At 44.9% G+C, this 67,662-nt stretch overlaps 1 protein-coding gene across 1 annotated transcript; it reads left to right on the forward strand.

Annotated features, from left to right (window-relative positions):
- The first annotated feature begins 12,676 nt into the window (after positions 1-12,676).
- On the forward strand, positions 12,677-36,879 carry RNF181 (ring finger protein 181). The gene is made up of 6 exons (XM_077469569.1): positions 12,677-12,815; positions 14,699-14,786; positions 23,047-23,180; positions 24,235-24,350; positions 24,433-24,507; positions 34,814-36,879. The coding sequence occupies exons 2-6, from the start codon at positions 14,701-14,703 to the stop codon at positions 34,871-34,873; spliced, it is 471 nt and encodes a 156-aa protein (XP_077325695.1). The 5' UTR covers positions 12,677-12,815; positions 14,699-14,700; the 3' UTR covers positions 34,874-36,879.
- Positions 36,880-67,662: the final 30,783 nt, after the last annotated feature.

Genomic DNA, 67,662 nt, shown 5'->3' on the forward strand with positions numbered 1-67,662 from the left:
GACAGGAATGCATGAGGAAGTTGAATAGTAAAAAAGGTTACAGAATAAAAATCGACTGTATAAAAGACAAAATGTACCCTACGTTCACATCTATCTGTTTTTTGGTGAAAAAAATGCACTACAGTCCATTTAGCATAGTTTCCTATTCATGTAGTTCACATCTCTGCGTTTCAGTGGTGCTGTGTGGTGGTGCTGCGTCAGGGACTCTTTTCCCCGCAGCAGATTGTGTTTTGCGTGTAATAGACTTCAAACACAAAAACTGTGTGTGTGGGTTTGACACTTTTTTGGTAAATTAGTAACAATGTACCCCATACTCATTCACAGGGCGGCGTGAGGGGTGGGGTCTGGGGGACCCCTTGCTAAAGATTCTAGATTCCGATAAGCCCCCCACCTGCAGACCCCCACCACCACCCCCAGGCACCACTTCCCTACCACTGTATTGTCATATGACGCCCGCAGGAACCCTTTGTCTCTCTCCGGGCGGGTGTCATATGACGTCCTGGGATTCCCTGTATCGTGGAGAGCACGCGCATGCCCGCCGCATCGCTGGGGACCCGATGCGTGTGTCCGGTGGCCGCGATGTCCGCTGGCCGTCCCGCGATTGCCGTTAACCAAGCAGGACCATGGATCTGTGTGTGTAAACACACAGCCTAAACTGAGGGAAAAAATTTTTTTTTTTTTTTTTTTAATTGGGATATTTATTATAGCAAAAAGTAATAAAAATTGTGTTTTTTGTCAAAATTGTTGCTCTTTTTTTGTTTATAGTGCAAAAAATAAAAAGCGCAGATACCACCAAAAAAAAAGCTCTACTTGTGAGGAAAAAAATGGTCAAAAAAATGGTCAAAATTCATTTGGGTACAACGTTGCATGACCACACAATTCTCATTCAAATTGTGAGAGCGCTGAAAGCTGAAAATTGGCCTGGGCAGGAAGGGGGTCAAAATGGCCTATATGGAAGTGGTTAAAGAGAAAAAAAACGCATCAAAAACGCAACACTTGCATTTTTGGTGAGGCTACATTGAAGTCTATTACACCCAAAATGCAATCTGCTGCGGGAAAAAAGTCCCTGACCCTTTTCAAAAAATGCAGTGCAGCAAAAGAGATGTGAACTACATCTATAGGAAACCTTTTTAAATGTACTGTAATGGGAAACGCACCAAATAACATATAGGTGTGAACGCATTACCACCTTTTCAAGGAAGATTGCTGATTTCCTGCGGTGTGTAATTAACTGTAATCATTTACAGATCAGGAAAATATCAGACAGGTGGCAGTCCAAGTTATTACATGTAATAGTCAATCATGTGTGTCTTTTCATTTCTAAACTGCACTGTAAAGATAATATATGTTTTATCTCCAGGCAATGGATCCATATCCATTACAAGAATATTCATACAGGTTTGCACTTGCATCCCACCGTGGCCAATGCCACAGATTGACATAACTTATTAAAAAAAAAAAATAGAAAATAGAAAAAAAAACTTTTTTGACATGTTATATGACCCACTTAAAGGCAGATATCTTGCAGTGTGTGACGTATGGCATACAAAGGCAGGAATAGGAGAAGACTGAAGCTAAAAAGAACAAAGGAGGCAACATTGTAAAAGGAAGTGGTGAGGAAGTGATGGCCACAAGTGCACAGTAAAGGTAATACAATAGCTGATTTCATTTGTACCTAATTACATGTAATGACAAGCAGTCCTGTGTCGCACCCTGTTATGGGCAAAGCACAGGGCAGGGCATCTGGGAATTGGGCTTTATACAAAATTATAGGTTTTAAACTTTTAACTATGACAGTTTATAAAGGTGAGATATTAATTAAAAGGTATCATACACGTGACAGGAAAAGTTTGCTTGGAAACTGGCCATATATCCTGACAAACTGCTTTTAAAAGGATTCATGTGTAGAGTGCTAGCTGTACATAGTTTGTAGTGTAGAAAAGTTTTGCCTGGCTGAGAGCCAGGCTGGGTTACATCTGGGTCATGGTGAGTGACTCAGGAAAGTTGGATGACTCATCAGGCAGCACCTCTGGTACCCCCCCCCCCCTACTTGCTGGAACCTTGGAGAAGCTTCCAGAAGAATGAGAGGGAGGTTAGGAGGAGTTGCCAGGAGTATTGAGGAGGGCCCCAGCCAATCTCCAGCAAGTGGGCTGGCAGGGGGCAGGCACCTCTTAAATACTCTTGGGTCATGCCAACACAGGGCTGTCGGGCAGAAGCTGGAGATGGAGTGCTGAGTAGGCTGTCAGTGGCCCTTGAGGGTGCCATCTAGTCTGGGGGAGGAGGGATGACCTCGGGCCTAGAGGGATCCTCGTACAACACACAGAGGATTCCTGTCCTGGATGCACGGAAGCAGGTGTGAGGACAGTGGGATAGAGTCAGTAAGTCACAGAGATCCCCAGGGAGAAGTCAGGCGGATGGCTGGTGGGTGTGCAGTCTGGGAGGACTGTCGTGCAGTCAAGGAGGATGGTGGAAAAGTACCCAGGCGGGCTAGTGAAAGGGGCAGCTGCAGCCAGGCGGGCAAGCAGTTCCCAAAGAGGTGGTGCTGGGATCAGTAGCTACAGGGAAGCAAGCTGGACACTGTATTTACTATACAACCAAAGGGACCAGGGGTCCCTGCCTGTAAAGGTCCTTTTGCTACAAGATCTGGCGGTTGCTCTTTTTTCCAGGATCATAAAAGTGTCCCAGCTGATTCTGAAGTTCTGCAAGCAAGTGTGCTGGAGGCAGTGAGGAGTGTTTATAGCTGTATATAGGAAGCGTTGTCCCTGAAAAACTGTTCTAAGTCAAGTGGGCATCTCATCATTTCCCTATTCCCTATCCAAGTAATTAGTCCCTCAATAAATAACAAAAATAAGCACTGGTCTGTTTCTTGACTCTGGGAGCCTGTGAAGATTTGGTGTGCCTGGCTGTGCAGGGTGGGGGATCCCTATTCACCAGCTGCTCCTAAGTGGGGGATACTATACTCAGTTAAAGAGGAAGTAAACCCTGATGGGTTTACTTCCTCTTTGTTTCCCTGTAAAGGTAAAGCATAATGGGCTACTATGCATCGCATAGTAACCCATTATGTGTCACTTACCTGACACAGAAGCCTGCGATGTCACCGCTGTCCCCTCTTCCACGAAGCGTCCATCTTCCTTCCGGGTATCGCTGCTCTGGCGCTGTCAGTGGCCGGAGCAGTGATGATGCCACTCCGGCTTATCCGCGTGGGAGCTGTCAGTGACGGCATGTTAGCCTTCACTAACTAACTAGACATCGGTGCCCGGTTTTTGTAAAATATCTCCTTAAGTGTGTAGGTTTAAGAGATATTTCTTGGACCTACAGGTAAGCCTTAATCTAGGCTTACCTGTAGGTTAAAGTGGTCCCAGAGGGTTTACAACCACTTTAACATGTTTTTTGCCACCTATGTTCCTATAGGTAGCAAAGGCAAAGAAAAGGATTATCCCCAAAATGATTATGGGCACACGATTTTTACGATTTTTTAATAGGAACATAGTCATGTCATACAAGTCTATTCACACATTGTAGGAATAATCTAAGCCAGTGTACCTTTGTGCATCAAAGGTTGCATGCCTCTGGGTTCCAGTGATCATATTCCTGAGCCATGGAGTGGTTGTTGTGTCTTTAGTAGTTGGACAACCATATGTAAGGCCCTTAAAGGGATGGTCCTCACCATTGGAGTGCTTTGCCACACTGCAGGCCTAGACTGGAATATACAGTATATTGAAGGTGTAGGAGGGGCATAGGTAGTTGCACAGTGGTTTAGGAAGAAATCTTCTTGTTGAGACTGCAAAATGTGAGTTTTATGGACTTTGGCTCACTATTGTCAGAGTGGGGTCACCCCTAGCTGGGACAGAGAAGAAGAATATTTTCTCTAAGTAAGGAACAGATTGATAGTGGAAGAGACTGTGGCAGAACCCATTTTCTTTGATAGAGAAACAACTTAACATTTCATGTTGAATGTATTAACAAGATTCTGCAAAGTAAAGGTTTTAACTTAAATGACTAAGTTTGACTTATCCTTTATACAGGGCACTGAAGCTATGATGACAATATCATATCAACTCTGCAGGTCTCTAATAGTATCGACCAGGAAAAGGACTTGAGAGGGTTGGCCTCTGGCACTTCCCAATGTCAGTTCCTACACCCACTGGGGGGCTGTTGGTGTCCTGGGACAATCAGCCCCATTGTCTGGAGAAAAGACCTGGGTTGGTCTTTTTTTTACAAAAGCAGAGCTTGGGGAAAGAGAGGTGTCAACAAAAAAATAGGCAGCCAGGGATGGCCTGGCAAGGTTCAGGCTCCCACTGTCAGGAAGTAGCCGATAAGCCCTATGAAACATGGCAAGTTTCTGAAACCATGGTTCTGGGGGTAAGAGGAAACATGCTGCCAACTGTCAAGCAGCCTGCCACATACTATGGAAGAAATAATAGGAAATGCTACATCAAAGATAAAAAGGGCACATATTTATTTTTCCTACTGTTGATTCCTCATGATGTTGGCTCTACCCATTTAGAGCTTAGAAGCTGCTCTTTTAGGGTCTAAATAAAACTCATCAGTTATACTTCATGCAGATATACTGTACTACTCATACAGTGTATCTCATAGCCTTTGTCATTGACCTTAGATTGCGCAACAGCATAGAGTCCTAGCTCCAACTAAAGTTTTGAGGCTTTAATAATTTTCCACCTAGAAATAGATTGCAATAGCCTTCAAATATACTTAGCTACAGCCTTAGTGTAGACCACTATTCTTTAATGGGTCTTAAACTGAGCGGTATTAATATCTCTAGAACTAACTCGACACCTGCCATAGAGGCCTTTGTTGTAATTCTAACATTTGGTTCTGTTGCAGAATGGTTCTCAATAAGAGGGCAGTTACAGGGGGACCCTTGTTTCTCAACTTTTTTTATACTCTTTTATGCATCTTCTTCCAATCCCCCGTCCCATACTCAGGTATGGGAAGGGGACCTTCATCATACTATTTCTCTTTCAGACTGATAAAGGTGCTTTATCCTGAACCACAAAATCTCTCTAGCCACGAGAACCAAGAAAAAGGGTTTAAATGAACAAGCAGTTGGTAAACATGCCCATCTGTTCTTCATAGTTTCAACCCATCCATATCCGACACGTGCTGGTGTTGCCATGTCTTCAATCGTATTATGATACATATTTGGTGGGACTGCCCCTCCATCCAGAGATTTTGGCAATTTATTTTCAATTTGTACTGTAAACTGATGACGACTTCTATTCAACCCTCTTCTGAAGTAGCCCTACTATCTATGCTATCTGTACCCTTCAAATTTGTCAAAAGTGATGCCTTGCAGCATTTTCTGGACACGGCCAGGGCAGTAATCCCCTGGCACTGGAAGTCAACCACTGTACCTTCACTGGGGGAATGGGCCAAAAGAGCTGGACCCTACTAAGGCCCGTACACACGATCTGACTTTTTGACAACAAACATGCAAATTAGCTGTTTTGGAGCAACCAACATCCGACCGTGTGTACGCTCCATCGGACAAACTTTTTCTGTTTTCATTGGACTTTTGTTGGCTGTGCGAACGGACAAACTTTCTGGCAACAAAAGTCCGATGGAGCAAAGTCCGATCATGTGTACGCAAAACCATCAGACTTTTGTACAAGGTACAAACACGCATGCTCAGAACCAATGCAAAAGATCAGACTACAATACAGAAGTTGACCAAAGGTGGCGCTGGAGTAATTGAACGTCCTCTTTTGAAGTGTCATCAGTACGTTGAAACGTCACTACGTTTGTGATTGTTGCCTAAAAAGTCCTGCCGTGTGTATGCAATACAAACTTGTGGACTACGCCCTTTATACAAAAGTCCACGGGAAAGTTTGTACAAAGTCTGATCGTGTGTATGAGGCTTTAGAGACCTTAAACAACTGTTGGAGCAGGAAGCAGGAAAGGAAGACCAGTTTTCTCTCACCTAGACCACACAGTCCATGTTCCGCTACTCCTCCAAGTATTTATCATGGGCCAAGAGTGACTCTGATTCCATCTCTAGGCAGCCGTGATGTAGTGTATCTTTACCCTGCTCTTATCTTGCTTTCCTTCCCTTGTCCTGATCTGCACCTTTCTCATTTTCTTTGTTATGCCCCCTTCCATTCTATTCCATCCATTCAACAAAGCATCAGGTCTTGAATTAAAATTTATGGAGGCCCCATCAGTAAAATTCTCTTTCAGCAGAGGTCTGAATCTCATGTTTGCACTATAACACATTACAGTCCCCTTTTACATTAGCCCCCCCCCCCTCGGACATCAGTGTCTATATTCCCCCTTTAAATCAGTCTCATAGTGTCCCACCTTAAAGTCGTTTGTACCTTTGGCAAAGATGGTGTTATACACTCTCTCTTCTTTTGTTTTTTTTTCTCCTTTATGTATTGTGTTTATATTTTAATGTAATGTGAGTCTGCTTGCATTGTTTTCTTAGAGACCTTTGAACACTTCTCGATCTCCATATTGCCCTCATGTATCTTCATGTATGTACTTTTGTTAGTGTTACAATAAACTCATACTGAACAAATAAAGGGACAGATAGAGAATCCAACACCCACTGGGTCACAGGATATTCAAGAAAAATGTAGTTTTATTGCAGGAAATGCCTATACAAATATTTAATAACTTGAAAGTTTTAATAGTTAAGGCCTCCTCCTCATCCCCAACAAATCCAAAACAATGCTGGATGCCTGATGGACTACAAAACTCCACCTATCCCCACCCTCTCTGTCCTACTCCACATGCATGCATTGATTTATTTCCCAGCAAAACAGCACTGCTGCCTTGGCTCATATGAGCTTGCCCACATTAGCAGTGAGCAAAATGGCCTAGGTTTGGTTCCCGAGAGGAGCCACAAACCCAGCTTGAAATCTACAAACCCTGAACATAGCGCCCAAAGCTCACTGAAGTTTATCAATCTTGTATATTTTTTTCTGCCCTTTTTCAAGACCAATTTGCAAGCTTTTCACTAAAAATGGCATGGCTAACTGGGCACTGTCATGGGTGCCAATGCAAAAAAAGAGTAAAATTCGACTATTCAGTGGGGAAAGGGTCTTTTATTAAGGCTTTAAATGACAACATTAACCACTTAAGCTCCAGAAGATTTCAACCCCTTTGTGACCAGGCCATTTTTAGCTATTGGGCACTGCGCTACTTTAAATGGTAATTTCGTGGTCATGCAACAGCTTTACCCAAACTAAATTGTATCATTTTTTTCACACAAATAGAGCTTTCTTTTACATGTATGTATGTACCGTATTTCCCCGAAAGTAAGACATCCTCCAAAAGTAAGACCTACCACCAGGTTTCCCTCTCGCAGAAATATAAGGCATCCCCGATAATAAGGCCTCCCTGATAATAAGGCATACCCGATAATAAGGCCTCCCCGATAATAAGGCCTCCCCGATAATAAGGCATCCCCCGATAATAAGGCCTCCCCGATAATAAGGCCTCCACCGAACATAAGGCCTCCCCGATAATAAGTCCTCCACTGAACATAAGGCCTCCCGATAATAAGGCCTCCTGAAGCTATGGTACTGTAAGGAGTCTGACTCCTCTGGACCGTAGCGGTGGCAAGTGACGTCACCGTCATCAGAGAGCCCGCGCCGCGGCCATGACATGCTGACGCCCTCTGCCACCTGATGCTCTGCCCTGACGGAGTCTGCTTCACAAGACAGTGAGTGAGTCGTGCGGGGCAGGAGTCGGGCACATTGAAGGGGAGAGGGTAAATAATCCACACAGGGGTGGGGGGCACAGGTGGATCAGAAGGGGGGAATCAAAATGGCACAGGTGGATTAGAAGGGGGGGTCAAGATGGCACAGGTGGATTAGAAGGGGGGGATCAAGATGGCACAGGTGGATTAGAAGGGGGGGATCAAAATGGCACAGGAGGATCAGAAGGGGGGAATCAAAATGGCACAGGTGGATTAGGGGGGGGGTCAAGATGGCACAGGTGGATTAGAAAGGGGGGATCAAGATGGCACAGGAGGATCAGAAGGGGGGAATCAAAATGGCACAGGTGGATTAGAAGGGGGGATCAAGATGGCACAGGTGGATTAGAAAGGGGGGATCAAGATGGCACAGGTGGATTAGAAGGGTGGATCAAAATGGCACAGGAGGATCAGAAGGGGGGAATCAAAATGGCACAGGTGGATCAGAAGGGGGGAATCAAGATGGCACAGGTGGATTAGAAGGGGGGATCAAAATGGCACAGGAGGATCAGAAGGGGGGAATCAAAATAGCACAGGAGGGTCAGAAGGGGGGATCAAAATGGGGGGGAATCAAAATGGCACAGGTGGATTAGAAGGGGGGAATCAAGATGGTACAGGTGGATTAGAAGGGGGGGGGGGGGTCAAAATGTCACAGGAGGATCAGAAGGGGGGAGGAATCAAAATGGCACAGGAGGATCAGAAGGGTTACTAAAATGGTAATCTGGTAACTGGCAAACAGTGCTGGTATATTTTTACCCATAGACCTGAGCGCAAAAAGAAAGAGCTACTCTATGGAGTACAAGAAAGGAATCGTGGAAGACTCTCGGGGGCCAAAATCTTAATGCTTTCTGCAAAGAGAAGATGTTGAATATCCGATTGGTCCAAAAATGGCGAGCAGAGTATGGTAACCTTATTGAACAAGTGGACAAGGGAAATGCTAAAAAGCGCAAGTGTGGATCAGGTCAGCAACCATTATTTTCCGAGCTGGAAGACCTGATCTGTGAATGGGTTGTTGACAGGAGAACAGGTTGTGAATAGGGCTCAGATTCAAGAAATTGCCCTTGCAATAGCACCACAGTTTGACATAGCCCCCGAAGACTTCAAGGCATCACAACACTGGCTGGATAATTTATTTCAGTGAAGTGAACTGTCTTTAAGAAGATCCACAACACTGTTTAGGCTGAAAGATGCTCAAGTTATTAAGCGAGCACTTGCATTTAAGTCCTTTATTGATGATGCTGACTTCTCTAAATACAATCTTTCCAACATGATTGCTATGGATGAAACTGCAGTGTTTATGGGCCAATCATCTCAAACAACAATTGAACAGCGGGGTGCCTCCTCAGTGTACATTCCTTCCACTGCTTACGAAAGTGCACGTGTTACCTGTATTTTGGCAATTCGTCTGGATGGCACTAAAATACCACGTTTAATCATTTCTAAGGGCAAGAAGGAAAAGATAGAACGTGTTTCGGGCATTTTTATTCTTGAAACTGAAAAGGCCTGGGCCACACAAGCAGTTATAAGGAAGTGGGTCGATTTAATGCTGCCGCTTGTTATGCGAGGGAGCCAAAGAGGTCTGCTAGTCTGGGATGCAGCAAGCACTCACCGCGCTAAAGACATGAAGAAATTTCTTCACTAAAGAAGAATAGATCAAATAATGGTTCCCTGCAGGAATGATGGCCTATCTCCAGACTCTTGACATTGCAATAAACCAGCCTTTCAAGGACAATTTGCACATGGAAATGAATGACTACATTGAAAATAGAATGGAGAGAAATCAGAGTGGCAACTTTGTGAAACCTAAACTGCGAGAGGTTGTGACTTGGATGAAGAATTCATGGGAGAAAATCACTGACAGTTGCATTACAAATGCACTACGAGCAGGCTACCTTGACAAGAAGTACTCATTTAAGGACAGTGCTATTGCTAAACATGAGAGATTTGGTCCACTGATTCTGAAAGAAATGGAGTCACAAGACATTCACCAGGAAATTCAGGGTTTGGATTGTTATGATGATGTTCCAGAAGATGATGACATGATTGTCATTAAATAAATCTTAACTTGTGTTCATACCGGTAAATACGGTATCAGTGAATGTACCATAGATTGTTGTACATGGAAATAATGGTCTGGTTATGCTGGTTTGTGATGACAACTACTGGTACTACCATACTGTATACAGGTAATAAATTAAAAAAACATGTTTTCTTCATGGAAAAATAAGACATCCCCTGAAAATAAGACCTAGCACATCTTTGGGAGCAAAAAATAATGTAAGACACTGTCTCATTTTCAGGGAAACAGGGTATGTATGTGATCACTTGTGAAATTTTTTTATTTTTTGCGATATAAACAATAAAAGACCCAAAAATTTGAAAAAAAAAAAATTTATAAATGTTTTACTTTCTGCTTTAAAACATATCCAATTAATTATTTTATTTTTTTTATAAATTTTGGCCAAAATGTATTCTGCTACATGTTTTTGATAAAAAAAAATCCCAATAAATGTATAGTGATTGATTTGCGTGAAACTTAGCATCTACAAACTATGGTATATACAGTAATTTTGATCAGCAACTTATAATAGGACTGCGACAGTGTGGTGACACTAATGCCGCGTACACACGTATCAGACTATCCGGTGGACTTAGTCTGGTGCACAAACTGCCGGACTGTCCGCCAGACTTTCGGAACGAGCTACCTGCCCACACACGGTACTTTTGCGGTGGACTTATCGCTGTACTTTTGAAATGAACTCGCCCACACACACGGAGGAAAGTTCATTAATTTTGAGCGTGGCTCCAGGTAGCCGGGACCAGCGAAGGAAGCGTCACTGGCCCCGTCACCTGGTAAGGGGAATCCCTACGCCGAAAAAATGGCATGGGGGGGGGCGCCCTCTGGGTCCATATCAGACCCTTATCCGAACAGGCTACCCGGCCGGTCAGAAAAGGGGGTGGGGACGAGCGAGCACCCGACCCCCCCCCCCCCCCCCGGAGCCGTACCTGGCCGCGTACCCTCAACATGGGGAGGTACTTTGGGGAAGGGGTTAACATCTAGACCAATCAGTGGGTTAAAAGTTTGCCTAACTGTAATGTGTGCTGATTTTACTAACTGATCTCTAAATTTCTCATCTCTGCTTTGCTTATTGGGATTTTTTTTTTTACCAAAAACATGTAGCAGAAAACATATTAGCCTACATTGATCAAGAAATTTGATTTTAATTTTTTTTTATTGGGTGTGTTTTATAGCAGAAAAGAAAAAAATATGTATTTTTTTCAAAATTGTCAGTCTTTTTTTGTTTATAGAGCAAAAAAATAAAAACCGCAGAGGAGATCAAATACCACCAAAAGAAAGATCTATTTGTGGGAGAAAGCACATAAATACAGCACAGTGGCTAAGCGCCTAGCAGAAAAAGTGTCTCTGGTTCATATCCCAACCAGGACACTACCTGCCTGGAGTTTGCATGTTCTCCCTGTGACTTTGTGGGTTTCCTCCGGGCACTCCGGTTTCCTCCCACAGACCAAAGACATGCTGGTAGGTTAATTGGTGCCTGTCTAAATTGGCCCTAGTATGTGTATGTGTGAATGAGAGTTCGGGACCTTACATTGTAAGCTCCCTGAGGGCAGGGACTAATGTGATTGTACAATGTATATGTAAAGCTCTGCGCAAAATTGGCGCTGATATATATATATATATATATATATATATATATATTTAAATATATATCTCCCTCCCTCCCTTTAGAATGTAAGCTCTACGAGCAGGGCCCTCCTGTACCTTTTGTATTGTACTGCAATTGTGTTGTCCCCCCTATACATTGTAAAGCTCTGCGTAAACTGTTGGAGCTATATAAATCGTGTATAATAATAATAATAATAAATAAATAAATATAAATATATATATATATAAGGTAATGCAGTGCTGGATTGCAAAAAATGGCTTGATTAGGAAATGGGGTAAATATTCCAGAGGTCAAGTTTTAAAATGAATAAATGTGATTTTATTGGATGTGCGACCGACCATATTCTTCTCTTCTACTGTCAAGTCTGTGGCAAACTGGAGGTGATACAGCTGGAAACCAACCTAGAGCGGGGATTATCTTCTATTCTTCCACACCTGCCAGTATTTATTGCTGTCTCTGTTTTCGTTAGAGAGATTCACCATATGTGTCCTGGTGACCATTATTATAAAAAGTGAAGGAAAATCCTACATTTTGCCCTGGTTCACATTGATGTGATTTGACAGGCCAAATCGCCAGCAATGACACCGTCCCAAACGGTGAAATGCCGCACCGATTCCCAAAATGAGTTCCTGTACTACTTTTGGCAACTGCAAAGTGTGATTTCCATTGACATCTGTGCAGCAACCCCCACAGATGTTTCTGAAATCACCCTCGAAGTCAGGACTGACATGCGGGAATGAAATTGTGCGAGTTCAGCTGAACGCACGCTGTCAGTGTGAACCTGGACTTTGGGTCGTTTCCTGAACAGTAAGTGAGGTGAAATCCTGCAATGGGGAAATTGGTTCTGGCGACATCCCGGGATCCTCTCACTTCCAGTTTTGGCTATGGAGCAGGAAGTGAAGGGAAATCTTTCCAAGACACAGATGGCAAAAACAAAAACCTGTCAGGGGTTCTAACCCTCCCCATTACTCTAAAATGGAGAGAAAAAAGTTAGCTTTAGTTCTCCTCTCCCTCCACAACTTAGACAGATTTGGCTTTACACGTATCTGGGTGGAAATTGGAAGCCTCCTCCCTCCCATGTACAGCTCAGTCACACAGGAAATCACTGCAGTGGGACGTTATTTATGTACACAGTACAGTATCTAGACAGATAAGAGACCTCAACACTCATCCCTCCTCCCTATCCTCTACAATCACGTGATCAGCTAGATCACGTGATTATTATATGGCTTCTTCCGGACTTTAATTCCTGTGTATCGAAGGATCCCGCCTCCTTTAGACGCCTATTGGTGCGAAGGGAAATTCAGCCTCCCTGATTGGCTGAAACGTGAGTCAGTCCGCTCCTGCTGTGTCACCTGGGAAACTTCCGGGAGTCTGTGTAAGTGGAGGAATACCTGCTGGGGGGAAAGGTAATGTGTGTTTACTAAATGTTTTTTTTCGTTCTGTGACAGTCCCTGTGTGTGTGGAGGAGGTAGGGATTAGGTATTGGGGGGAGGGGGGAATTTATCAAAACTGGGGCATCCGTCCAGGGCAACCAATCCGCTGCTAGCTTTCATTTTCAAAGCTTAACTGAACAAGCTGAAGATAGAAGCTGATTGGTTGCTCTGCACAGATGTCCAGTTTTGATAAATGTTGTGCTATGTGTGTAATCCTTTGTGTCTATCTATGAGCAGAGCTGTCATCCTGTGATGTGTCTGGGTAAAGGGGGATCCTCCTTACTGATCTGCCAGAGATGTCTGGATGCTCATTGTCCCTTCATTGTAAACCTGCATACACTACCATCCATGACACTGATGATCCAACCAAAAAAACTTATCTCATAGCAAGACCACTGATTTGCAACTGTCTGATGTCTTCACTCCAGTCTGATGATCCAGGCTGGGTGGGATTATATGGGCACTGAACACTGGGCAGTGTGTGCCCCAGCACCTTCCCCCGCATCTTAGGCTTGGTTCAAGATGTGCAGTGAAAGAACCAGTGCATTATAACATGCGTCCCTGACCAGCAGCAAAAAACCCTTACAAAGCACTTTGACCTACAGGTAAGCCTAGATCAAGGCTTACCTGTATGTCCAAGAAATATCTCCTAAACCGTGTAGGTTTAGGAGATATTTGCCGAAAGACAGGCACCGCTGTCTACGGCGCATGAGCGCGCCGCTGTCAACGGCGATATGCCGCGAGTGGTGGCTCCCGCGCGCATGCACGGGAGTGACTTCATCGCGGTTTCGTCGAATGACAGCGAAGGAGCAGCGAGACCCACTGAGAAGATGGATGCTCCGGACTACAGGGGACAGCGGTGACTTCGCTGGCTCCTGTGTCAGGTAAGTGACACATAATGGGCTACTGTGCGATGCATAGTAATCCATTATGCTTCACTTTTGCAGGGAATCAAAGAGGAAGTAAACCCACCAGGGTTTACTTCCTCTTTAAAGCAGCAATCAGCACTCCCATTAGGATTTGTGTTTTAACAGTTACAAACTGGAGTGGAATGGTACAACAAAGCTTGCCGAAAGCTCTGCACATGTTTTGTTAAAGCTTGCTGTTCACACTGCTCTTGTACAAGCCGAAGTCCATGTAACACAGGCCTTAGGGCCAGTTCACACTAGAACATGGTGCAGGAAAGGCACATTCTGTATGCATTTCTGGCACCACATATGAACACACTGCTCTTGCAAGAGTCTTGTGGGTGCCATTAATTTTTAGGACACCCCAAACACAGCTTGCAAACGCAGCCCTCGTGTGGCCACCAAATCAATGGTACCACAATAACATCTGGTTTGTTGTGGTGCGATTTGCAGAAGTAGCGCCTGCCATATATTTTGCATCTTCCTGTGCGTTTGGAGGCCCATTGAAATCAATAGGCCTATAAAAACATGCATGTTCTAGTGTGAATCAGTCCTTCCATAGGAGAAGCCTGGCATGTCATATGAAAAATATGGGGCTGCTGCTACTTGCCTCCTCTGACAATGCTAGTTGCCTGGCTGTATCTCATGATAGTACTTCTAAGCCAATAAGCAGGCAGCAGAAAAGTCTGATTTTATATCTCCAGGCTAGTGACTAAGTATTGCCCTGTCAGCCAGGCAATTAGCATTTTCGAAAGGGGGGCTGCACAGTGGCAACCTTCATATTTCACTTGTGACTGGCTTCCTTCCTCCTCTGTGGTCACACATCAGGACAGAAGCCATCCTTGGCATGTTGTAGATGTACATCGGATCCTTGGCTCCTGTCTTTCTGTATGTATGTATTATATAAATGTATATTTGGGACGTCACCTTTTGTTTGGTTATTTGTAGGTATGGCGTCGTACTTTGATGAACATAACTGTGAGCCCACAGTGCCGGAGGAGCAGTATCGCCAGAATGCCTTGTTAGAGCTGGCAAGGTGAGCAACCTTATTCTGGATGAGCGCGGGTTTCGACCACCCCTGGAAGCATGTTATCTCCTGGCCAGGGCTTTTCCTGCCTCACAACTGTACATAATAAAGGGGTGGGGATGCTTGCAACATCAATAACCTAACACGGATATAATGAGGTTGATTTACTAAACCTGGCGAGTGCAAAATCTGGTGCAGCTCTGCATAGAAGCCAATTTTTTTTTTTTTTTTTCAAAGCTTAATGAAACAATTTGAAGTTAGAAGCTGATTGGTTACCTTGCACAGCTGCACCAGATTTTGCACTTTACAGTTTTAGTAAATCAACCCCAATAAGTCAACAACATTGTCCAAAGGTGACCATATAAGGTCAAAGATTTCACAAGCAGTAGGGTAGGCCCTTTGTTATGTATGGCTGCAAGGTGGGAATGGCCATGGTCTGAGTGCTGATTTAGTGGTAGTGACAGCTTGCTTCGATGCTCATCCCTAATCAACACAGATGTCCTAGTCTGTTCATGTTTTGCTGGTGAAAGGATTTTTTTTTATAACATGAACCTAAGTTTTGTTATTGTGAATTTCAAGCTGAACCTTTTTTCCATACTTTCAGCAAGTTCTCTCCTGTGTTTAGACCAGGAGTCTCCAAACTGTGGCATGTGAGCCAAATGTGGCACTTTGCTAGCCTTTTCCGGCCCCTGCGGGGACTATTCCTCCCACTGATATGAGGTGCTAGTCCTCCCACTGATACCAACAATGGGGCCCAATTTCTTCCACCGATACCAATTATGGGATACTATTCCTCCTTCTATTGACCACCAACCCCGCGGCCATATTTATTCTCACTGATGCTGGGCCCAGGACATTTTGAGCCCATCTTCATTTCCTGTCTGAACAACTTCAGTCGTCATCAATCCCCTCACCTCCTGATCCATACTGTTGTCTGCTTCTCACAGCTTTGTCTGCTATCAATCATTTTATTCCCAGTCATATGAAAGAACAGACCCCCCAACATCCCTTTTAGACATGCATGCCCAAGCAACTAATCAGCAGATTGCACAGCTAAAACTGGGTACATACGTAAAGTTTTTTGGTTTGTTCAACTTAGTGGGCTGAACAAACAACTGCTGGAAGATCGTCGTACTGACACAAGAAGTGTTGGTGGAGCGATCTCCCCCGCTGTTTCTTTGTGTTCTGACAGGGAGACTCAAACCCCCCGGGCTGCCTTAATGAGCGGGCACACTTGGGCACTCCCCAGGGGCCCCGGCACTTCCCCTGTCCCCTTGCAGCTTAGTTTGTAACATGTACTGCTTTGTCAAGCCGATCGGGTTAGCGGTGCGGGGGAGGCTGCCTGTAACACCCCCTCTCATTTAATCAAGTTAGGCTGTTCCTCGGACATCTTCAGCATCTCCAGAGGCAGCCAAAGTTTGTAGGCGGAGCCAGGGGTGTGGCTGCCTCCTCCACTCCTCCCAAAGACTCATTCACTCAAGCTCAGGAGGAGAGACCAAAACAGCCTGGGAGTCTTTGCATCCAGCAATGCTGTAAGTGACTAAGCACATGTCACGGCATACTGCACTAACCTTCCAATATTTCACCCTATACAACGACCTACGACTATACCTCCCTATACTATCCAGACCTACCACTGTACCCCCCTATACTATCCAAACCTACCACTATACCGACCCAATACTACCTTAGCCTGCCACTATATATTACTACACCCTATTCTGTTACACTCCTGACCTCCCCTCTACTGTGTCCTCTAACATCCCTGTACTGTGCCTTCCTGCCCCCCTGGTTTTCTGTATTTTTTTGTTTCTGATCAGACTAAAAAGCCACATGTATGTATCATTATTTAGTCACTCCTTGCACACCGCAACTCACTTTCTCCCTGGTAGTGGCCCTAGTGCATTACTTTGCCCAGGGGCCCATGGTGTTAATTTTTTTTTTCCTACATAGAGTGAAGCTTGAATCTTCTTGTATTTTTTTTTTTTCTAAGTTAATTCTAAGTTAATTCTTCTTTCAAGATATCGACTGCACCATAGCCACTGTGGCTTTTCATGCAATTTCAAATCAGTTGACTCCTCTGCAGAGCCTTGAGGAACTGTACATGGACCCCCCAGATGGAAGATGTGCGGCCTACCTGTAATGTTGCTGCCATGCACTGAAACTTGCTTGGGGTCCTCCCCTCAGCACATAGTGCAACATGTGTTGTAGCTGCAAGTTGCTTTACAGGTCTAGAACCTGGTGCAAAGCCCTTTCTCTGAAGACCCCTATAAGGGTTTGTCCATTGTGAAAGGTGAGGCCAGGAGGGAGTTAATCCCCCTTATATCCTGCCCCTGTGGAAGCCCTCTAAACATTTACATCCCAGGGCACCCTTATGCTGATATCCCATTTGTAGTATAGGGAAGTTGCCAACGGATTGCCAGTTCTTGCAGTGGAGACCAGTTAGTTTACTTTCATTTTAAAACTGATGTCACTGGTTTCCTTAGGAGTGCCTGTGGGATGATTTAGCACTTGTGTGTGCTCCCCTAATGCCGCATAGTGCATTTGCAGAGACCTGTGGTTTGCAGGCCCAGAGTGCTCACTGTGCCACATTTGTTTCTTAGGACTTGGTGTGCCTGCCAGCCCCACATTGAATGTGGTCTCTGAGCTGGCAACTTCTTCTGGTCTCCTTTAAAATGCTGCGGCCTACAATTGACTGACACTGAGGCGTTTTCCTCCTGTTGCTGCAGCAAAGTTGTGAGCACACCCCTGAGGATAAAATTCACGAGCATGGCAGATCAGTGAATCGTTCCCCCGCTGAGCAAAGCAGAGTCTGCCAGGCAGACTGCCCATGTGAAAGGACCCTAGAGGTCTCTGAAACAGAATATCCAAAGACAAGATTTTTTCCTTTGTTGGTACTCATGGACTGAACCTGTCCCAGACTAAACTGGAGGAAAGAGACAATGTCCCATTGAGCAGGCGGATGACAGGTCCATCTCCACTCGCTGTGCTGAGACGGACCTGTCAGAGCCCCGCTGTCCTCTATAGGGAGATCAGATGAAAACAGACCGCCTGTCCTTTTTCATCTGATCCCATCCGATCTGATAGACTGATGGAAAATAGGGTCACCACCCATCTGGTTTTGTCGGATCGGATCAGATAGCAGTGGGTGTCAGCGGCTGACATCCGCCGTTCCATAGGGCTGAATGGAGTGTCTGATCAGTTCCCCCCTGATAAACGGACAGATGGACCTGATCGGAAAGCTTGTGTGAAAGGGGCCCTAGCCTCTCAATCTCTAGTTGAAGCCTTTGTTCAGGGTGTAGCCCACATATCTTCTATTATTTGATCTTTTAAGTCCCCTTGGGACTTAAATCTGGTTTTCTTGACTCTGCAGAAGCCCCCCTTCAAACCTATTAGGAATATTCTTTTGTCTGACCTTGCTTATAAGGTGTCCTTTCTTGATGCTATCTTATCTCCCGAGAGAGTCTCTGAATTAGTGGCCATATCCTGTAAGAAACCCTGCTTAATACTGCATATGGACAAAGTTCTTACAAGGCCACAATGTCTCCTTTCTGTCCAAGGTGGTCTCTGCTTTCTACCCCAATTGGGATATGGTCCATCCCTCCTTCCTTCCTTCCTCATGTCCTGCTCTGAAGCACCCTAGGGAAATTTCCCTTCACTGTCTAGATGCAGTGAATGCTTTGAAAGTTGACTCTAGGTGCTCCTGCACTCCACTATTACTAGTTGGATCAGACAAGTTATCGTTAAAGCCTATAGTCTGAAGGATAGAGTTTTTCCCTTCCCTGTTTAAGGTGCAGCCTACCAGATACAGTGCCTTGCGAAAGTATTCGGCCCCCTTGAACTTTTCAACCTTTTGCCACATTTCAGGCTTCAAATATAAAGATATAAAATTTACATTTTTTGTGAAGAATCACCAACAAGTGGGACACAATTGTGAAGTGGAACGAAATCTATTGGATATTTTAAACTTTTTTAGCAAATAAAAAACTGAAAAGTGGTGCGTGCAAAATTATTCGGCCCCTTTACTTTCAGTGCAGCAAACTTACTCCAGAAGTTCAGCGAGGATCTCTGAATGATCCAATGTTGTCCTAAATGACTGATGGTGATAAATAGAATCCACCTGTGTGTAATCAAGTCTCTGTATAAATGCACCTGCTCTGTGATAGTCTCAGGGTTCTGTTGAAAGCGCAGAGAGCATCATGAAGACCAAGGAACACACCAGGCAAGTCCGTAATACTGTTGTGGAGAAGTTTAAAGCCGGATTTGTATACAAAAAGATTTCCCAAGCTTTAAACATCCCAAGGAGCACTGTGCAAGTGATCATTTTGAAATGGAAGGAGTATCAGACCACTGCAAATCTACCAAGACCTGGCCGTCCCTCTAAACTTTCAGCTCAGACAAGGAGAAGACTGATCAGAGATGCAGCCAAGAGGCCCATGATCACTCTGGATGAACTGCAGAGAACTACAGCTGAGGTGGGAGAGTCTGTCCATAGGACAACAATCAGTCGTACACTGCACAAATCTGGCCTTTATGGAAGAGTGGCAAGAAGAAAGCCATTTCTCAAAGATATCCATAAAAAGTCTCGTCTGAAGTTTGCCACAAGCCACCTGGGAGACACACCAAACATGTGGAAGAAGGTGCTCTGGTCAGATGAAACCACATCAAACTTTTTGCCCACAATGCAAAACGATATGTTTGACGTAAAAGCAACACAGCTCATCACCCTCAACACACCATCCCCACTGTCAAACATGGTGGTGGCAGAATCATGGTTTGGGCCTGCTTTTCTTCAGCAGGGACAGGGAAGATGGTTAAAATTGAGGGGAAGATGGATGCAGCTAAATACAGGACCATTCTGGATGAAAACCTGTTGGAGTCTGCAAAAGACCTGAAACTGGGACGGAGATTTATCTTCCAACAAGACAATGATCCCAAACATACAGCAAAATCTACAAAGGAATGGTTCACAAATAAACGTATCGAGGTGTTAGAATGGCCAAGTCAAAGTCCAGACCTGAATCCAATCGAGAATCTGTGGAAAGAGCTGAAAACTGCTGTTCACAAACGCTCTCCATCCAACCTCACTGAGCTCGAGCTGTTTTGCAAGGAAGAATGGGCAAGAATTTCAGTCTCTCAATGTGCAAAACTGATAGAGACATACCCCAAGCGACTTGCAGCTGTAATCGCAGCAAAAGGTGGCTCTACAAAGTATTAACGCAAGGGGGCCGAATAATTTTGCACACTTTTCATTTTTTTATTAGTTAAAAAAGTTTCAAAAATCCAATAGATTTCGTTCCACTTCACAATTGTGTCCCACTTGGTGATTCTTCACAAAAAATAAAAATGTTATATCTTTGTTTGAAGTCTGAAATGTGGCAAAAGGTTGAAAAGTTCAAGGGGACCGAATACTTTCGCAAGGCACTGTATGTTAGGGCTACAGTATCAGGCCTTCTTCAGTTTCAGACGTAAAGTGTTAAAAGCTGAGTCTGTTGGGCCTTCCAGTCATAAAGATTTAAAGAAGTCTCATTTACTGTATGATCAGAAAAATTGGACTTTTTGACTTGGCAGTAAAATCTGCTTTCTGGAGTACAGCACAGGACATGGACTCTAACCTCTGTTCCTATGATCTCCCTATTGATCGCTACACAACTGATGCTTGTATAGGGGATTTTCCAGCAGATTTTCTTGCTGGTGTCCAGCCTCTGAAAGATGGCTGCATATAACCCAGCAGTAATGATTTAAAGGAGCCTGTGTTCTGTACTCCAAGAAATGGATTTTAATGGTAAGTCATAAATTCTATTTTGTTTTATCTGCTGGGTTACAAATAGTTCCTCTTGGAAGTTGTATGCCACCTCCTGAATCACTGCTGAGTTGTGGCTCCCCTACACATCAGTAAACCATTCAGCATAGATGGGGGGGATCTAGTAAATTCTCATGTTCAGTCTGCGGTGCTGAAAGAGAGAAATGTAAACATGTATGGCTAGCTTTACTTTCCAAAGCATTGCACTGATTCTCCATCTTGCTGGCCTGCCAGTATTAGACTTATGAGGGTGAATTGGGTCAGAAACCCACCAAAGCAAGAAGCTGAGAATCTGGTTAGCCGTCTTCATTATAACTGAAGTCTCGCACAATTTTTCAGACTCTTCATACTTGGTGCCTTGATAAACTTTTAGCTCTGTCAGTGATAAACATTGTTTTTCCTTTTTTCTAGGAAGGTAAACATTTTAATATGTCAACTCTGGGATTTTCCTATTTCTTGTGCGTTTTTCCAGCAGCTTCCTCTCTCCTAACCTCTAGTTCTAAATCATGCAATCAGCCATTCAGCTGCATTGTTAAGACACGGTCTGGCTTGATGTACTTCCTTTTCCTGTACAGTTCGTTATTCAGGGGACTTCTAATTATTCTCGGTTGTGTATTTATATCATAGAATTCTCTCTGGGGGAATTGTGCTTCATTTGCAGTTTGTAGTAATGCCAGTTTGCTTTTGCCCTCCTATATCCGTTACTTTACTTGGAATGTGTTTTCAAGCCTCCGCTTGTCATAAACCACATTTATTTATATGGAGCTTTCTTCCCAAGGGATTAGAGCTAGGTTTACATGGCTGGAGTCTGGAGCTACACAAAATTTAGCACCTTAAAGTGGAACTGAAGGCAGAAATACTCAGATATGGTCTAACGCCTGCAACATTCCTTTTCTGGCACCAGCATCTTCTGTCTGACTTCAGCTGTCATGATTGGCTGGTGCGGGATGTTGTCATTCATTCTGGAACACTACCACTGTGCTAGAAATGTAAATGGAGGTGTACGTGCACGGCTCCATGTACGTTCTGTAGAGAATTGCAAACATGCAGGTACGTGCATTTTAAGAGCCTGCCTGTTGTAAATTTTTTGTTCTTAGCCTTTAGTTCCACTTTAACGCCAAACTCCAGGCAGCTAATAAAACATTACCATTAAGGCCCAGTTCACATTGACGCAGTGCGGGATTTGCAGCAATTCCTGTACGGTTCCCATACTGCATCACAATCGCACTCTGTTCATGCGAATCATTTCAATCTTAAGATAGCTACCCCCAACAACAGTTAGCAAAACACAGTGTGATTGGCTGAATTGGATTTCAGGGGTGTTCACACTGATTCCAGTGTGGGTGCAGTGCGATTTGAACCATACAAAATGAATGGGCTTGAATCGCATGTATTTTGAACAGGAATGCATTGCGATTCCTGTCTGAATCATCACATGCCGTTCCCCACACTGCATCAATGTGAACCTAGGCTTAAGCCCAGGTTCACACTGCTGCAGGTTTACAAATTATGCGAGTTCAGCTGAACTCGCACAGTTTCTAACCGGCAATGCAGTCCGACTTTGGGGGTGATTTAACAGACATCTGTGCAGGTTCATGCACAGATGTCTATTCAGATCTCCCCTGAAGTCGCCAAAAGTAGTACAGGAACTACTTTTGTGAATCAGTGCAGTGCCACACTTGGACGATGCTATTGCTGGCAATAACCACCTATTTGGCATGCAATTTGACATGCCAAATCGGCTCAGTGTGAACATGGGTTGAGGCCGGGTTCACACTGGTATGATACGACAACCGTATGACTGTGTATCAGACTTTGCCCTGGGACTTGAAGCCCGACTTTAATCGCCAGCAATACAAGGCACTGTGTCTGGTATGAATGCCACCATGCCGAAAAATAGTGTGGTGGGGGGGGTCCCCCAAAACCTATACCAGACCTTTTATCAGAGCACACAGCCTGGCTGGTCAGGAAAGGGGTTGGGGACAACCAAGTGCCCCCCCCCCCCCCGGAACCATACCAGGTCGCATGCCCTCAGCATGGGTGGCGGGGGTCCCCTCACCCCAAAGCACCTTGTCCCCATGTTACTGGGGACAAGGGCCTCTTTCCTTCAACCCTGGCCTTTGGTTGTCGAGGTCTGGGGGTGGGGAGCTAATCGGAATCTGGAAGCCCCCTTTAACAAGGAGGCCCCCAGATCCTGGCCCCCCACCCTATGTAAATGAGTATGGGGTACATTGTTCCCATTCACCTGTTCTTATTCCAATGACAACTGAAAATTTTAGATTTTCTCACACTTTCAGCCCCAGAGACAACGGGCCACCAGGACAAATAGAAAGGCATGACTTACCCATTGGGGACATGGCAATAAAATAAACCTGACAAAGATTAAAAGAGGTTCTTTATTTTATGTTTGTCCTGTTTTTTGTAGAAATATTATTTGCTGTAACTCCTTGTCAATGTCTCTATTAGGAGTCTCCTCAGTGGGATGGATATTGATCTTGGGCCCATGGACCTTACAGACTGGGACCACAGACTTCCACCTGCAGCTTCCAAAAAAGTTGTAGAAAATTTGCCAAAAGTCATCGTGACAGCGAAGCAGGCAGGTAAGAATCAGAATTCTGTTTTAAAGAGCACCTGTTGCTTACAATCAACTTTCTGGTTATTTCACAGACTCCTAATAATATGTGCCTGTCAAGTGCAAGCTTGGGAGGCAGCCAGTTTGCAGGCTGATCAGCAGCACAGAGAAACCACTTGACAAAACTTAGAGGTGTACCGAGAAAAAAAAAAAATGGAAAGTCAGCAGCTACAAATAATGTAGCTGCTGACTTTTAATATTAGGACACTTGCCTGTCCAGGGTTTCCACGATGTCGTCACCTCAGCCGATTTTCGGATTGGTTGTCTGGTGCTGCCGTCGTAATTCCTGGTAAGAGAAACCGGCAGTGAAGCTTTTTATCCGGTTCACAGCCGGTTCCCTACTGTGCATGTGCGAAGCGCACTGCGATTTCTAATTGGCCTGATGGCGGAAGGAGGAGGAGGGGGACTGAGTTTCAGAGGGATGGCACCATCTCTGTAAGTGGGGAAGGGGGACCCGAAAATGTCAAATGTGGCACCGAGGGGGGGAACCGTTAAGCGGAAGTTCCACTTTTGAGTGGCACTCCGCTTTTAAAGGTCTTGTATAGTTTTATTCCTCATCATTGTATAAAATGGTTCCAAAGCCCGGCTCAAAGAATAAGAAAAAAACATCCTTGCAGTGACACCCCCATCCCCTGTGCTGCAGGGGTTACATACTTGTTATGTTTAGGGGTGCTCAGTGCAGGCTCAATCACTTATCCCATTCCGGTGCTCTCTGTGGGCAGATTCTAGTCGGTGTCATCATGAACAATACAAGGATATTAACCCTGTGTTGTATGCTTGGGACCATAGATGGTCACAGTTTACAGAGCAGGCTGCAGGCGGCAGTTTTCTCTTTTCTGTGCAACCCTGGACAAAACAAGCATTTAACCCGTGTGTGTGTGTTGCTGTCAAGGGTGAATTTGTTAAATTCCTAAATTCCTGGAGCTGGGCAGAAAATAGCGACTTATGCTGTGTATCAGTGACAGGTGCACTTTGAAGCAGAATGGGGGTTGGTTCCTATAATGTGGTGTTCTTCCTTACAGATGCTGCCCTCAAATGTCCGGTGTGCTTGTTGGAGTTTGAGGAGGGAGAAACGGTTCGGCAGCTACCTTGTGAACATCTTTTTCATTCAGCCTGCATACTGCCATGGCTAGGGAAGGTAAGAGAACCTGTTTCCTTATGTGTGTGGGTTTTGGAGATCTATGTTATGAACTAATGATTTGTTCCCTCTCTGTCTACAGACTAATTCCTGCCCCCTCTGCAGAGATGAGCTACCCACTGACAGCCCAGACTACGAGGAGTACAAACAGGAAAAGGTAATTCATATATCAATTCCAGGAAGATAGCTGGTGCTTAAAGATATCATAGATTAGATGGTATGCGTCAAGCACCTTGAAATATATTCCTCTTGAAGGATAAGTCCACCCAAAGTTTTGTTTTAAATAAACTAAGGAAAAGTTATCATTCTGACAGTGTTTTTTTTTTTTTCTTTTTTTCTTCTTCTTCTTCTAATGCCTCGTACACACGATCGGAAATTCGGCCAACAAAAGACCGATGAGAGCTTTTTGGTCGGAAAATACGATTGTATGTTTGTGTATGCTCTGTCGGACTTTTGCTGGCCGAACTTCGGCCAGCAAAAGATTGAGCGCATGTTCTCAATTTTTCGGTTGGAAAAAGTTCCTACCTGAGAATCTGTTTGTGTATATGCAATTCCGACACGCAAAAACTCACGCATGCTCAGATTCACCTACGAGACGGAAGCTATTGGCTACTGGCTATTGAACTTCCTTTTTCTAGTCCCGTCGTACGTCACCACTTTCTTGGCGGTCGGAATTTGGTGTGACCGTGTGTATGCAAGACAGCTTGAGCAAAATCCCGTCGGAATTCCATTGGGAAAACCATCAGAGCTTTTTCCGACCAAAATTCCGATCGTGTGTACGCGGCATAAGTCTAATAGGTCAATAGGCCAAAGAGAGCTCCAAATGGGGGGAAAAAAGTATTTATTCTTCAGCTGGTTACAGCAAGCAGGGCAAAACCAAAACTATATGGCAGCCCTTGAAACTTTGACTTATTTTATAATAAGTATTTAGAACAACCTCTGCCTGGAGATCAGTCCGCTTAGGAGTACTTTTGAGTTTATTTAAATCCAAACATTTCACCCAGCCCTGATAAGGAAGGATTGTGTGGACCCCAAAAGCCTGCATGTCTTTTTCTGCCCTGCTTGTAACCAGTTGAACAATAAAGAATTTGAACTCCTAAGGATCTTTCATTTGGCGCTCTCTTTGACCTATTACAGTTGGATTATTTTCTTCTCCTTGGGGTGCCTGTGCTTTGTGCTGAGCTGCCAAATACTGGCCAGTTGGGCTCTAGTAATGACTTTGTCAGCATTCTGATAACCTGTGAAAATCCGTGTCCAGCATCCCTCTACCACTACCTCTTAGGTTTTTTTTTAAGCATGAGTTTTTTATTGAAAAAAAGAGTTATGGTACATACAGAAAAAATAAAGATTGTCCACATCAAAACTTATGGTAGTCTCAAGTTCACTCATCATACGTAATGTATATACATGCCTCGCATAGATATTCAAGTCCGTACATAATTTTAGAATTATTACCGGAGGCATACAATCCCCTCCAGAAATCCACCCCCGCCCATACCCGACTCTTCTGCATTGTCCTATCAAATAGTACCAAACAATACACATCTACAGACAGACTAAGCTATGCATGTTGCAGAGTTTTTAAGCCACCTGTCCCAGATCTTCTCGTATTTGGAGGGGCATCCCCTATGAATGTATATAAGTTTCGTAAACGGCAAGACACCATTAATTTCCCCAAGCCATTGGGAGACCGTTGGAGGGTCAGGTCTCATCCAGACTCTGGCAATCATTTTCCGTGCAGAAAACAGGGTTTAGTGTAGAAATATTTTAGTGTATTTATTCAAAGCAGGGTCCGGGAATATACCCAGAAGACACAGCTTTGGCTGGAGTGTGACGGGGGAACCCATCGTATCATGTAGAAACCTCACTACCTGGGACCGATACGCTTGAATTTTAGAGCATTCCCAGAGAAGATGAAAAAAGGTGCCAGATGCATGCGCACACATGGGGCAAGTGCTGGAACATGTGCGCCTGTACCTAGAGACCATAAGCGGCGTGAGATACGCCTTGTGTGTTATGAAAATTTGAGTCAGCCGGTCAGAAAGTTTGGGCGAAACTAGTTTACAGGTGTCCAATGCATCACTCCATTCGTCATCTGTGATAGGCCCCAACTCCCCCACCCACCTATTTTTAAGTGTATAGGCAGCCACAGTCATGGAAGGAAGTGATAGCATAGTATAAGACTGTGAGATAAATTTTTTGGGGTCTGGGTTTTTAATTGCTGCCATCAATGGGTTGGGGGGTACAGATGGGTCATCTAGGGGGAATTGGGCACGGTATGCATGACGAAGCTGCAGGTATCTGTAATAAAAGTGATTCGGGAGCCCGTATTCCGCCTGTAGGGCAGGAAAGGATTTTAGTTTGCCACCAGAAAGCATGTGGGATAAATAAAATATACCCTTCCCGCACCATAATCCGCTATCCACAATCCGTCTAAATTCTGGGATATTACAATTCTTCCATATGGGGGTGTATTCATGCAGGGGTGGAAGGCACAGCTTCAAAGAGGCAATATGCCATACCTTCCTATACTGATAAAGAAGAGATGTGTTAGACGCCCTCCTCCCTTCCCCCTCCGCCCCCCCCAACAATCGCCACCATCGGGTCTAAAGTAGGCCTGATCCATGGCGAGCACAAAAAATGTAAGAACCTGTCTTTGTCTGTTTTATCTATATGGAACATTTGCGACAACTGAGATGCTAAATAATAGACATTAAAGTCCGGCATTGCCAGTCCCGCTAGGTCAGTGGGTTGTTGTTATTTTGGCAATGCAAGTTTGTGCCTGCTATTACCCCACACAAAGGGTTTCAAAAGAGCTTCCATTACCTTAAAATGTTTGAGGACCAGGTAGACGGGGGAGTGCCAAAGCATGTACAAAATTTTAGGAAGAAAGACCATCTTAATCAGATTTGTATGCCCCATTACCCCCAAGGGGAGGCGTGCCCAAAGCTGCGTCTTCCGTTTAATCTTGTCAATCAGAGGAGTTATGTTAAGTTTAATATAATCTGACGGGGATCTGGATGTCATGATTCCAAGATATTTAACAGTGTCCACCCTCTGTAGGGGAAGCAGGGCCCTGTCTCTGGGGGGCGGAAAACTGTCCAGGGGTAGAATCTGTGACTTGTCCCAGTTAATTTTAAGACCAGAGAACTTGCCAAATTCTTTTATTAGTGCCAAAGCAAGGGGGAGTGATTGATTCCGAATAATTTAGGTACAGTAGAGTATCATCGGCATAGGTGCTGATCTTCTCCTCCATTATCCCACCTCTACACAAACCCACTATGCCCACTTGCTCACGTATTGCCATAGCCAATGGCTCTGCCGCCAGAGCATACAGCAAAGGCGACAAGGGGCACCCCTGCCTAGTACCTCTAGACAGGGGGAACTGCTCCGAGGGCCAGCTATTCGCCAAGACCTTAGCCACCGGATTCTGATAGAGCAATTGGATCCACCTAATAAATTTAGGCCCTATACCAAACTGAGCCAGGCAGGTCCATAGGTATCTCCACTCAACAGAATCAAATGCTTTGGCGGTGTCCAAGGCAACTATTATCCTAGAGCCGGGGTCATCATGGAAAGTCTGGAGGTTAATAAATAGCCTCCGGAGGTTAAATGACGTATTTCTACCGGGCATAAATCCTGCTTGATCCGCATGGATCAGCCAGAGGATTACTTTAAGTCGGGTGGCAAGAATCTTAGCAAGTATCTTGACATCTACCTGCAGCAAAGAGATAGGGCGATAAGATTCCAGGAGGTGTGGGTCCTTCCCAGGTTTAGGGATTAACACTATAGTGGCCTCCGTCATGGTCACTGGGAGTTCGGAGTGCTCGAGTATAGAGTTATAGATTGCAAGTAGCTTAGGGGCCAGTAGTTCTATGTAGGTAGAGTAGAATTCTATCGGTAAGCCATCTGAGCCCGGGGCCTTGGATGATGGGAATGTAGCAATAGCTGAAGCTATTTCGTCCCGAGTCAGAGGTGCCTCCAGTCCTGAGATCTGTTCCTCAGTCAATTGGGGGAACTGCAATCTGCTCAAGAAAGATTCCATCAGGGAGGGGTCGGCCGAGGCAGTAGAGGTGTAGAGAGAGGTAAAGAAGTCACGAAACACCTGCGTGACCCGTACAGGATCAGTCTCAAGTACACCCTGTGACGATCACCACAGGGGGTCTCTCCTCACCATGAACTAAATACGCCAATAGTTTCCCCGCTCGCTCACCATGCTCAAACGACCTCTGCCTGAGAGAACAGTTTCTGTTTGGATTTTTCATAAAGCAATTGGTCCAGTGTTCTGGAGCAGAGTCTAAGGCTATCTGCCTTTTCTGCTGAGGGGGTCACGCATAAAATCCTGTTCCATTGTCTGAAGAATATATGTTGCCTCAGCTATATTTGCAGCAGAGGACCGCTTTACCTGGTTGATTTGAGTCTGTAAGGTCATTCTTGCATGTAGTTTAAAAGCCTTTCAGACTACATGTGGTCGGGCCAATCCCTCATTGGTCTCAAAAAAAGCCTGCCAGCTCGATTCAAGGTCACTGTCTTCGGGGAGGAGAGTTAACCAAAAGGGGTTAAGGCGCCAAGTCGTCAAAGGGTGAGTATGTCGTAAGGAGAGCGTCGCCCAGTAGGGACAGTGGTCAGAGAGCGATCTGGGAAATAGGCCCACATCTGTGAGTCTAGGTAAGAGGGATGTGGAGAAGAGTATAAGGTTTATGCGGGACATAGAGTGGTGAGTAGCAGAGAAGCATGTGAAAACGCGCTGAGTTGGGTGCCTAGTTCTCCACGAGTCCACCAGGTGGAAATCTTTGAGAAGTCTGGCAAACCTGGTTAGAGGGGGGGCTCGGGGTGCCCCAAGAGGGGTCCGCCATCCTATCTAGGGATCTGTCTAGCACATTATTAAAGTCCCCCATCCACACCACCGAAGCAGTGGGATGAAGAGCCATATAATTAAAACCCTCTGACAGCACACTGAATTGGAATGGTGGGGGTACATAAAAAGCCATTATAAGAAACATATCCCCATGTAGCTTTGCCTTTATAAATACAAATCTACCCAGTGGGTCGATGACCGAATCCTGGAGCTCAAAGTGCGTGTGTTTGGCAATCAGGAGGGAGACTCCCCTGGAATGGGTAGTATGTACCGAGTGATACCCCCAGCCTATCCAAGGACGTCAGAGCGCTCTGAGCATGGGGCCCTCGGCATGTGTTTCCACTAAAGCCACTACATCTGCCTTCATTTTTTTAAGCTGCCCAAAAACGGCTGACCGCTTAATAGGGTCCTCCAATCCCCTCACGTTCCAGGTAAGAAATTTCAGTGCGGCCATGGGTGCATAGTAGTCAGTGGTGAGACTCCAGGAGACAGATCAACCCGCAAGGTCAGAGCAACCGAAACCCGCCCCTCCCAAACGGAAGAGGGCCCCACCCTCCTTGCCAGACATACATTGTACCATAAAAAACAATCATAGAAAAACTCAGAAAACACTTGTTTACCCCATGAAAACCGTACATCTCCCCTCCCTGCCCTGCACTGGCCCCAATTAGTGCGGGCATTAACCCCTAACTGCAAAACAGGGCATAAACAGTTTCCAACTTGGGAAGGAACAACACTGCAATAGGGAAACACCCATAGAGGCGGCAGGAGAAAAAAGCAAAGTGTTATGCCAGTTGTTCCAACCCGAGAGGTGCATAGTAAAATGTTGGGCGAAACTTCGCTGTATTATGTGACACTATAGGACTGTGCTCACAAAACAAGGTGAGCTTGCTGATTGGTTGTTCCCCCTCCGCCGGCCAGGAGGGCGCAGTAAAATACATTCCTATAATAAGTAGGAAAAACAAAGTTAAAGTTTCAACACAGACATTAGTGAGTTCAGCTGCAATACGCAATTGGATAACACCGGCCCCCGTATAAAGCAGGGCACTCTTTCCATCTAAGATGTCAGTCAGGGTAGCCATAACAGCCCCATCTCCATCCTGCATGGGAGGCCAAAACAGAGTCAGGAGTTCCAGCACACTTGGGGTGGGGGATTCAGCCACCACTCTCTTAGGCGTCAGTAGTATCCAATGAGTGATGTGCTTAGGCAGTCAGGTGCCCCATCACAGCACGGTTGGCCCAGCTATGCGTGCATACCAAGGAGGTTGTTTAAATCACATGGAACAAAATAGGGACAGTCAGTACCTCAGCATTTTGGGCCTGAAAGTAATGTGCCTAGTAAGGAGAACTGGCAGGCAGTTGCGCACTCATTAAGGAGGTGCAGGGAGACGGGGGTCCCAGTCCAGGAAAACAAGCATAGTCAAGAGTGAGGAGGTGGAAAAAGAAGGGGCAGTTCCAGAAAGCATTCGTGCACATATACTCATCTGCCAGCATCCCGGCACTCCAGCCACGACAGAGCTGTCTCAGGATCCTCCAAAAAGTGGGCCCGATCTGTTCCTTCCACACGTAGGCGAGCAGGAAATAGCATGGCATACTTTATGTTTTTGATGCGCAGGCGTCTTTTCACTTCCATAAAACTTTTGCGTTTTTTCTGGACTTCAGAGGAAAAATCAGGGAAGACTGCTACGGTTTTGTTTTCAAAAGGGATATTCCCCTTTTCCCTGCTGAGACGAAGAATGGTGTCTATATCCCTGAAATTTAGTAACTTGGCAATAAAAGTGCGGGGAGGCTTACCCGACAGCCTATGTGCGCGTTCCACCGCAAACATGGGGGAGAATGAGTCCCTTCCATATGTGTCCACAAGTAACTTTTCCAAATAAGTCGGGGGGGTCTCTGCCCTCCACCCCTTCAGGCAGGCCTATAAAGTGCAGGTTACATCTGCGAATCCTGTTCTCAATATCATCCTGCTTCTGAAGGATTTGATTTACTTGGTGCTGCATGGCCTCCGAGGAGATCTGCAGGGGGGGGGCGGGAGTCTTCTACATTACTCAGGCGGGTTTCAACTTCAGTAACCCTCTCTCTTAATTTCTGAAAGTCTTGCCTAACCAGCGATATATCTACTTTTACCTCTTCAATCCTGGCTGTGAGGTTGGTCTTGCAGTTCGTAATCGCTTCCTGGCAAGCTGTAATAGCATCGAGGAGCCTGGTTGTGTCTGCGCTCCGCGCGTCCTCCTCCCCCTGCATCTTGGTCTGCGGGGCCTGCTTCATCATGTCGGAATTGTGACAGTCTGGTGGCCGCTGCGTTGTTCCGTTTCGTCGGTGACATATGCGCTGTGGTTGCCCGGTCAGCGGAGCGGTCAGAACGGAGAAAAAAAAGGCAGTCTGCGTCTCAGGATTAGTGATCAGGATATGCGGCTGGCGTAGCTCAGCTCACATGCGTCCTATCTCATGCCGCTCCAGGCCACGCCCCCCACCTCTTAGGTTTTTTTAGTTCTGTCTGTGACCCCATTGGGGAGATATTCCCTGACTTTTTGTCCATGAGACATTCGTACTAGAAATGATGGAGGTGTATTACTGGGACAGAAAGGTTCAGACAGCAATACAAACCTCAAAAGTTCCAATCCTAAGGGCCCGTTCACACCTGAGCGTTTTCAGCTTGTAAACCTCTTGGAAAACGCTCATCTCAAAAGATTGAAAATGCCCAACAAGAAAAATCGCATTCATTTAAATGGCCCCGTTCACATCTGAGCATTCGGACACCTGAAGATCAAAAGAACATGAGCTTCTTTTTAGGCAGATTACAGGCGTTTTTCTGCTTTTTACATTGGTGACCTTTTTGACGCCTGAAAGCTATACGCTCAGGTGTCAGTGCAGCCTTACCCATTTCAAATGTGATTTTTTTTTTTTTTTTTTTTTATTCATTACAAGTACTGTCAATGCTGTCAATGTATGCAGCGCTTTACACATATATTTGTACATTCACATCAGTCCCTGCCCTCAAGGAGCTTGCAATATAAGGTCCATAACGCACATTCATACATACACATACTAGGGCCAACTTAGACAGGAGCCAGTTAAAGTGGAGTTCCACCCGTTTTTTAGTTTATTAAAAGTCAGCAGCTACAAAAAGCATAGCTGCTGACTTTTAATAAACCGACACTTACTTGCCCCATGGTCCAGCGACGTGGCCGTCCGGAGACTAGCTCCTCTCCACCCTCCTCTCCTCAGTGCCGTCATGGTAACTGTGGACACCTGGCCATGACAGCTTACGGCTTCACAGCCGGATGTGCATGCGTGAGTCGCGCTGCGCTCTCCTATTGGCCAGCCGATCTTCTTTGTCCCAGAAGATTGCTGGCAGAGAGGGGCCGCTTAGGGTATCGGGAGGAGTCGCCTAGGTGGCTGAAGATAGGAAGTGGGACAGGAAGTCCCAGGAAACGCCCCCCCCCCCCCCCCCCCCCAAAAAAAAATAAAAATGACATGCCAAATGTGGCATGTCAGAGGGCGAGGAGTGCTTAAAATGGTGTTGCCACCAAAAAAAAAAAAAAAAAATTGCTTAACCACTTGCTTACTGGGCAAACCCCCCTCATGCCCAGACCAATTTTCAGCTTTCAGCACTGATGCACTTTGAATGACAATTGCGCGGGTATACAACACTGTACCCAAATGAAATTTTTATCATTTTTTTCCCCACAAATAGAGCTTTCTTTTGGTGGTATTTTATCACAGCTGGGAGTTTTATTTTTTGCTAAACAAACAAAAAAAGATGCAAAACAAAATCATGTTTAATAGTTTATTATAAAATTTTGCAAACAAGTCATTTTTCTCCTTCATTGAAGTGCGCTGATGAGGCGGCACTGGTAGGCATAGTTAAGGTGGCACTGATGGACAAAGATGGGCACAGATAAGATGGCACGTATGGGTGGCACTAAGGGGCACTGATAGGTACCACTGCTGGGCACTGATAAGTGGCACTGGTAGATGACACTGATGGGCACTGTGGGTGGCACTGGGTGCAGCACCTTTGTTGAGGCAGATTGTGGGCACTGCTGGGTGGCACTGTGGGCACTGCTGGGTGGCGCTGACAGGGGGGGACATTTTTTATTCATGTGGCACTGGCAGGGGGCAGGTGGGCACTGGCAGGGGGTAGGTGGGCACTGGCAGGGCTGGCCGTGATCGGGACTGATGTGATCGGCTTTTTTTTCTCCTCGCGCTGTCAGCGTGAGGAGGAATAATGGCCGATTACCGGCTCCGTTGTATCACATGATCAGCTGTCATTGGCTGACAGCTGATCACGTGATAAGGGGTCAGGATCGACCCCCTTGCTCGGATCAGTGATCAGGCGAGTCTCATAGGCTCGCCGATCACAGAGCGCGCCCCTCAGGGGGCGCGCAGGCCGCTCGTGCACGGTACAACGTCAATAGATGTAGTCCCGGCAAAGGAGATCCACGCTGTAGCCGTCATTCGGCTATAGCGCGGGTCTCAAGTGGTTAAAATTCATAAAAAAATAAATAATTGGAAAAAAAATTTTTTACTCAGCTCTAAATGCCTGTTGCTAGGAGGTCCCTCGTAGTCTGCCTCCTTCAGTGTCTGGACTGGTGACAACACCTCCCCTTGGTGTCGCACAGTCATCTGGGACCTGTCACGTGTCCCAGATGACTGTGCGGCGTATCATGGCAGGCTGCGACACTCGCACCTGCACAGTGGGTGTTTCACAGCCGGGTGCCCACAGTAAGAATGCCAGCGCCAGGAGAGAAGCAGGGAACAAGGGGGGGGGGGGGCTTCATTCTCCCTCATCACTGGACCCTGGGACAGGTAAGTGTCTGATTATTAAAAGTCAGCAGCTGCAGTATTTGTAGCTGCTGACTTTTTTTTTTTTAGGGGGCACCCCACTTTAAAGCGGAAGTTACACTTTTTTGGGTGGAACTCCGCTTTAACCTACCAACATGTTTTTGTATTGTGGGAGGAAACCAGAGTACCTGGAGGAAACCCATAAGTACTAACCACTTAACTTCTGTATGTGTTTTGTCCCCAGCAGGAACACGGCAAATAAACCCTAAAAGTAGCTTTAACCCTACTTTAGCTAAAACAGAATTTAAAAGTTTCAGCTTTAAAAAGTGTATCAAAACTCTGAAACAAAAATGTTATATTGCAGCTTACCAGTCTATAGATGTGGTGAATGCATTTGTTTTTCTTTTTCACAGGATCACCAAGAAAAAAGCCTGAAAAAACACTTTACTTGTCCCTGGGTGGCTACGCTCACTCACTTACTGTATCTATGAAAGGAAACCATGGTTGTCATTCTAGGCTGCTTTTATGGTTTCCAATTACAGATGCATCTTCCAATCTACATCTTCATTAAATGTGGATGAAATATTTTTTGGTATTGCAGAACATAGTTGGAGGGAAGGACACAGCATTTCTGGCAAGATCAATAGCTATTTTCTGGACTTGCTGAAAATGTTCTAAGCTTGAAAAGTTAAAACTAATGCACCACCACATGTAAGGACCGGTAAGCTGCAATACATATTACATTTTTGTTCTTGGCCTTAGATATCCTTTAAACTGTTATACATTTTTTTTTTTCTCCCTTGATTATGTCTTACAGGCAAGAAGGAAGCAGAAGGAACACAGGCTAGAGTACCTGCATGGTGCCATGTATACGTGACCCGGCCTTTTCTACCTCCTTGTGGGATCTTGGCACACTTACATGCAGTCTGAGCCCCCAGCTGGAACAAGCTGCTGTACATATACAGCCTGGATAGAGGTCCAGTCACCAGTCTAAAAGGCATATTGTTTTTATATGTGACGTTTATTTCTCATCCTCCTATGGTTCATGGTATTACAAGAGCTCTGTAAATGAAAACTTAGTTTAGTCATGTGATCACCTGCATTCAGTGGAAGGAGCTAATTTGTGAGCTGAATATTTGAGGAACTTAAAATGTGTGGTCACATGTGAAGAACTCATTGTCACCAATTTCATCTGAATTCACAGTGGGCATTGCTTTCCTTTCTTTATTAGAATTTAGCATTGTGAATTACTGCAGTGTCGCCTTTTTTTTTTTTTTTTTTTTCTACTGCAGGATGTTGGGACCTTCTGGTCTGTACACAATGGCTATCTGAAGTGTATTTGGAAGCTGTGCATTCCTCCCTATGCTGTCAGTAATATTTGTGGCCGATGCAGAAGACATAGCAGTCCATATTTAATATTGTTGCAGTGAAATGTATAGGTATTGGTTCACCCAACTCCTGTCAATGTTTAGCTACATAGCACAATATTCTCTTCCTGCTCTAAGCATTCAAAAAATAATGCTTTGATTACTCCAGTTTTCCACCAGAGTATATGAATCTTTAAAGCTTTATCCCCTACCCCCCCCCTTTAATCCCCTGGATTTAATATATATTTTTTTTAATCTCTTCACACAGTGTGGTATATTTTAGTTCAGTCATGGCAGAGGACCTCTTATTACCAATGCTTTAGAAGTCGGTGCCAGCCATTGATGTGGAACTGCTGGTATTTTCATGCAATGTTTTGCTGTGAGCCTGGGGTGACTGGATCATGCATCCCCAAGGAGCAGGTCCTCGATGCTCTGGGCTTACAGACAAGGGGATAAGTAAAGGAGGGGGGACAGCCCTGGACTGTGGAGTGGGTAAGATGCTACCATTAGAAACATTGCTGGTTGATCTGAGCACCTGTACGATCATTCACACTTGCTTTAATGGACTGCATAGAAAAATGCATCTGTGCATGGGTCCATTCATATTCTCATATTTATCAACTCTGTGCACCACAATACATAAAGTATTCAAATGTATGTGTTGTGGTACGCTGTAGTGCAGCCGTATTTATTTGACTGTATATGTGCTTTGGGGGGGGGGGCATTAAAAGCACCAATACCTTTCCCATGTAGGACAAGTTGACAGAGTCTCTGCAAAGTGCCTCCCTGACCCCCATATACTCGTCTTGTCTGGTCTCCTACCTCCATAGGAGCAGACACTAAAATCACCAGTGCTAGTGATTAGCTGATCCAGGAACTGTGAGGTCACGTACTTCCCCATATCTGGAAGCACTTAATAGTGTTGTTGGCTGTGACACTGGAAGGAGTAGTATTTGGGCAAGGGTAAGGTGAGCATAGAGGGGCACTTTGCAGACACACTGTCACTTTGCCCTTTTGACTCTTTAAATATAAAGGGGGTGTATATATATATATATATATATATATATATATATATATATATATATATATATACACACACACATATAGTGTGTGTGTATGTATAGGTATATATACACACACAATTATTTTACTGTTTGTTGAGTTTACATGCTATTGCAAACACAACGGTGTAAATCTGGCCCAGTAATATACACTTTTATTAATGAACAGCATGGCCAATGTATATGTGAAGTTACATGGACTTGCAACAGTGGACTCCATGGACAATGTATCTGTGCAATCACATCCACACTTGAATCTGCTGGAACCCGTACATCAGTCAGAACATATTCTTTTGAAACATATCCCAGATCACATGATGGCTACCATTACTCTGTGCAGGTGATGCATTTTTCTTTGTGTTTAATTAAACCAACATACCATTCCAGGACCTTTCAGATTGTAATTTTATACAAATTGACACATCAATGAGCAATAAAACGATACAAGGCCTTTACAGTTTTGTCATGTGTGCTAGCAAATTGATATGGACATTTATTGAAGTGTCCCGTGGGTTAAAGGAAGAAACACTTGCCTATCTGAAGAAGAGAAATGAAGAAACGATCATGTAGTGGGGTAGGTATGAGTATCTCTGTAATAGTAACAGAGGGTAAGTTTAAGCAAAATTGTCTTATTGCCATGAATGACCTCAGACTTTCTCTTTATTGGACTCTCCATTCATTAACATGGGTGAAAACCTTGTCAGAAAGATTAGGCTGCATTGTTGCCTCTTTACCTACCGAAAAACATGCACAGAAAAGCCCGGGTCGAAGATGATTGCAAATCTGGATAAATATTGTATGACCATTCTGATTCAGTATAATACTCTCTGGACACTTACACAGGATCTTTCCCAGCTTGTGACTGTGCAGTGAAAGGAAAAGTATTAGAGAGGTGAGCTCATCTCTCTCACTCTCTCTACTCACAACTACTGTCAGCATGCTTCTTGCATTGCGGCACAACTGATTGGTGTCTTGTGCTGCTTCTCCCATCCCCATTCTGAGATATTTTTTTTTTTTTTTTGTACAACAAGGTGTGAATAGACTGCAACACACCAAAAAAAAAAAAGCTTTTTTGCTGCCCATGCATATGTACTGTGGGGGTGTATTTGGGTGCCATTCAGAATTGATGAAAGGTATGTTACCATGTGCTGCAGTAACATGCAGGTTTTACTGCAACACACATGAATGGGCTGATGACTAATACGAAACGATAAAAATGGAAATCAAGGCAAAATATTTCTGTATAGCTATAACGCAAAAATGTTTTTCTTTTTTATAAGTGATCACATTCTCTGTTTTCAGCTGCATAAGAGCTGGAGGAGAAACAGTAGCACGCTGGTCTTCCCAGTGAATGGCTCTGCAGGAGGGCTGTGTTTAGGACAAGTCTGATCATTTGAGTACAGCACAGCTAGGGAACTGACCACTGTGTGCTCTCGTGCTTAGTGTGGTCAGTTTTAATAGGAAAGCAGAGGGACTGGCAAGAGCGCCAGGGATTTCACACAAAGGAAGCAATACTGTTTTTTAAGAGCAGCTATTGGTGTGCGGATGATCTCCTTTTTCTTTCTTTTAAATATATAGTGAAATGGCTGTGGATCGGGCACCCAGGAGCTCTTTCAACTATATGTTGTATGGGTAGCAGCACTGTTGCTTCTGTTTCAATAAAGGAAGCAATACTACAGCAATTGCTTGGGTATGATATATACATAATTACATTGATTCACGCTGGACCAATGTAACCATGTGATTAAAATAATAGCTAGTGTTCAGGTTTAAATTGGTTCTGAAGGCTGAAGGTTTTTTACCCAAATGCAATCTCTGCATTGTAGTGTTACTAAACCCAGACCCCTGCATTCACTATATCTGGTCTCCCACAGTACATGGAAATGCAATTATCTTAGGAAATATACCGTAAACTGCTAAATACCCTTTCTCATCAGCAGTATATAGCAGTGTTGTGACTTCTATCAGTTTCTGGCCTAGCACTGGTTAAAGTTTGTAGGAGCAGTTTTCATTCTCCTCTAGCCTATGAGGATGCAGGACCCCTGACCCTCTGTCTAGACAGTGCTGATTGGCCCTGTGCTGATCACATGCACCCTCCCAAGAAAAAAAAAACCTCTAGCAATACACACCAAACTGAGCATGTGTAGAGTGCCCCCTAGGGCTCTGTGCTATCAGCAGATGGATTGGGTACAGTAAAAGAAGGGTAGGATCAGAGAAGACATGATCAAACAGCTTTTTTACACAATGCAAAGGATTTACCCCTTACGTTCCACAGTGAGTATAACAAGCATGCTTTACTGCATATACAGACTGATTTTACTTGTGGGTTTAGTAACACTTTAAGGTAAAAAAACCTTCAGTGTGTAGCTCTCCCCTTATACTCAAGCCCGATCCAGAAATGTACACGAGAGCAGAAGCTCTCTCGGGGCCTCTGCCTCCTCATTGGCTAAGACACAACAACTGTAGCCATTGGCTCCCACTGCTTTCAATTACAGCCAGGCCTGGAGTGCCAGAGGTGGACCTGAGAAGAAGAGGGTCAGAGCTGCTCTGTGCAAAACCACTGCACAGAGCAGGTAAGTATGACATTTATGTAAAAAAAAAAAAATCAGGCTGACTATATATAGACAGACATTTTGCAAGAGAATGACAAAGGAGGTACAGTATCTGCTGGACATTTTTTTGTATATTGAAATAAAATCTGTTGGGCCGGCTGAAAACTGGCAGGAAATGGGATTTGCAAAGTTCCCAAAGCAAACCTAACAACCCCAATTATTATGTTAGCAGACTCAGCCAAGCGCTGGGATCAGGGAGTGAGTTATGTAAATGACAGCATTCCTTTCATTCTTCTTATGCTTTCTTTGTAAGATTGTTATAGCAATGCGTACAGAAAAGAGTCCATCCTGCACCGTACCCCCCCCCCCCCCCCAGGCCTCCAGCAGAGTACTCTTATTATTTTGTAGTGACATGAGCGAGCAGAGAGGAGACTCTTGAGAGGGCATATATCAATGTACAAGTATCTTACTGGTGACCCTAGCATAGGGAAAAAAACTTTTCATTGAAAGGTAATTTAAAAAGACACGCGGGCCATTCACTAAAATTAGAAGAGAAAAGGTTTAACCTTAAACTGCGAAGAGGGTTCTTTATTGTCAGAGCGGTAAGGATGTGGCATTCTCTTCCACAAGCAGTGGTATCAGCGGGGAGCATCATTTAAAAAAAAGATGGTTATCTTAATGATCACAACATATATGGGTATACCATGTGCTATTAACATAAACTCACACACATTGATCACTTCTGATCAGGCCTTCAGTACATCAGGTGTATCTCATTTCTTGAGACACTAACAAGTCAGGAAAGTACAAATACCCCCCAAATGACCCCTTTTTACAAAGTAGACATCCCAAGGTATTTAGTAAGTAGCATGGTGAGTTTTTTTAAGTTGTCATTTTTTCCCACAATTCTTTGCAAAATGAAGATTTTTTTTATTTTTTTTTACTAAATTGTCATATTATCAGGTTATTTCTCACACATAGCTTATGCATACAACAAATTACACCCCAAAATACATTCTGCTACTCTTCCTGAGTACGGCGATACCACGTGTGTGAGACTTTTACACAGCCTGGCCACATACCGAGCACTAACATTGATGTAGTACCTTCAGACGTTCTACGAGCAAAAATTACGCATCTCATTTCTCAACCACCTATTCCACTTTTGAAGGCCCTGGAGTACCAGGACAATGGAATTTCCCAAAAAATGACCCCATTTTGGAAAGCAAACACCCCAACGTATAATCTGTGAGGCATAATGAGTCTTTTGAACGGTTCGTTTTTTTCCAGAAGTTTTTGGAATATGTGGAAAAAAATTCAAACGCATTTTTTTTTACACAAAATTGTCAATTTATAAGATATTTCTAACACATAGCATGTATATAGCAAAAATTACACCCCAAAATACATTCTGCTACTCCTCCCGAGTATGGCGATACCACATATGTAGGACTTTTACACAGCCTGGCCACATAGAGAGGCCGAACATTGAAGTAGTACGTTCAGGCGTTCTAGGAGCATAAATGACACATCTCATTTCATTCCTACCCATCACATTTTTGTAGGTCCTGGAGCACCAGGACAGTGAAATTACCCACAAAATGACCCCATTTTGGAAAGCAAACACCTCAACGTATATTCTATGAGACATGGGCTGCAAATAGGTACTCGGGTACTCTGATGGGCTGGAGATAGGTACTTGGGTACTCTGATGGCCTGGTGACAGGTACTCGGGTACTCTGATGGCCTGGTGACAGGTACTCGGGTACTCTGATGGCCTGGTGACAGGTACTCGGGTACTCTGATGGCCTGGTGACAGGTACTCGGGAACTCTGATGGCCTGGTGACAGGTACTCGGGTACTCTGATGGCCTGGTGACAAGTACTCAGGTACTCTGATGGTTTGGTGACTGGTATTTGGGTACTCTGAAGGGCGGTGACAGGTACTCATATGGACTGTGACAGGTACTCGGGTACTCAGATGGACTGTGACAGGTACTTGGGTACTCAGATGGACTGGAACAGGTACTCGGGTACTCAGATGGACTGGAACAGGTACTCGGGTACTCAGATGGGCTGTGATAGGTACTCGGGTACCCTGATGGACTGTGACAGGTACTCGGTACTCTAATGGACTGTGACAGGTACTCGGGTACCCTGATGGACTGTGACAGGTACTCGGGTACTCAGATGGGCTGTGACAGGTACTCGGTACTCTAATGGACTGTGACAGGTACTCGGGTACCCTGATGGGCCGTGAAAGGTACTCGGGTACCCTGATGGGCCGTGACAGGTACTGGGGTACCCTGATGGGCCGTGACAGGTACTGGGGTACCCTGATGGGCCGTGACAGGTACTGGGGTACCCTGATGGGCCGTGACAGGTACTGGGGTACCCTGATGGGCCGTGACAGGTACTGGGGTACCCTGATGGGCCGTGACAGGTACTCGGGTACCCTGATGTGCCATGACAGGTACTCGGGTACCCTGATGGGCCGGGACAGGTACTCGGGTACTCTGATGGGCCGGGACAGGTACTCGGGTACTCTGATGGGCCGGGACAGGTACTCGGGTACTCTGATGGGCTGGGACAGGTACTCTGAAGGACTGTGATTGACAGGTACTATGAGGGGTGGTGACAGGTCCTCTTTATTGGGGGGGGGCAATCAGTATGATTGGTGTACACTGTATGTGGTAACGAGATGTTACCGCAATCTCCTCCTCACACACGATCGGCGTGTGAGGAGGAGAACCCGGTAACATCCCGTTACTGCGGTTTGTTTACATTTTAGTGATCAGCTGTGAAAGGATCACAGCCGATCACATGGGTAAACAGCCGGCCAATGGCTGTTTACCAGCGTCGGTGACGAGCAGTGTTCCCGGGGAACACGCCGCCACCGACGTGCACGCGCAGCGCGATCGCGAGCATGCGCCGTGCACGTTCGGGGTGTGACCATCTGTGATCGCCCGTGACTTCATCACGGCCGATCACGTGGTAAACAGCCATAACGAATGGCTGTTCACCCCCTTCGGTGGCGAGCGGTGTCTCCGTGACACGCCGCCACCGAAGAAACAGGGATGCGCGCGCACGGTCGCGCGCATTCCCTGTTTAAACGGGAGGCCGTCATATGACGGCCTCCCGCCACAATAGGTGCGCCGCCTGGCCGTCAATTGACAGCCGGCGGTCGGCATCTAGTTAACAGGCAAATACTACTTCTATCTACAGCTGTGGCCAAAAGTTTGGAGAATGACATAAATATTAATTTTCACAAAGTCTGCTGCTTCAGTGTTCTTAGATCTTTTTGTCAGATGGTATATACTATGGTATATACAAGTAGGATTGCACCGATGCCACTTTTTTAAGACTGAATACAAGTACTGATACTTTTTTCAAGTAGTCATTGATACCAATTACCAATACTTTTTTTTTTTTTGTCACAGTGGCTTGTGTCAGTTAAAAAAGTTTTTTTTTTAATCATTTTTTACAATTTATTTATTTTCTTTTATAATGGGGGGAGGAAGGGGGAGTGTACGGTGTCAGTGATCCTTTTTAATTTTTCTTTTTCTTTTTTTCTTCAATTCTTTATTTAGAAGAGGCATAATGTAATACAGAAACCTCAACCTTGATGCACATACAGTGAAACACCTCCACACGCACAAAAAACACATGTACAAACAGCACAATGATGTTAGTGGTATTAACATATAATTGCAGACTAGAAAGTAAGCTTCAAGGTCTAGGAAGTCTGTGCAACCTGCACAATTTTTGACGGTTTACGCCATTTTATTCAAAATGTAGAAAGATTAAGTATGACCCTAAGGCTAAGCAGCAAATAAGAAGTGTGGGGGGGGGGGGGCACCAGCCAATCCCTCCATCCATGTCTGGGGATCCTACTCGTGTGTCCCAACTCCCAGGGGAGTTGAGTCACCAGCTCTACATGCTCCTCTGAGTAAACAAACTCGTGGCAATAAAACTATTTCTTGAGGAACTTCTCACGGAGGCCCCTTTTCATGGCCATCAGGTCCTCCATTGCATTAATATTGGCTTCTCTTTTCAACCAGACGGCCAGCTTTGTCTGCTTTCAAAACAGTGCAATGCTGCTGTGAGCAGGAGAGCTAAGATGGATCTCTTATAGATCTTGCTTGGAATCTCGTGGTGGTGCAAGGCAACTTCCGGTCCGTAAACTTCTAGACAATGCGGTCAACCTCGGTCCAATAGAGAAGCATGGGACAACAGGACCAGAAGATGTGGAGAAGAGAACCGGGTTCTTCCCCACACCTCCAGCATAAATCTGAGGGAACATACTATGGATCCTCACTGGGTCAACATCTTTTTTTCCGCCTCCTGGTGGTTCGCACAAACAGAAGTTTTGCAAGAGAAGAGAAGAAGTCTCTCCACTTGCTGCTCTGTGAATCGAAGTCCCAGTTCTTGCTCCCACTTGGATATATAGGCAGGTCTGAAATCCCGGGGAGGTGACATTAGCAATTGATAGGTCTGAGAGACTGCATGACGCATAGGGGACTGTTCCAGGCTCAATAACTCAAAGGGAGTAAGGCTCCTCCTTAAGGGCTCTGGGGGATGTAGAGAGCCAATTAAATGGGCTTACTAGTTTTTGCCAAAAGGACAGACCTGCCAAAGATGGGTTGTCCATGATATGTTGCCTTTTCATCCATTGTCTGTTTATGAGTAAGTGGCGGACCTGGGATCTTCCGACCCCTTTCAGATCATGAAATCTAGGGTCACTGAGTCCTGGACTGAAGGCCAAGTTTCCGTCAACAGGGGTAAGCGGCAAGGGCATGGGCGCTACGGAAAAATTGTGAAAGGCTTTTTGGGCAACCCGTCGCGTCTCTCCCACAGTGGGATGGTCTAAGACCTTGCATGGCAGGTTCGTCTGGCACCAGGGTACCGAATCCAACTGCGCCCCAGCCAGTAGCTGCTCCACTTGAACCCACTGTTTCAAAGGGCCATGGCGACACCAGTCCAGGATTTGAGTCAGATGGAAAGCTATGTGGTAAAGGTTGACTTTTGTTAAAGCCATACCACCCAACAAATATGGTGATCTCAAAATTGACTGAGCTAGCCGTGGGGGTTTCTGGGCCCAGAGGAATATGAGCAGAGTATGGTTCACCACCCTAAGAAAGGTACTTGGGGACGGGCCTGTGGATGGTATAACAGCGGAGGCATAATATTCATTTTTACTATGCCACAGCGACCAAACAATGAGAACAGTCCGTGCTACAAGACTGAAGGTCTTTTTTAATGGCCGTCAAAAGGGGAGGAAAATTGAGAGGGAAAACGTCCTCTGTTTTATTCGGTAAAAGGATGCCCAGGTATTTGACGCACTGTTCATTTAAAAGGGAAATCTGCCGAAGTAACATAGCCAGAGAGGCTGGCATTAGAGATGTTCAACGCCTCTGATTTCTAGTAGTTGATTTTGAAAAAAGAAAGTGCCCCATAATTCTTCAATTCCAATAGTAGGTTTGGGATAGACACAAGGGGGTTAGTCATAAAGAATACAAGGTCGTCAGCAAACGCCGCAATTTTTGGGGACAACGAATCATCCAGGGGAAGGCCCATGATATTGTCCCTAATTGAGCGAAGAAAGGGTTCGAGGGTCAGGATAAATATCAAGAGGGACAGGGGGCACCTCTGTCTCATCCCATTGACAACCCCGAAGGATGAGGAGAGGTGACCATTCACCTTCACTTGGGCCAACTGGCGAGAGTAAATTGTATCAAATTCATCATTAGTTGGCCTAGCCCCACACATCGAAGGGTCTCCATCGGGAAGAGCCAATTCCCCCTGTCAAACGCCTTTTCGGCGTCGGTTGAGAAGAGCAACACAGGGGTCCCCCGTGTCCAAGCGACATGAATCAAGTTAATCGCCTTTGTAGTGTTGCCATGTGCCCCCCTTGTGGGTACAAAACCCACTTGGTCAGAGTGGACTAATTGAGGAATCAGCCCCATTAAGCATATCGAGAGGACTTTGGTGAAAATTTTTAGATCCACATTTAGGAGAGCTATTGGCCTACAGTTTTGGCAATTTAGTGGGTCCTTGCCCTCCTTAGAGATCACCGTAATGTAGGCCCTCAGCATGTCCTCTGGGGGAATCCCCCCCCCCCTTCATCTTCATAGAGATGATCAAAGACGTTCTGGTCTCTGTTCAACTCTATGGCCAGCCGGGTGAACCATCGGATCCTTCCTTGGGCTCGCTGGTTTGAATGCTAAGCCCCCCCGCTGCTTTAGAAAGTGATCCAGCAGCTAATTAGCTGCTCTCACCACTTTCATGAAAAAGCCAATCACCAGCTAAAAAAAAAAAAAATATGGGGTTATGGCTGATAGCTTCAGCCATTATCCCGGTAAACCACTTGCAAACTGCAACATATACATTCACCGGCCACTATATTACCGTATATACTCGAGTATAGGCCGACCCGAGTATAAGCCGAGGCCCCCAATTTACCCCCAAAAAACTGGAAAACTTATTGACTCGTGTATAAGCCGAGGGTGAGACATGGCTGTCCATCCCTGTGTGTCCGTCCATCCCTGTGTGTGTGTCCGTCCATCCATCCCTGTGTGTGTGTCCATCCATCCATCCATCCCTGTGTGTGTGTATCCATCCATCCATCCATCCATCCATCCCTGTGTGTGTGTGTGTGTGTGTGTGTATCCATCCATCCATCCATCCATCCCTGTGTGTGTGTGTGTGTGTGTGTGTGTGTGTGTGTGTGTGTGTGTGTATCCATCCATCCATCCATCCCTGTGTGTGTGTGTGTGTGTGTGTGTGTGTGTGTGTGTGTGTGTGTGTGTGTGTGTGTGTGTGTGTCCGTGCAGCCTTGTGTGTGTGTCCAGCCTACCTGTGTCCCAAGCCTCCGTCCCGAGCCGCCGTCGTCCCGAGCCTCCTCCGTCCCGTGCCGTGCCTCCCCCGTGCCGTGCCTCCTCCGTCCCGTGTCTCCTCCGTCCCGTGCCGTGCCGTGCCTCCTCCGTCCCGTGCCGATGGATCGCCGCTCTTCTCGGCGGCCATTCTACAATTCAAAATTCCGCCTCCGCCTGTGATAGGCGGAACACTCAATTTCCCAGCAGCCTGTGTTCCGCCTATCACAGACATCCTCTCATACTCGTCCGTAGTATGAGAATGAGCGGATGTCCGTGATAGGCGGAACACTGACTGCTGGGAAATTCAGTGTTCCGCCTATCACAGGCGGAGGCGGAGAAGGAGGCGCGGCTTTTGAAAATTAATGTCCGCCGTCTGTCTGCTCGATACGCTGATCGAGCAGTCAGACAGCGGCGACTCGAGTATAAGCCGAGGGGGCACTTTCAGCCTCAAAAAAGAGGCTGAAAATCTCGGCTTATACTCGAGTATATACGGTAATTACACTTGCTAGTAGTGGGTTGGACCCCCTTCTTCCTTCAGAACTGCCTTAATTCTTCATGGCATAGATTCAACAGGGTGTTGGAAACTTTGCTCAGAAGTTTTGGTCCATATTGACATAGTTATAGTTACATAGTAAGCAAGGTTGAAAAAAGACATAAGCCCATCCTATCTGTGTGATTATAGATCAGTATTACATTGTATATTCCTGTATGTTTCGGTCGTTCAGGTTGCTTTTCTAATCGTTTGATGCTCCCCGCTGATACCACTGCCTGTAGAAGAGAATTCCACATCCTTACCACTCTAACAGTAAAGAACCCTCTATGCAGTTTAACCACTTGCCGACCGCCGCACGACGATGTATGTCCTATTTTTGAAGAGGGATATCTCGGTAACGGCAGCAGCTGCTGCCACAACCGAGATATCCATCTCTTTAGGCGGCGGTCGGCTGTACGATAACGGTGGTCTCCGCGGCGGATTCGCCGCGAGATCACCGCTATCGGCGGCGGGAGAGGTGCCACCCCCCCTTCCGCCGCCCTCCCGCACCTTCCGCCGCTTACCGGAGCCGTCGGTAGCGGTGGAGGCGATCGGGTCCTCTTCCTAGCTGGGCATAGAGACAAGTGAGGCTAAGATGGCCCCCACTCGTCTCTATACCATAGGAGGGCGGAAGCAACGTCAAAACGTCACTTCCACCCATACCTCTTAAAGGTATATTTTTTTAAATGTCAGATTTTCTTTCTTTTTATTTTTTTTTTTTTTTTTTGCATTTTAGCCCAAATATGAGATCTGAGGACTTTTTGACCCCAGATCTCATATTTAAGAGGACCTGTCATGCTTTTTTCTATTACAAGGGATGTTTACATTCCTTGTAATAGGAATAAAAGTGATCCATTTTTTTTTTTTTTAAACAGTGTAAAAATAAATAAAATCAATTAAAATAAATAAGAAAAAATAAATAAAAATTTTTAAAAACACCCCATCACGACGAGCTTGCGCACAGAAGCGAGCGCATACGTGAGTAGCGCCCGCATATGAAAACGGTGGTCGAACTACACATGTGAGGTATCGCCGCGATCGGTAGAGCGAGAGCAATAATTCTAGCCCTAGACCTTCTCTGTAACGCAAAAAATGCAACCTGTACAATTTTTTAAATGTCGCTTATGGAGATTTTTGAGGCTAAAAGTTTGATGCCATTCCACGAGCGGGCGCAATTTTGAAGCATGACATGTTGGGTATCAATTTACTCGGCGTACCATTATCTTTCACAATATAAAAAAAATTGGGCTAATTTTACTGTTGTCTTATTTTTTTATTCAAAAAAGTTAATTTTTTCCCAAAAAAGTGCGCTTGTAAGACCGCTGCGCAAATACGGTGTAAGAAAAAGTATTTCAATGACCGCCATTTTATTCTCTAGGGTGTTAGAAAAAAAACAATATAAAATGTTTGGGGGTTCTAAGTAATTTTCTAGCAAAAAAAAACTGTTTTAAACATGTAAACACCAAGTCTGAAAAAGAGGCCTGGTCCTTAAAGAGGAAGTAAACCCTGATGGGTTTACTTCCTCTTTTTTTCCCTGCAAAGGTAAAGCATAATGGACTACTATGCATCGCATAGTAGCTCATTATGTGTCACTTACCTGACACAGGAGCCAGCGAAGTCGCCGCTGTCCCCTGTAGTCCGCCGCATCCATGTTGCTTGTGGCATCTCGCAGCTCCGACGAATCACAGCGGCGCAACCGCGATGACGTCACTCCCGCGCATGCGCACGGGAGTCGCGTCTCGCAGCTCCGCCGCTGCTATACGGCGAAGCCGCGATGACGTCACTCCCGCGCATGCGCACGGGAGTCGACAAATTTGGCAAATCCATTCTTGGATTTGCCGCATTTAGTGCGCCTGCGCGCCGCTGTCTACGGCGCATGCGCCGTAGACAGCGGTGCCCATTTTCGGGCAAATATCTCCTAAACCATATAGGTTTAGGAGATATTGCTTGGACCTACAGGTAAGCCTTAATCTAGGCTTACCTATAGGTCCAAGTTGTTTGGAAGGGTTTACTTCCTCTTTAAAGCGGGAGTCCACCGGGACTCAGCGTTTTTTTTTTTTTTTTTAAAAGCCAGCAGCTACAAATACTGCAGCTGCTGACTTTTAAAATAGTGGCACTTACCTGTCCAGCGCGCCCGTGATGTCGGCACCCGAAGCCGATCTCTAGATCATCTGTAAGGTGCTGCCGCCGCCATCTTGGGTATGGGAATCAGGAAATGGAGCCATTCGGCTTAATTTCCCGGTTCCCTACTGCGCTGCCTCTGGGATCTGTGTGTTTCCCAGCAGGCAGCGGGGCACTTGCGGAAAGGGGCGTAATCTACGCCCCTTTCCGCAGAGAGCTATCCCGGAAGTGGGTGCAGAATACCTGTACTGTACAGGTATCTGCACCCCCCTCCCCCCTGAAAGGTGCCAATTGTGGCGCCGGAGGGGGGGAGGGTTCCGATGAGCGGAGGTCCACTTTAGGGTGGACCTCCGCTTTAAGTGGTTAAGGTTAAACTGCTTTTCTTCTAATTTTAATGAATAGCCGCGTATCTTATTAAATTCCCTTTCGTGGAAAAGTTTTATCCCTATTGTGGGGTCACCAGCATGATATTTGTACATTGAAATCACATTTCCCTCTCAAGTGTCTCTTCTCCAGAGAGAATAAGTTCAGTGCTCGTAATCTTTCATCATAACTATTGTCTTCCAGACCCTTTATCAGCTTAATTGCCCTTTTTTGGACTCTTTCCAGTTCCAGCATATCCTTCCTGAGGACTGGTGCCCAGAGCATACTCCAGGTGCGGCCGGACCCGAGTCTTGTAGAGCGGGAGAATTATTGTTTTATCTCTGGAGTTAATCCCTTTTTAATGCATGCCAATATTCTGTTTTATTTATTTAAGTTTTTCAAGTCTATTTCTAATTCTGATAGCATCACGCAATTGCTGCAGATTTGTTGGCTGCACATCCATGATGTGAATCTCCCATTCCACCATATCCCAAAGGTGCTCTATTGGATTAAGATCTGGTGACTGTGGAGGCCATTGGAGTACAGTGAACTCATTGTCATGTTTAAGAAACCAGTGGATAGATGATTTGAACATTTTGACATGGTCAGCAACACTACTCAGGTAGGCTGTGGTGTTTAAATGATAATCAATTGGTATGAAGGAGCCTAAAGTGTGCCAAGAAAATATCCCCCACACCATTGCACCATCACCGCCAGCCTGAACCGTCCCTGGATCCCTGAACAAGTCACGTGACTATTAATGGAACGTGTTGGGAGGAGCCTGTGATGTAATTTCCTGTGTCTCCGTGATCCAGAATACAGTGAGCTTGAGCTGATTTTACCACAGATTTGATTCCAATTTTATGCAAATGCAAAAGATGTTTACAATGTGAGTTGAATGATGATTTTTTTAAATAAACCAAGACGTTTTTTAATATACTGCATGAGATATTCTCTGTTTATTTAAGCACTATTGCGGAGATAGTTCAATCCACCAGAGAAAGAGGACCATACAGTGGACTGAAACTAGTGATTACCCAAACCATGATTGTGGCCCTATAGGTCATAGCCTGAAGGTGAGAGTGTAGTGCACCCAGAGTTGTTTAGATGGTGGCTGGAATTTGAAGCGACCAATCACAATTTTCAAGCACTGGGGAGCAAGGATTGTGTTGTTTGTTGATAAGAGCACCTTATCACAGTGGACTTATGAACATCGTATAAGTGTTATTTTTCAAGCACTTAGGAGAGAAGGACTTATGCTGTTTTTTTGATTTATTATTTTGTAATGACCACCTTTATCACGGATAGCATATTATTGAAGCAATATTTTTTTTTTACCTTATTATGTTTTTGATTATTTAAATTTGTTGCACTTAGCAATAGGATCATTTAGGAGAGTGTTTATTGTTTTTTTTAGAACTGTGCACCACTTTTTTTAAATAATATTTAGCATTTTCAAGTGTTTGAGTACTTGTTTGGTGGTAGCAGCAGTTCCCCCTATATTACTTACGGTAGTTCTCATATTGCACTGATTTCCCATAGCAGCGCATTCCTTTTACCATATATAACTTTCCTCCACATCTGCCACTCTGGACGGGATATTTTCTCATTTTCAGAGCATTCTCTGTAAACCAGAGAGATGGTTGTGTGTGAAAATCCCAGTAGATCAGCAGTGTTTGAAATACTCAGACCAGCCCGTCTGGCACCAACAACCATGCTACGTTCAAAGCCACTAAAATCCCCTCTCTTCCCCACTCTGATGGTCGTTTTGAATTTCAGCAAGTCGTCTTTACCATGTCTAGATGCCTAAATGCATGGAGTTGCTGTCATGCGATTGACTGATTAAAAATTTGTGTTACCAAGCAATTAAACAGGTGTACCTAATAAAGTGGCTGGTGGGTGTATATATGTATTGCGGGTCTGCAAGTGGATGATCATTGCAAATTAAAGCGGAGGTCCGCCCACCCCATGAAAAATTCAAAGTCAGCAGCTACAAATACTGCAACTGCTGACTTTTAATATATACACACTTACCTGTCCAGGGAGCCCATGATGTCGTCGCCCCTAGCTGATCTGATTGGGCGCAGCCGCCACCATTGCCGTATATAACGTAACATTATTTTAAACCTTTGGTTTATTGTAAGCAAAAATACTCACATAGGATAGATATCATTCATATCGTTATACGCGCCCAGAACCAGAGTGATGGCATCAGACTGTGTGCTCTGCCATGCATTTTGTTAGAAATAACGCACTGAGGAATTTCAGTCTCTTAATTGATGATGTATGGAGAATGATATTTCGCTCTGTAGCAAGTGCCCTGTGGTTCCTGTTTGCTGCCTGTGTGGGTTGAAATCACTTAATGGCCCCCATTAATAAAGGGTCAGACCACATAGTAGGGAACTTGGCTATTTGATGGTGGCGGTGAAGGATTTTTCACTCTGTGTGCTCACACCATTTTAAGAAGATACATTTCTTTGGAGTGTGATGCATAAAGCATAGAATGCAATGGGACTTGATTTATTGGGTTTTAATATAATTTACAATGATTATATCACCGAAGGTTAATTGTTTGTGATTTTCAAAGGGTTGGCGGTAAAATTAACAGTCTTTTTTTTTTTGCACTTAAAGGCACAGTGCTTTACATGTATGGTGTATAATCTGTATAGATATCGGTTTGCGGGTATCTCTTTGTAAGGAACCATTCTGTTGGGAAATATATATATTTTTTGATTGACACAGTTTCAGTGCAGACATAGAGTCCACTTGGTTTAATATATGCAGTAAAGTGTTTAGTTCCTTTCTGGCGAGCGTTCTGATCAGGTCAGCCTGTCAGTTTTTAGGGCCAGATCACGTCATTGGAATACAGTCTGGATGTGTTCCGGATGCTTTTCTGCATGCATGTTTTTGATGTGTTCCAGTGCATTTTTTGTTTATGTGTTTTTGATGCAGTCTAGTGCATTTTCACCCTTTTTTTCTTAATCTTAAATAAGGACATGTCTGTTCCATGCATGTTCTGTGCATTTTGTAGCGTTCCAGTGTAGGAAAAATGCAGCTTGTTTTAGTTTTTTAACTGCCACTGCAAGCACTGGTGTGAACTATGCCACTGAAAGCCATATAACCTACTTCCCATGTATTTTTGATGCAGGAAAAAAAGCACTGGACTGCGTGAGGTATAAACTGCCCTTTATGGTGGGTTTTATGAAAGCTGAAGGTTGGTCTGTAAACATACTAACACTGGGAAAGCTTGGAAAAACTGAAAAATTTACTTTTTTTTCCAGAAAAAGTGAAACAAAATAGTATTTTTAAAACAGCTTACCGGTAAAATCCTTTTTCTTTGAAGTACATCATGGGACACAGAGCCATAGTAGTTACTATGTGGGTTATAGGCCACCTTCAGGTGATGGACACTGACACACCCTAAGACAAGAAGTCCACTCTATATAACCCCTCCCACTACTGGGAGTACCTCAGTTTTGTAGCAAAGCAATACACGTGTATACCAGAAAGCAGGGAGGGACCCCTGTGTCCCGTGATGTACTTCAAAGAAAAGGATTTTACAGGTAAGCTGTTTTAAAAATCCTATTTTCTTATTGTACATCACGGGACACAGAGCCATTGTCGTTACTGTGTGGGATGTCCCATAGCAATGCCAACTGAAGGGAGGTAGACACAACAAAAATAGGGCACCAAGAGACTAGAGGACTTATACTGCTGCCTGCAGTACACTGCGCCCAAAGGCGATATCCTCAAACTTTTACATCTACTTGATAGAATCTGGTAAATATATGGAAAAGGTGAAATTTTCCTCTTTAAACCATAAGCTTGAACAATCACTTGACGAATCCATTTAGAAATAGAAGATTTCAATGCTGCCTGTCCTTTTTTAGGACCTTCTGGCAACGCAAACAAAACATCTGTTTTACGAATCTGAGCAGTCGCCTTCAAGTAGACCTTGACCGCTCTCACAACATCAAGAGAATGTAGTGACCTTTCTTCAGCAGAACAAGGTTCTGGAAAAAACGAAGGCAAAACAATATCCTGGTTTAAATTTAAATCTGACACTACTTTCGGTAGAAAATTAGGATGAGGACGTAATACAACCTTATCTTTGTGAATTATCAAATATGGCTCTTTACATGAAAGAACAGCCATCTCTGATACCCTTCTTGCAGAAGATGTTGCAACCAGAAAAACACATTTCCTTGTCAAAGGGACCAAGGGAATGTGTGTATTGGCTCAAAAGGCTGTTTCTGTAACACAGACAGGACTAAATTCAAGTCCCAAGGGTTCAGGGGTGACATAACCGGAGGATTAATCCGAGTTATCCCCTTAATAAAGCTACAAACCAGAGAGTGCGAAACAAGTGGTCGTTGAAAAAATACCAACAAGGCCGACACCTGGCCTTTGCTAGTACTTAAGGCCAGCTTAATTTCTAATCGCATCTGTAGAAATTCAAGGATCCTACCTATGACATATTTTCTGGGGTGCCAACACCTAGATTCACACAAGGAGATATATGCCTTCCAGACTCTATAATATATGACTCTGAAGGCTGGCTTCCTAGCATCAACGAAAGTAGAAACTACTGAACCTGACAACCCATTCTCCTTCACAATGAGGGTCTCAATAGCCAAACCGTTAAACTTAGCGTTCATAAGGTAGGATGGAATACCGGACCTTGCAAGAGAAGGTCTGGCCGTGGTGGTAGGATCCATGGGTCCTCTACCACCACCTTTACGATCTCTGCATACTAAGGTCTCCTGGGCCACAAGAATCACCGCCTTCCCTTCCTGCTTGATCCTGCAAAGAATTCACGGAAGCAACAGAACAGGAGGGAATGCATAAATCAGTGAAAACTGATCCCACGGAAAAACCAAGGCATCTGTTTCACATGCCAGCGGATCCTTTGTCCTTGACACAAAGTTGCTGATCTTTTTGTTGAACCTGGACGAAAACTGATCGACGTCCGTAATTTCCCATCTTTGACATATTGATAGAAAGATGTCAGGGTGAAGAGACCATTCTCCTGGGAACAACTGCTGGCGACTCAAGTAGTCTGCCTGCCAATTCTCCATTCCTGAATGAAGACTGCCGATAGGCAAGGAATGTTGTTTTCTGCCCAAGATAGCAGGGCCGGACTGGCCTACTGGGATACGGGGACATTTCCCGGTAGGCTGCCTGCCCAAGGGGTCCCTCTGATCGTGGCTGTAGCTCTCCCCTCCCTACTTGTCATGCACAGCAGGAGATCGCTGTGTCACGGAGCTCAGTGTTAAATGTTCGGCCTCGCTCAATGCAAAAGTCCCACCCTCCTCCTAGATCAGCTTCTGTAATAGATGCAGTGTTCTGTCTTATCACACGAGCTGGTCTAGGAGGCGGGACTTTTGTCACAACGCGGCTGAACATCAGAGTGAGCTCCGTGACACAGCGGGCGATGCCTGCTGACTGGTGTGTGTGTAATCCAGGCACTATGGCTGTAACGATGGTGAGGCTGTAATGAGGGTCTCTTTGGTATAGTGCAGAATTCTTTCAAAGATAAAATGACACCTGAAAATCACGAGAACCTTCATCAAGCTCTTGCATGAGCAATATATGCTTCTAGATCAGCATTGTCAAAAACTGGAAATGCATATTGCATGCTGGAGGAAATTTACAGCACACACTAATTTTGGCAGCATATATATTAATGTGGAATGTATGTTCCTTGCTAAAGAACATTATTTTTATGAAGTTATGGGTAAAGTTCCACTTTAAAAAAAAAAAAAAAAAAATGGTGGAACTCTCGCTTTAAAGTCAGCAGCTACAAATACTGCAGCTGCTGACTTTTAAAATATGGACATTTACCTGTCCAGCACACCCGCAATGTTGGCACCCGAAGCTGATCTGTCGCTTGACTCCCGGGTGCTGCCACCACCATCTTCGCTATGGGAATCAGGAAGTGAAGCCTTGCAGCTTCACTTCCCAGTTCCCGATTGCACATTCGCGAGTCATGCTGCGCAATATGGACGGTCCCTGCTGTCTCTGAGACCCGCGTGTTTCAGAGCAGACAGCGGGGAAGGGACAGGAAGTGGTGGAAATACCCGCAGATTTTGCGGCTATCTATGCCTGGAAGTGGGTGTATTATACAGGTATCTGCACCCCCTGAAAGGTGCTAATTGTGGTACCGGAGGGGGGGGGGGTATGGGGGTTCCGATGAGTGTAAGTTCCACTTTAGGGTGAAGCTCCTCTTTAACATATACAGTCCTTATTATTCCATTTGTAATACAAATTTAAAAAGAAAGTTTACTTTATTTACTCAATAACCTGTACTTTTATTTCAAGCATAATACCTTTATATACTCTGCATTTCACCTTCCCAGTGAGACAAAATTACTTTCAATTTATAAAACTACTCCATAGTGAATTTTTTTTCTTCAGTTTTTCTGAAAAATGTACATCTTTTTCTTATTTTTCCCCCAATGATGTCAAACTTTCCTGAAATGTTACATCTCTAGGGCATACTAATAGTGAGCATCTGTTTACATCTGACTACCTCAGAGGCCATTTGATCCTAACCTGATGGACTGGAGGTGAAAGGATGTAAATGAATGCACATCTGTTTATGTCAGGCTGCCCATACATCTAACATGGGTCCAGTGTTCAGCCAAAATCTGCGACCCATCAGATTAGGTGAGGGAAGTGACGTTCTGTCAGCTGTGCATTCGTCCACCGCTACCAGGTTTGCTCATCTCATCTGGTGTACAGAACACCTGCAGTCAGAAGAAGGCGGCAGCTGACATCTTAGTAAACCCAGCTATGTCTTAAATTTCAGAGCAATTTTAGCAATCAACTGAACGTATAGAAATAAAAATGGGATTTTTGTACTCACCGTAAAATCCTTTTCTCTGAAGTTCATTGATGGACACAGCTCCTTTAATTCTTGACCTTAGTGTTACCACGCCACCTTCAGGAGAGGACTAGGCAGAAAATGTAACACATGTAAAAACAGCAAGACTGCACAGCACCGACCAGGGGGCAGTCCCTCTGGCTATAACCCCTTACCCTGCTTCCTGCAGCTCAGTTTGTCAAAAAGCAGTACAAGCATAAATAAGAGGGTTGGGTGCTGTATCCATCAATGAACTTCAGAGAAAAGGATTTTACGGTGAGTACAAAAATCCCATTTTTTGTTTCGTTCATTGACTGACACAGCTCCTTTAATTCTTGACCTTAGGGACATCCCCAAGAAGTGTCAAAAAACGAGGGGTGGAAACAGCAAAACATAACTTCACCCACAACAAAAGGAACACCTCAACAGAGGAGTTGCCATCTTAAAACGGCCACCATCAAAACTAGCGGCCAACTTAGGCATCAAAAGATGCGTTTACAACAAACTTGTAACTTAAAGAAAAGTGTAAAATGCAACCTTACACAGCCGCCTGCAAAACCTTGCAACCAAAGCAAGCATCCGAAGATGCACTTACGTCAACTTTGTAGAATTTAGTGAAAGTGTGAATGGACGACCAAGTTGCCGCCTTACACACCTGGGAAACTCTTGCTGTCAGAAAGCCCAGGAGGTTCCAATTGCCCTGATGGAATGAGCCGTGACAGGAAAATGGGGCACCCGCTCCTTTAAGGCATAGGCCTGAACCATGATCTGTCTGATCAACTGAGAAATGGTGGACGACGAGACCGCCAGACATTTTTTCGGACCAGCCACTGAGACAAACAGAGAGTCTGACTTCCGGAAGGGAGCCGTAGCAGACAGATACACCCGTAGAGCCCGGACCACGTCCAGGGAATGTAAGGCAACCTCTTTTGGGTGTATCGGCTTAGGACATAAGGATGGTAACACAATGTCCTCATTTAGATGGAATGCCAAAACCACCATTGGAAGGAAAGAGGGTTGCGGATGTAGAACCGCTTTATCCTTGTGGATGGCCAGGTAAGGAGACTTGCATGACAAGGCTGCCAACTCAGATACCTTCCTGGCAGATGTAATAACCACTAGAAAAACTATCTGAGAAAGAGTTAAAGCGGAGATTCACACAAAAATTGAACCTCCGCTTTTAGAGTCTATGCCTCTTCCTGTCCCACAGTGCTGTCTGCTGGGACACACACACACACACACACACACACACACGTGTGTCCTAGAGACAGCGTGGACCATTCTCATTGCGCTGCGCGACTCGCACATGCGCAGTAGTGAACTGGAATGTGAGGCAACAATGCTTCACTCCTGACTCGCTCACCAAGAATGGCACTGGCAGCAGCCGAGAGCTGAGCGATTGTCGGCAGCCGAAGCCGAGCATCGCTGGACCCTGGGACAGGTAAGTGTCCATTTATTAAAAGTCAGCAACTGCAGTATTTGTAGCTACTGGATTTGAATATATATATTTTTTTTTTTAGGTGGACTCCCTCTTTAACAAGGGAATCTCCCTAATGTTTTCAAATGGCGGTTTCTGAAGGGCCGATAGCACCAGATTCAGATCCCACAGTGGTAGCGGTGGTCGAACCGGAGGGACTACATGTCGAACCCCTTGCACAAAAGTACTCACCATTGAGTGAGTCGCCAAGGGACACTGGCAAAAGACAGCCAAGGTTGATATCTGTCCCTTGATGGTGCTTAAGGTTTCTGATCCACTCCTTGCTGCAAAAACAGCAGGATCCTGGAAACCGAGCGGACGCCAGCCCATCTCCTCACACATGGAGATGTAAGCCTTCCACGTACGATGGTAAATCTTTCAAGAAGATGATTTACATGTCCTCAGCATAGTGGAAATTACAGAGTTCGACAGACCTCGGCCCCTTAGTACCTGGTTTTCAACAGCCATGCTGCCAAACACCAACGGTAAAGCAGGATGAAGTATCGGACCTTGCGATAGAAGGTCTTCTCGTATCGGCAGCCGCCAAGGAACATACGCCACCAGTCGTACTAGGTCGGCATACCAAGGACGTCGAGGCCAATCTGGGGTAATCAGAATCACTGGAATCCCCTTGGCCTCCACTCTGCACAGCAGACCTGGTAGAAGTTCGAGTGGAGGGAAGGCATAAATCAGCCGATAATGCCCCCATGGAGCCACCAACGCGTCTGACGTGTCCGCCCAGGGGTCTCTTGTCCTGGACACAAAACCTCTGCACCTTCTGATTGAGCCGAGAGGCCAACAGGTCCACATCTAGTGTGCCTCACCTTAGGAAAAGGAGCCGGAATACATCCGGATGCAACGACCATTCCCCTGGGTCCAGCATCTGACGACTTAGGTAGTCTGCCTGCCAGTTTTCTACGCTTGGAATGTATATGGCCGTCAGGGCCGGCACGTGCCACTCTACCCACTGGAGGATGTGAGCGACCTCCCGTGCTGCAGCCGAGCTCCTCATTCCTCCTTGATGGTTGACATATGCCACTGCGGTGGTGTTGTCCGACTGGATCCTGACTGGATGCCCCTGTAGCCTCCTGGACCATGTGGAGAGGCACCGTCTGATCGCCCGAAGCTCAAGCACATTGATCGGCAGTTGGGACTCTTCACACGACCAGAGGCCCTGGGCTGACTGTACACCCGAAACTCCCCCCCAACTGGTCAGGCTGGCATCCATTGTGATCACCGTCCAATGGAGAGGAAGGAACGATCTCCCGGACCGAAGGGCCAGCGACCTCAGCCACCAGAAAAAGGAATCCCTGACTAACTGGCTCACCCGAATTTGACAATCCAGGGATAATGGAGATTCATTCCATTTTGCCAAAATCTCCTTCTGCAAGACTCGAGTGTGAAATTGAGAGTACGGTACCGCCTCGAAAGTGGCTACCATGAGGCCCAGAACTCGCATGCAAAAGCGCAACGATGACCACTTGCGGTTCACCAACAACTTCACGCCAGCTTGAAGAGTCTGCAGCTTGTCTGAAGGGAGAAAAAAACTCTCACTTCTAAAGAGTCCAACAATAAGCCCAGGTACTCCAGGCGTTGAGTCGGCACTAACACCAACTTCTTTAGGTTCAGCATCCAACCAAACCCCCGCAGAGTCTGCATGGTGATCGCTACATCCTCCCTTAATTCTGAGGTGGAAGCTGCTCTCAGAAAGAGATTGTCTAGGTAACCCATGATTGCGATCCCACGTTGCCTTAACAGTGCCAGAATTGGAGCTAACACTTTGGTAAAGACTTAGGGTGCTGACGCCAGGCCAAAAGGGAGAGCCACAAACTGGTAGTGCTCTTCCCGGACTGCAAATCGCAGAAACCTCTGATGCCCGAGGCAAGTACGCTTCCTGGATATCCAGGGATGCCAGGAAGTCCCCCCAATGGAGTGCAGTGACCACGAAGCAAACTGATTCCATCCTGAACCTTTGCACTTTCACAAAGCTGTTGAGGGCCTTCAAGTCCAGGATTGGATGTACCCCTTCCTTTTTTGGGGACTACAAACAGATTGGGGTAGAATCCATGAAACTTTTCAAGTGTCGATACCGGTATTATCACCCTGCGCAGTAGCAGGTCCTGTACTGCCCCCAACAGGTCTTTCCGATGAGCTGGAAGTAGAGGTAGGTTGGAGGGAAAAAATCTGTTTGGTGGACAAGAAAGAAACTATCTTGTATCCTGATGAAATCAGTTTGCAGACCCATTGGTCGGACAGTAGAGAGGTCACTGAGCTGCAAACTCCCGAAGGCGACCCCCCCTACCCGAGAGTTGGGCAGGGGCAAACCTTCATGCGGTAACATTTTTCTCGCAGACTTGTTTGGCTTGCGAAACCAGGGACGTTTTGTCCTTCAGCAGGCACCTTGTCGGACTGGAAATGCTTACCTGCCAACCCGGGCAGACGAAAAAGAGGGCCCTTGCCTATGGCGGGGCTCCTTACCCTTCCTGGACTGTGGGAGCAACGTGCTCTTCCCACTGGTAACATTTTTAATAATGTCATCCAGTGAAGCTCCAAAAAGCCTCTCACCTTGGAAGGGCAAATCCGCCAGTGCTTTTTTTTTTTTTTTTTTTTAAGATGCCTGATCCGCAGACCAGCATTTCAGCCAAGTCAGGCACTGTAGCAACACTTCTGATACTGATGCTCTAGAGAGCAGGGCCCGTAGCAGCGGGGACCGTATCCAGTACCGCATCACAGACATACTTAAGGCCATGCACCAACTGGTCTGCCAGCTCTACGCAGACCAGGGGAGACTGTTGCTTCTCCAATTCATGGTGCAAGAACTTTGCCCATTCGGTAAGCATCTGCGACACCAAGGCCGTGGCCAGCACAGGTCATAACGCTCACCCCACTACCATAAACATGGAGCTGATCCCCATGGATTTGACCCCTCAGAAGAGGAGTCATCAGCCTCTTCACGGTCCCCTGAGGGAAATTCATCTTCACCAGCCCCCAGATCCTCAGTTTGAGGGTCCTGGGTAATGGAAAGGGACCTGTTGCATTTTATCCCATTCTGGGATGCGATTAAAGCCGCTAGCCAATCCTATTATGGCTTGAGGAAAAAAAACCTCTTCAGTAATAGACAGGGGCTGCAGTATTAAAAACATTTGCAATATTTGATAGCCCTGATGGCTCACTCTCTGACCAGCCACCTCCTTCTCAAGGGAGGATGCCATTGTAGAGATCTGTTTAGAGCTTGAAGGAGTCCCTTTTGAGTGCTTTTTGAGGTGTTTCTACCTCCCCTTCTGACCATAGCCCAATGCACAAATGTAGAGGTACTACGAGAAGAAATCGCATTCGCTGCTTGAGAAAATAGTCCAGCAACTGTCGCTACTAGCACTCAGCCTGATGCTTCAGTAAATGTGCCAAAGGAATGCCTGTGTCACCACTTACATGATCCTTTTTAGCTTGACAGACAGCTGCAGTCAGCAAAAAATGGAGCCTTTTAAAAAGTACCCCTGCGCTGGACGTTGTTGCACTCCAACGCCGCACTAAGCCACACCCACTCTCTGTGTTCCCACTGTGCCCCCCTCTTTTTTTTTTTTTTTTTTTTTAAAAAGGAGCGTTTTCCCACCCAAGCCTCCGATCTGACGGGATCGGCGTTTGTGAGGGGGAGGGCAGCAAGGAGGAGAGCTGTGACAAACCGCCGTACAGAGGTGGTGGAGAATGGAGCGGCATCCGCCGACCGTTCTGGCTTCTCCCTCTACTCAGAGAGAGGGGGAGAGCTTTTGTCCGGGTAGAGGGTGTTTTTAGAGAAAACCCCCCCTCCTAACATCTTACCAGAGTCCTGTGACTGCTAGCCAGGGGAAGCTGCAGCTTCTGCTGACAGCATGATCTGAGAAAGCATGACAAGGTACATGCTCTATACAGCCCCCAGTGGTGACTTCTAGGTATGACAACATTTACTTTTTAAAGGAGACAATTGATATTCCTTAGAAATCTCCACTTACCTATAAATTGTGACCAGAACGTCTCACATCCCCTCCTTTTTAATCTTGAATATGCACTAGACAATTTTATAAACACTTGCTGCTCCAAAGACTATATAACTAAACATATAGTATATGTACAGTTACGTCGTTTCCAGTTGTGTATAATTTTTTTTTTATTGGTGTTTTTATTCTTTGTTTATTTCTGTTTAATTTGTATGTAGCCCCGTGGCCCTGTGAGATACGACTTTTAGTTCTACTTTATGTTCTTACTTGTAATAGAATGACAATAAAGCTCGACTTGACTTACCTTTCCCGCCGCAGGGATTTCTGTGGTAAAACCAACAGACCCAATCTTCCCTCCTCACAGTGGGCTCCGTTTAAAAAACCTTCAGGAACTGGGACCCTTTTTAATCGGGGGATCCGCACTCCTGGTCCCGAAATAGCACCCCGCCAGAAGAAACTTATGGCTGAAAAAAACAAAAGCACTGGATCCCGGGGTCCAGCTCTCTAGAAAGAGAAGCATTACAGGCTAAATCTTGTTTCTTCCGCCACAAGGCCCGGATACCATTCAATTCGGCCTAAAAAGACACTTTGAATGGATCCGGCTGCATGGTTAGCCCCAGCAAGGATTGCTCCAGTGGAGCTCAGCACAGCACATCTTTACTTGTGACCAACACCTTAGACACTGGTGAAAAAACTGAGGTACTCCCAGTAGTGGGAGGAGTTATATAGGGAGTGGACTTCCTGTTTAGGGTGTGCTAGTGTCCATCACCTGAAGGTGGCCTATAACCCACATAGTAATTACTATGGCTTTGTGTCCCATGATGTATGATTAAGAAATATAGTATGTTGACATCTGAAATGAGGTTTGGATGTTACATTTTGAAAGAAGCTGGACGCCAGCAGGAGGAATGTGGCAGGGACCATGTTGGTACATCCCACACTGCTTAGTTTTAAATCTTTAGGCTTTCAAAATGTAACATCCAAACAACATCACAGAGGTCAATACACTATATTTATATATGCTTACTTTATTGCTAAAACTACTGTGAAATTCAAGACGTAGCTGGGTTTAGTAAGATGTCCGCTGGCACCTTCTGACTGTAGGTGTTGTCAGATGAGCAAACCTGGTAGCAGTGGACGCATGCGCAGGTGACAGAACATGACTTCTGTTACCTAATCTAAAGGATCGCCAATTCTGACGGAACACCAGTTTCAGGCTGGAGGTAAAACCTGAATTAACACTGATTATTTTTTATTATTATCATACAGGATTTATATAGCGCCAACAGTTTGCACAGCGCTTTACAACATGATGTGATAGAAGTTCCATTTCAACAGTGAACCTGTTATCAGTACTTTGCTGATAGAATGGATTCTGCCCATATTAAGAGGACCATTTTCTTATACAAATCTCTATGGAACAGGTAGAGTAAAATTCGTCTACTTTAAAAGTATGACCAACAGCATGCATGAAAAAAACAAACAAACACACAGTAAAAACTTCAGCTCAAGAGTTGTTAAAATTCCTTTTTTATTATCAATACAAAAGAAAAAGAAAAACCCTTAATATCACCAAAATACACGGGAGCCGCCCTGTAACACATAAGGCTCCTAGCGTCTGTTAGAGCAGCAAGAAAAAAGTGTGGCTCTTCAGGATAGCAAGGAAACCGGAATCCTGACTGTAGCACACTTATGACAAGGTTTCCTGTAGGTGTTAAGTGGCAGTGAGGAAGTTTGTAACACAGTTTCAGACAGGAAGAGCACTTCCCGTCCAGCTGAAGCAGCAACAGTCACTCTCCAGGAAAAGAAACAAAAAAAACAAAAAAATACAAACTATGCTATACACAGTAAAAATATTAAGGCTTGTGGATACATGACCTTGGAGGTGGGTGATGATGATAGCTTCATGTTATGACACCTTGTGGTTGGTCTGAGGTACTGCTTGTTCGTGTGAAAAATAAAATGATGAATAAAGGTTTGTCTTGTCTTGTTACAATAAACAAGATGGCAATGTATAAAAAAAGGCATTCTAGAAAAACAAACAGGAAGCTATAAAGGTTAAAAAAAAAATTGCACCAATTTAAAATCCAGGGTCAGCGAACATTCTCCTGACCGTAGAGAATATACAGGAGGGTAAGAAAAAAGGAGAAAAAAAACACAAATAATCTCCAATTCATGTCAACCACAAACACACTTGCAAACCATAAGACAGAACTCCATATGAAACCAATGACTCAAGTTTGGGTGCAACTGGGATGTGAAGTTAAAATTTCCTGCAGAGGTCTACTGTCAAAGAATAATCAAATTTCTCATTTACTCTCCTTTCTACTATGGAAAATGTAGAATATCTGATGAATCAGTGCAAGAGCTAGCAAAGGGAAGGCCATTGGCTCTATACAGAAAGGCTACAGCACTTTGTACAGATAAGGCCTCATTCACATTGGTGTACTACAGCGTGTATTTGTACGAGGGCTGTGTTTGGCCACACAGGTGTTCTGTGCATCCCCATGCAGGCAGTCCTATTCATGTCAGTTGTACAGACACAGCCGCTACTCCCAATTTGACAGCCATGCAACTGCAGATGCATGGCCCAGAATGCAGTGTGCATTCAGAGTTGTGCCAACAGACCCAGTCAGCTTTCAAATTAAGAGCAGCGGATGTGTTAGTGCAGCCACCACACACCACTTGGCATGAATGGGGCTGCCTGCATAGGGATGCATGGAACACTTGTGCATCCCTGTGCAGGCAAATACAGCCCCCGCCTGGGTGTATGCTGTAGTGTGCCTGTGTGAACGAGGCCCAAGAGGGGCCATTAAATGTTTATGTTCTACTAGGCCTAGTCTACTCTTATTTTATTGCTTTATTAGAGAGAGAATGTATTCCCACCAAACTATATCCTGCACACCCAACATAGGTTGCTGCCCTCATAGAAGGTATTGGGGTTGATTAAAGGCAGATAGTCTTGTGCACTGCAAGTGCACTTGCTGTAGATCTAAGAGGAACATTTTTTCTTGTACATGATTGGATGATAGAAATCAGCAGAGCTTTCCCTCATTTCAGAGCTTCCCCTGAGAGATAACGCAACTGCACTTGCAGTGCACAGTATATTTGCCTTTAGTAAATCAACCTCCCTGAGTCTTAGAATCCCCTACAGTACTGACACTAGCCCACTTGCTTATAGAGAAATAAGAAAGCTAGCACATCAATATAGTATTTTATCAAGGATTTAGATTATGCAAAGCAAACTTTTTTTTTTTAAATAAAAGTAGTAGTAATAAATGTGAATTCATATGATCTACTGTACAAGCACCATAAAGAGATCCACTAATAAGAGCTACACTTATAATACACAAGAAGGGCTGGAAGGTACCTGAATCAAGGTAGAGGCATAAAACAGATGTAATGCAGATGTCAGCCAATCGTATGCAAGGAGGAGGGAAATACTCTGATCTTGGATTATACAATGTATCATCATTCTGCCATTGACCAAGTTCACCCAGCCTTCACCTTGTATAAGAGCAGCATGAACAACACGTTTTTAAAGGAGTATTTGCAGAGCTTTCAGCAAGCTTTTAAAGTACTATTAAGCGTCAAACCTTGCTCCCACTGCTCTGGGTTCCCGGGAAAAGAAGCGCAGCCACGCTCCTAATCCCGTAACAAAGTGCATGCCGCACACCGATGACGTCACTTCATAAAAACTTTACTGAGTGAAAGACAACATACTGCATTTCCCCACCTAGGAATAGTCTTTCAGATGTATTTCACTCCATTGGGCTTAAAGTGGTAACAAACTCTGTTCTACCACTTGTACCTACAGGCAAGCCAATAGTAAGGCTTACCTGTAGGTATTGACAAAAGAGAGGGTATGACAGGGTCACGTAAATTTGTTGTGCCACATCCTAAAACATCACAACAAAGAAGAGGGGGTCCCCTGGGGGTGGACTTTTAAGGCACGTACAAATTATAATAGTATACAAATTATTTTATTACATAAAACCAACAAAAGGTAATTGAATATACAGTATACATTAAAAAGTACACCAACAGGTATATATACAACCAGTATTGATGCTATGTCGTATCATTCATTTGAACAGAAACACCCTACGCGTTTCGGAGCTTGGAAAAGGAGTGTCCTTCTTCAGGGGTGTGTGGATACAATGTTTCTGTAGAATAATACTGTTAACATATATAACAATAGCCGCTGGGCACCATTTGATAAAAGAACAAACAATTGTACAGGACCATATGGGTATATTTGACTCCGCCAATGCTCGAGGTATATGCCCCAGTCTATCTCTATTCAATAAAGTCTTGTAGAGATCCTGCAGGAGTGGTGTGAAAACAAGTCTGCAGTCCCCTATTGGGGAAGAAGATTTTTTTCATATGAACTGGGACTTTTATAGTTGTTTTACCCAGAATAACACTTCACCATATGGAGTTGTGGGAGAGGATGAGAGGTCCGTCCAGCCGGCGTCCTGCCAATAAGGCCTGCAGACCTTATTGGCAGGACGCCGGCTGGATGGACCTCTCATCCTCTCCCACAACTCCATATGGTGAAGTGTTATTCTGGGTAAAACAACTATAAAAAAAGTCCCAGTTCATATGAAAAAAATCTTCTTCCCCAATAGGGGACTGCAGACCTGTTTTCACACCACTCCTGCAGGATCTCTAAAACACTTTATTGAATAGAGATAGACTGGGGCATATACCTCGAGCATTGGCGGAGTCAAATATACCCATATGGTCCTGTACAATTGTTTGTTCTTTTATCAAATGGTGCCCAGCGGCTATTGTTATATATGTTAACAGTATTATTCTACAGAAACATTGTATCCACACACCCCTGAAGGACACTTTTCCAAGCTCCGAAACGCGTAGGGTGTTTCTGTTCAAATGAATGATACGACATAGCATCAATACTGGTTGTATATATACCTGTTGGTGTACTTTTTAATGTATACTGTATATTCAATTACCTTTTGTTGGTTTTATGTAATAAAATAATTTGTATACTATTATAATTTGTACGTGCCTTAAAAGTCCACCCCCAGGGGACCCCCTCTTCTTTGTTGTGACCTGTAGGTATTGTGAATATCTCAAACTTGCACAGTTGAGGAGATATTCAGAGTGACGTTACCGGCACATGCGTTCTGAAGTTCCAGCATACAGTGACGGACCTTCAGAGCCTGTGACGGCATCATGCCCCCGACCACTCATGTAGCCAGAGGATACAAACCCGGAAGGAAACCCGGGGGAGGATGTCACCCGTCTCATAGGTGATAGTGCGGCGCTGGAGGTCTTCATTGTAAAGGCAAGTCTCTCATAATGTGCTAGTATGCGATTTGTTCACAAAAACAGAGCCTTCTTTTTTTGGAACTTGATCACCACTCAGATTTAAATTTTTTACAAAAAAATGAAAAAAAGACTGAAAATCTTGGAGAAAAAAACAAAACAAACAATGTTCTACTTTGTTATAAAACCTATCCAATAAAAAAAAAACGAAAAACACTATACTTGTATATGAATTGTTTTTTTCAAACGTCTACAAACTATAGTATATATATATATATATATATATATATATATATATATATATATATATATATATATATATACACACACACACACACACACACACAAATTTAAGCAGCTATAGATGCTATACTGTAACAATGGTGATCAGCGACTTATATTGTGACTGTGATAAGGTAGCGGGCAATCTAACAGACATTATGTATGTCGCTAGTGACACTAAAACAGTAATACTGCATACTGACGGAAGGGGTTAACATCTGGGGTGATCAAGGAGTTAAATGGTGTGCCTAACAAAGCGCAATGTGTAATATGTGCTGCTTTTACTTTCTAATCTGGCTGATTTTTCTTCGTGCTTTTTAGGGTGAACAACCAGATCGCTGTTCCTATGCACACAGAGTTGTGATCTTGTAACATTTTGCAAAGATTTTACAAAATAGTTGGCTGAAATCTGCTGCCAAACTCGTGCGGTGTACTGAGGGTAGGCAGCGACGTACAGGTGCATTGCCTGTCCTGTCTGTGCTGCTCACCCATACTAAAAATACTATGGGTGGGCGGGAAGCAGTTAAAGTGACAGTCAGCATGTTCTTTGAGATCTGTGCTTAACATTTTCAAGCAGGAGCCAAAGGGTCCTTTAAAGGCTTTTTCACACAACTGGTTGGGGTGGCGGTAACAACTGGTGGTTGAGACACTTTTATTACCCCTTAACCGCTACACCCTTTAGCTGCAGAGCAGCAGCCAAGGATGTACACAAGCCATGACTGTGATGCATTGCTTCACTACAGCAGCAGGATTATATCCACTGTTGCTTTCAGTGGGTTCTACACAATTGAGGCCACTTCGCAAGTGCCCTGCATGCGGTTGCAGTGCACAAGTGCAGATATCAAGAAGTAACGCAGGTGGCTGAGGCAGCAATACAGACATGAATCTCATGTGAACGAGGCCTTT

Source organism: Lithobates pipiens, unplaced genomic scaffold (genome assembly GCF_037356315.1).
Source record: "Lithobates pipiens isolate NorthernLeopardFrog02 unplaced genomic scaffold, aLitPip1_a1.2 Scaffold_8, whole genome shotgun sequence".
Taxonomy (NCBI): domain Eukaryota; kingdom Metazoa; phylum Chordata; class Amphibia; order Anura; family Ranidae; genus Lithobates; species Lithobates pipiens.

Excerpts from the sequence above, each read along its gene's own strand:
- RNF181 (XM_077469569.1), top strand. The coding sequence starts at position 14,701 with ATGGCGTCGTACTTTGATGAACATAACTGTGAGCCCACAGTGCCGGAG. Across the intron at positions 23,181-24,234 it reads CGTGACAGCGAAGCAGGCAG|ATGCTGCCCTCAAATGTCCG; the intron begins GTAAGAATCAGA and ends TCTTCCTTACAG. Across the intron at positions 24,508-34,813 it reads AGGAGTACAAACAGGAAAAG|GCAAGAAGGAAGCAGAAGGA; the intron begins GTAATTCATATA and ends TATGTCTTACAG.